The following is a 60,948-nucleotide window of genomic DNA, read 5'->3' as shown; positions in this document are numbered from 1 at the left end:
TTTTATAGCAAATTGAGATATTTTAAAAAATATAACTTTTGTAGCAATTTGAGATTGTTTTAAAATAATATTTTCAGGATTTTTACAAAGAATATTTTTCGTGGCAAGGCATGGATTTTTAATGAATATTTTTTAAATATTTTTGTAAAAAATTTTTTAAGGTCTTTGATTGCATTTTTCGGAAACAAAGACCTGTGGCCTGTACTTCTTAGAAAATATGTATATTCCACGTATTTCTATTTCTTTCGTTTTACTGAAAAAATCGCACTATTTAGTGTTTCTTCTTCTTTTCTTTTTGACTTTCACAGATAAGAATTGAAGAATATTTCCGAATATTTTTTTTTGCTACAGCTGATCATAAATGTTGACCTATATTTGATTTCAATCGTTTATGTTGTTGCGTGATAGTGGAGAAAAATTCGCAATTTCAAAATAAAAGATAAAAGTTGATGCGAACAAAAATATGTGTCACAGAAAATAATTATCTATCTATTTATGTGCATACATACAGACATACATACAAATATGGATGTATGACGAATTGTTCAGAATGTGCCGACGAAGAGCAGAATGTACTTTGAACTTATTTCTCGTTATCGTTTTGGGAAACCACTAGACAAAAAAAAAAAAAATGAAATCCACACCTACTGGAGATCTTTAAAAAAATGTTTAAAAAAATTCCTGTCTGTTGGTGATCCTTGACAATTTTTTTTTAAAAAATCCACGCCTGTTGTATGAAATCGACGCCTTTTGCACATCTTAAAAAATATTTTTCAAAAATTCACTCCTATAAAAATATTTAAAAAAATGTGATTTTTAGAAGAAAGTGTTAAATATTTCCAGGCCTTGAAATATATATTTTTTTTGAATTTCAAACACCTGAATTCACCCGTGACCAATGTGAAAAATAACCATTGAGTAATTATTTTTTTTAATATCAAATTATTTCCATCTTCAATGCCAATGACTTGATAACAACAAATTTTATGGCTTCCATTGAGCATATTGAAATAAAAAAAAATGTTAATAAACAATTATTATCTTTGTGAAAAAAATTATGCTCAGGAGACCCTAGGATTGAAAATATGAAAAAAATATTTTTTTTTAATTTTTATTTCTTAATAAAAATTAAATTAACTTAAAAAATATTAACTGACTTGGAATACGTCCTCTCAATTTGCTTCTTTGATTTTTTTTTCTAATCTCTCAAAATTTTGTTTTTGCCAAGCAACACTTGCATGTGAAGTCCCGCGCATAGAACTGACCTAGGCACCAAGATAACAAAACAGTACATACTTTTATTTGTATGTATGTAGGTAATAGTTTCCTGATTATTTTCTTCTAGACGTTTTAATTTTTTGTTAATAACAAAATATTCCACAAGCACATGCAGGGTGTGCTGCAATATTTTGGGCGCGAGACAAAAAAATATCTGTGGCATAGTGTCATCGATCGGAACAAACAAAGAACTTTATTGAATGTTTTTATTTTTTCTTATTTTTAAATAAGGCTAAATTTAAATAAACAAATCGATTCATTGGCAATGTTGAGTATATGAGAGCATTTTATAGGCGTCATACGATATGAACGGCATGTGTCATACTATTCTATGGGAGAGGGTGACAGAGGCAACCAGTGTAAACCATATCGGCTTATACACCCCCCATATATGTCAATGATAAATGGAAATATTGTGGCCATATATATTTTTAAAATGTTTTTTAATGATTTAAAAAAGGTGGATTTTTTTAAAATATAGATCTTCCTTAGGCTTAAATTTTTTTAAAATATTTTTCAAGGATCAACAATAGGCGTGGATTTTATAAAAATAAAAGCATCACCAACAGGCGTGGATTTTTTATAATTTTTTTTCAAGGGTCACCAACAGGCGTGGATTTTTTATAAAATTGTTTTCAAGGGTCACCAACAGGCGTGGATTTTTTATAAAATTTTGTTCAAGGGTCACCAACAGGCGTGGATTTTTTATAAAACTTTTTTCAAGGGTCACCAACAGGCGTGGATTTTTTATAAAATTTTTTTCAAGGGTCACCATTAGGCGTGGATTTTTTATAAATTTTTTTTTCAAGGGTCACCAACAGGCGTGGATTTTTTATAAATTTTTTTTCAAGGGTCACCAACAGGCGTGGATTTTTTATAAAATGTTTTTCAAGGGTCACCAACAGAGGTGGATTTTTTATGATTTTTTTTCAAGGGTCACCAACAGTCGTGGATTTTTATAAAACAGTGTGGTATTGTGTTTTTTTTTTGAAAAAAAAAAATACTTTAAAAAAGCCACGCCTTGAGAAAAAAATACTTTAAAAAATCCACACCATGAGAAAATTATTTAAAAAAATTCACGCCTTGAAAAAAAATACTTTAAAAAAATTCACGCCTTGAAAAAAAATACTTTAAAAAATCCACGCCTTGAAAAAAATTCTTTAAAAAAATTCACGCCTTGAAAAAAAATACTTTAAAAAAATTCACGCCTTGAAAAAAATACTTTAAAAAATCCACGCCTTGAAAAAAATACTTTAAAAAAATCCACGCTTTAAAAAATTCTTTAAAAAAATCCACGCCTTAAAAAATTCTTTAAAAAAATCCACGCCTTAAAAAATTCTTTAAAAAAATCCACGCCTTAAAAGATTCTTTAAAAAAATCCACACCTTAAAAATTCTTTAAAAAAATCCACGCCTTAAAAAATTCTTTAAAAAAATCCACGCCTTAAAAAAATCGTTAAAAAAATCCACGCCTTAAAAAATTATTTTAAAAAAATCCACGCTTAAAAAAATTCTTTAAAAAAATCCACGCCTTAAAAAATTCTTTAAAAAAATCCACGTCAAATTTTTGCAAAAATTACGTCTAAATGATTCTGTTAAAAAAATCCACACCTTAAAAATTCTTTAAAAAAATCCACGCCTTAAAAAATTCTTTAAAAAAATCCACGCCTTAAAAAATACGCCTTGAAGAAAGAAATTCTTTAAAAAAATCACGCTTTGAAAAAAAATATACTTAAAAAAATCTACGCCTTGAAAAAAAAATTTGTTAAAAAATCCATGCCATGATTTCTTTAAATCCACGCCTTGAAAAAATTGTTTTCAAAAATCCACGCCTTAAAAAATTGTTTTCAAAAATCCACGCCTTAAGAAAATTGTTTTTAAAAATCCACGCCTTAAAATATTGTTTTCAAATATCCACGCCTTAAAAAATTGTTTTCAAAAATCCACGCCTTAAAAAAATTATTCACAAAATCCACGCCTTAAAAAATTCTTTACTAAATCCACGCCTTGAAAAACTTATTTTCAAAATCCACACCTTGAAAAAATTGTTTTCAAAATCCACGCCTTGAAAAATTGTTTTCAATTTCCACGCCTTGAAGATTTTTTTTTAAAAAATCCACACCATAAAAAATCCCCGCCTTAAACTGAGCGTGACCATATGGTTACAATCATAATACGATCAATAAATCATCTGAAAAACCAGTGCATTTGAATTTTTTTTTAAATCCACGCCTTTATTTTTTTTTTTTAAATCCACGCCTTGATTTTTTTTTAAATCCACACCTTGAAAATTTAATAAGATTATAAAATATCCAAGCTTATGTGGTCGAATTGGTCCACGAAAAATATTTGTTTTAGCTCCAATCTAATTTTTTGCATTTCTCAATAAAAAAAATTCTGAAATTCATACTTTCTTTTCTGCAAAATAACTGTTCTCCATCTATATTCTAAGGACGTCATATTATGTAAATATGTTTTTTTTCTACACATTGACGTCACTCATTGTGACATATCAATTTATTTGTAATCACTTAATTATTTTATTTTTTTATTGATTGGATTAACATTTTTCATATATATATAAGAAAGAGAGGCAAAACAACATTCATATATATGTAAATTTGCGATTAACATTAATAGGAAATTGCATATTAATTTATATTTATATATATATATTTTTTAATTTATTTCTAATCTGTTATGTTATTAATGACGAAGAAATTGATTTCTGTTTTGGATTACAAAAGAAAACGCAATAGATTGCAGCAATCATGTGATAATAATCACAGTGTAATGCACAGTGGTTCTTAATTATTGAGTTTTTTTTTTCTTAGCAGATCATCCAGATTTTTATTATCAACCTAATTTCGAAATCTTTGTAAAAGATCTGAACTTTGCATTGCCACATGTATGTCGGCATATTTGTTTTTGCTTTTTCGTTTTAGCTGCCGTTGAGTGAAAGTTTTCACCCAATTAACCTTGTTTTGTTTTGGATTTTTTCCACCAGTGTTGGACTTTGTGCCACATTTTAAAGTAAAGATTTAACAAATAAAAAAATTCACAGCATTGTCTATGAAAAAAATATTTTTAAAAAATCCACACCTTGTAGTGACCCTTGAAAAAATATTTTAAACTTGAAAAAATATTTTAAACCAGTAAGGAAAGTAGTAAAGTCAGACCACGCCGACTATATGAAACCCTTTACCACTTTGGGTATATGTATCCTAACAGACGTCGTCGGTTCAGATATAGATATATAACATAAATCTATATCTGAACCGATTTCAGGGAAACTTGCCAGAGACTAATTTATATTACTTGGATCTTAAAGGCTGAATTTCTAAATGAATATGACCAAGACAGAAAAGAAAAGCAATTTTCAAAGCCTCGCAAGGATTTTTTTTAAAGAATTTTTTTCAAAGCCTGGATTTTTTAAAGAATTTTTTTTAAAGCCTGGATTTTTTAAAGAATTTTATTTCAAGGTGTGGATTTTTTTAATTTTCTTTAAGGCATGGATTTATTTAAGGAATATTTTTTAAGGCATGGATTTTTTATAAAAGAAATATTTTCAAGGCGTGGATTTTTTAAAGAATTTTTTTATGGCGAATTTTTTTTTCAAGGTTTACATTTTTAAAAGATGTTTTTTAAGGCGTGGATTTTTTTAAAGAAATTTTTTCAAGGCGTGGATTTTTTTTAAAGAATTTTTTTCAAGGTTTGCATTTTTAAAAGATGTTTTTTAAGGCGTGGATTTTTTTAAAGAATTTTTTCAAGGCATATCGAGGTCTTAAGGCGCATTAAGGCCTCAAGGCGTGGATTTTTTTAAAGAATTTTTTTCAAGGCGTGGATTTTTTTTAAAGATTTTTTTTTTCAAGGCGTGGATTTTTTTTAAAGAATTTTTCTTCAAGGCGTGGATTTTTTTAAAGAATTTTTTTCAAAGCCTGGATTTTTTAAAGCATTTTCTTCAAGGCGTGGGTTTTTTTAAAGAATTTTTCTTCAAGGCTTGGTTTTTTTTTTAAATAATTTTTTTCAAGGCCTGGATTTTTGAAAGAATTTTTTTCAAGGCCTGTGCCTATGTTTGTAACAAGCAAAACGAATTGAGATAGGTCCATGGTTCCTTTTGATAATATGCATAGAATCACTTTCTGAGTCGATTAAGGCATGTTCGTCAGTCCGTTCGTCTGTTGATGTTAAATTGTAAACAAAGTACAAGTCGTTGTGTCAATCGGCTTAGCTATGAATCTTTTCACGAAACTTAGCAACATCATTATAGACTTAATTCAGTACCCTATACCAAAAATCGTGCAAATCGAAAGATATATAGGGACTTTGGTGCCCCATTTACCTTAAATCGGACGAAAATAAATATGGGAGCTATATCTAAATCTGAACCGATTTTCATGAAACTTAACACATATCATTCTAGACCTAATTCATTACGCTGTGCCAAATTTCGTGCAAATCGAAAGATATATAGGGACTTTGGTGTCCCATTTACTTTAAATCGGACGAAAATATATGTGGGAGTTATATCTAAATCTGAACCGATTTTCATGAAACTTTACACACACCATTCTAGCCTTAATTCATTACGCTGTGCCAAATTTCGTGCAAATCGAAAGATATATAGGAACTTTCTTGCACATTTTACATAAAATCGGACACAACTATATATGGGAGCTATATCTAAATCTGAACCGATTTTCACGAAACATAGCACACATCATCCTGGACCTAAATCAGAACTCTATGCCAAATTGCATGCAAATCCAAATATATATAGGGACTTTGGTACGCCATTTACCTTAAATCGGACGAAAATATATATGGGAGCTATATCTAAATCTGAACCTATTTTTCCCAATTTCAATAGGGTTCGTCCTTGGGCCAATCAAATTAGCTGTGCCAAATTTCATACAATTCGAATCATTAATGCGACCTGTACTTTGTTTACAATTTAACATGGACAGACGTGCGGACATGCATAAATCGACTCAGAAAGTGATTCTCTCAAAAGGAACAATGGGTCTATCTCGATTATTTTGCCTGTTACATACATATGCACAAAGACATAATAACCTGTACCACAGTGTGGTGAAGGGTATGAAAATCCACGCCAGTTGGTGACCCTTGAAGAAATGTTTTTAAACAATTAGTATGCATTCATATGGGAAATTACAAAATTCTTTTAAAATTCCATTAAAAAAATTTTGAAAAATTTTTTTGCGAGCACATTTATGATTTTTAGTACATATGTTAAGAAAAATATGCTGATTCGAAATCTGTTAGCGTTCACAAATTCGGATGCTGCGCACAAAAGTTATAGCGGTTTTAAATCTTTTATTTCAAATATAAATTACATGAATTCCTATTCGTTGTAATTCGCGAATTTCTTCACAAATGCTTAAACACCATTGTTTTCTTTGCATACTAGTCAAATCACACTGAAATACGGTTTAATAGTCGCGAAAAACAAATAGAAACATAAAGATATCGGAAAATAAAATAAATTAATTTTTGAATTAAAACAAATTTTTTTTGAATTTTCGATTTTTTTAGAATGGTTAAGAGGATACGGTTTTTCCTTAATCTTCTAAAATATACGACGCTTTCTTCTGCAAATTCTTTTAGATGATTGTTAAATATCGGCAGATTCATCTGATAAGAGTTTCGACGTCATTATTGGCTAAATATATTACACTTACAATACATAAAAATGATTAATATTGAAAAGCTTGCAATTCGCGAATTAGTTGAAATCAGTTGATGCGCATGCGATTTTCGTATAAACCGAATCAATGTCTTTCAATAATTATTAATTTTTCGATGTTTAATTCAGCGGTCAAAGTGTGCCACTCGATGCACTTTACTATGCAAAAACCCTAAAAATGGCTAAAAATCACGCAACGTGCATACGATTTTTATGCGCATCCGATTTTAGTAATCTCCTATGAAAATACGCAAAAGGACACCTATTTTAAAAGGATCGGTTAAGAACCGCGGATGTGCCTCCACAATCAATTTTGGATAAAATACGCATATTTTTCGCGTATCGATGTAGTTTTGACCTATTTCCACACAGATTCGCGAATTTGACAATACAAGCATAAATGCATGTAAAGTTAATTCGAAGAAAACCGCGATTATTTACGCGAATTTGTCAAAATAAGTTTTTGCAGTTTTTCCCACATTCAAGGTACCTATATCCGCCGTTTTATTGGACGGAATTCAACATGGATAGGCTCATTTGATCCGGCACGTAAAAAAACTAAAATCACGCGGGGTTCCACGGAATTTGAATGGACTTTCTTAATTTTAGACTCAAAAAATATGTTTTTTATAAAAATTTACGCACTAAATTTTCGTCTTTGGAACCCAATTGCAAAGAAGCTACAGTGAGCACATTCATGAGATATACACTAAACGAAGCAGAATCACGAGTTCTACGATTCTATAATTAGTATATTCTATTATCTGGATGCGCATCCTAATTATAAGAAAAATTCAAAAAACACCGAAAATCCGGCTTCAAAATGTCAGCATCCATTTTTGGTGGATGCAGTGATTATATCGAAAAATTATACATTAGAACCATATTGCCCATGGGGTATTCTGCAACTTAGTCACTGATCACATGTGTGTGCATTGTGTAGTTTAGCCACAAATCGGGAACGAACACAAAAAAACTCGTTGGCTTCAACACATTTTCACCCATTTTTTTACATTACCACCATCACAGCTTCCACGCAACTTATTATTTATTACCAATATTTCAAGATTTTGACAAGAACACTTCATTTTATAGAATTGAATTTAAATTATATGCAATATGTTCATATTTCGCGAGTTATAACCTTGCAAACCTCAGCTTCAAGGAATTTAAAAGATTTTTGTAATTTCCCATATATTCACATTGATATTTCCGATTTCATAAATAAATTTGATTTTTAAAAATGTATTTCTATGCAAATTGCTGGAAGATTTTGAAATCATTGTGTTAGAATTCAAAGAAGTATGCCAAAATTTTTGCATTCGTCGTAAGATTTAACGATGTTTACCAGTCATTAAAATGAATTCCCACCAAAAACAAATATTCTAATTTTTTTTCAGTATCTAATTTAAAAATTGTCTGGTGAATTCACAACAAAAATAAACATGTTGCAACCAGCATTAACCGGTTCTAAAACTTCTTCTTCATCGAAATACGGTCAAAAACAAAAAAATAAAACCAAACTCATGCACCGAACGACCTACCCTCCGACCAACCAACTGACAAACTATGCAAAACCGGTTAAATTCTATGTCGGATGCTGGTCGGTGTTGTTGGTGGTGACTGCAAAAAACCTGTGCATTGCCAATCTAAACTTCTCCACCATCCATCCATGGAAGCCAAGTCGAAGTTTGTCTGTCTCCACCTCTACCGCCGACAAGTTCATAGACCAGAATAATTCACAATGGTAACCGTGGCTTGGAAAAATACCAAAAGTTAAGTGGTTCCATGGCTGGCAATTAAATAGCCAACCAAGAAAGAGACGCATGGCCTAAAAGGCAATGTTAAGTGCCTCCATTTGTCAGGGTAGTAAAAATTGTCATTACAAATGTTAACCGATTTGCTTGGTTTGGAGAGGTTTGCCATAAAAATTGTTTAACGTCAAGGATAAAATAATTAAAAACCGAAAAGCGAGATAATGTGGTGATTTTTTTCTTACAGAAATAAATACTTCATGGAAAAAAAATTCTTAAAAATATTTTTTAAAGCGCGAAATTTTTAAAAATATTTTTTCAAGGGTCACCAAGAGGCGTGGATTTATTAAAAATATTTTTTCGTCGATCACAGCTTAGCTGAACTTCTTATCTATTTTTACTACCCTTTTTCCATTTGGTAAAATTCGGTTAGTCCTTCTTTGAAATTCCGATATTCTTAAGGCCAGCTTCGCCGTCCTCTCAGTCCATGGATACTCGCGATTCATCACTTCTTCTTTCTTTATTTGCGGGACCCATTATTCTCGTCGATCACTGCATATCAGAACTATTTATCTATTGTTGCTACCCTCTTCCTCATTTGAAATTTCCGTTAGATTCAGATGTAGCGTTTGTCTTCTTGATATGAAAGCCAGCTTCGACGCTCTCTCAGTGGACAGATTTCCGTGAAAGTCTCCTTTATATTTAGGTTGCCTCCGCCATATATCAGCCCTCTTTTTTTGCAGGTTTTGCGTACGACTGCTCTTCCGGAGATGTAATAATCATGTCCCTACTTCCGAGGAAGTGAAGCGAAGATCAGGTTTATCCTTCATAAAATCTGTTTTCTGATCGCTCTTGTTTCTCCGCCTCATGCTGGCCAATTTCCGTCTTTGGTCCCAAGATAATTGCCTATTTTTTGTAGCGGACCCTTGACTTTTTTTTTAATAATTTTCAAGGGCCTATAAAAACCCTGAATTTTTTAAATATTTATTCAAGGACCCTGGGTATTTTAAATAGTTTTCAAGGATTAAAAAATCCGTAATTTTATTATGCCCCTAGGGCATTATGCTTCAGCACGAGTAATATATATGTATATATTTTACTCATGTAGAATCGTTATTATAAAATCTTTATAAAGGCCATCAGACGACCATCGTCTATTCCGGAAAATTCGCAAATACCGATGATAAGCATTCTCACATTGAAAGTGATAAGAGAATATTTTCCTTCCTTCGTTTTTGCAACAAATAGTTTTCCTCATCTACAGTTCGATGTCACGTGGCAGGAGACGGGAGAAATTAAAATAGGCACGGGGAAAAGTATTTGAACCGGAATCTGAGCACTTGAAATTTTTATTTATTTATTTTTTGGTATATTTTTAATCAGTTTTTATTTGGGTCTCCAGACAAAAATATACCGAACATGACCTTGACTTATCAAAATTAAAAAAAAAAAACTTAGACCCTTTAGTTTGTGCTGACATCTTTTTCATGTCGATGTCTGGCTATTTTAGCGTATCGTTCGCAAAAATATATATATATATAGCTGGTGGGGGGAAGCTGATAAGAGAATGAAATTATGAAGTTGGCTTCAATACAAAGTTTTGTACACTAAGAAGTTGTTGAACCTCTTCTCAGATCCGGGTTAGGTAGGAAATTATTTTTTTTTTAAAATTCTAAGTAACTATATTTTGAAAAATAGATTTTCAATAATAAGCCCACCCTAATGTGTGTGTTTTCGGAATTATAGTAACCCTGAGATCACATGCACATATTTATTGATTTGCAAAAAAACAAATTTTTTTATTTAAACAAATACCCATTAGAAATTACTGATAATCTTGAACTTGCACAATAGCACAACTGATTGGCGATTTATGTCATAGATCGGAATATATTTGCCATTCTGTAATCGAATCGATTAAATCATAATTTTGCAATTGCAAAACAATAACCGATTTGTTTTCTTTCCCTTTTTCTAATTGCAGTGAACAAAATTTCTTCTACTCCATCCCGCTATGACGGTCATCAAAGATATGAAACCCTTAGGTGGGTGTGGCGCGGGAAATTCAACGATTGGCGGACCCAGCGATTGTGGTACTGCATCGTTGGCAATGAATTGTTGCTCCACAGCAGCCAGTTCAGAAATTTCCATTGACGCAAGTTCATCGACATCGTCGACATTGATGAAGCCCGCCGTAAATGCCACGAAGGTCAATAACAATTTGCTGACGCATACCAACAAATACGATAACATTGAAACAACATTTGCCCGCTGCCCGGAAATTGATATCGAATTTGAAAATATTCGCTATACGGTGAGGAAATTCTCATTTGCCGAAAAGAAATTTGGTGAGTATTGAAATTACATCAAATCGGACAAAAATATATATGGGTACTATATCTAAATCTGTACCGATTTTAATGAAACTTCGCATACATCAATCTGTACTTAATTAACTACACTGTGCAAAATTTTGTTTCAATCAGCCAAATTTTGGGTCTTTGGTGCATCATATACATAAAATCGGACGAAACTATATATGGAAGCTATATCTAAATCTCAGCCGATTTCATTAAAACTTTACGTACGTCAACTAATTTCTTCTTAATAATAGAGCCAGCTGCGCGCTCCCTCATTCGATGGGTTCTCGTGATCCATGACTTCTTAATGGGTCCAAAGAAAAGACTCCAATATAGTGCTCGTTTTCTTGATATTATAACCAGCTTTACCGTCCTCCCAGTCGATGGATGCTCGTGACACTCTCCTTTAACTTCAGGTGCCATATATCACCTCCCTTTTTTTGGCGTTCGTCTGCTCTTCCGGAGATATAATCATCATCTTCCCTCAGTCGATGGATTCTCGGGATTCATCACTTCTCCTTCCTTATTTTCCGGGCACTATTTTCTCGTCGATCACATCTTAGCTGAACTTCTTATCTATTTTTGCTACCCTCTTCCCATTTGGTAAAATTCGGTTAGTCCTTCTTAAAAATTCCCATATTTTTAAAGCCAGTTTCGCCGTTCTCTCAGTCGATGGATACTCGCGATTCATCACTTCTTCTTTCTTTTTTGCGGGACGCATTATTCTCGCCGATCACTGCATATCAGAACTATTTATCTATAGTTGCTACCCTCTTCCCCATTTAAAATTTCAGTTAGATTCTGATCTTGATATGAAAGCCAGCTTCGATGCTCTCTCAGTCGACAGATTCCCGTGAAAGTCTCCTGTACATTTAGGTTATCTCCGCCATATATCAGCCCTCTTTTTTTGCGGGTTTGGCGTACAGCTGCTCTTGCGGAGATCTAATCACATTGCCGAATCCGAGGAAGTGAAGCGAAGGTCAGGTTTCTCCTTTTTCAAATCTGTTTGCTCTTGCGCTTGTTTCTCCGGCTCATGCTGGCCAATTTTCGTCGTTGGTCCCAAGATAATTGCTATATTTTGTTTTGAGGTCCTTGTAGGTAGCATTTCATCAGCTTCTTCGCTCTTCCGGCATTCCAAGACGGTTGTATTAGTCTTATCTTTGTATTTGGACTCGGAATTTGAGATTGAGTTTCCCCCATCTCGGAGGGTTCTGGTGAGGTTGCTCTTCCCCTGTGATCCTTAAACTCAGATACATTTTATTTACAATATATACAAGTTAGGACGCTTTACCCGCTACTGATATGTACAATAGACGTACTACCTATATCAAGTGTCCCGAATCTACGATGATAGAAGAGGAGCTTGTCATCTCTATATAGAAGACCTTCTTAATTCAAAGTGGCTAAACTGTTCGTAGGCCTATAGTTGGCCCAAATTTACCTTTCGATGTACGTATTATTACCTGCTTGTAGATAAGTAGCTTACCTTTAACGGAAAGTTCACCAGTTGCTTTGATAGTACGCCGCTGGTAGCTCCAATATACGCCGTTGACTTTCCTGAGAAGGTAGTCAAACAAACAAACAAACATATTTAATCTGGTCGGAGTTTCTTATTGTTTGCCCTCCAATAGCAAAAGTAGGTTCATACTGCTTGGCGCTGCGGTATTAATATTTCTTCCTGCCTTTGAAGGTTATCACATCACATTTATCGATATTTAGATGCATTTCCCATGTTTGGAAGTATTTGGAGTTTCTTCTTGTTTGCCTTCCAATAGCAAGTGCAGGTTCATACTGCCCTGGCACTGCGGTATATATATATATTTATTCTTGCCTTTGAAGTTTAATATAACTCCCAGATATTTAATCTGTTGGGAGTTTATTATTGTTTGCCCTCCAATTAGGGATACGTAGTCGAGCGCAAAAGTCTACTTTTAGACTTTTCGATTTTTGCTTCTGACCAAAAAGTCGACTTTTTGACTTTTCGAATTTTGTGTTTGACTAAAAAGTCGAATTTTCGATCTTTCGATTTTGTCAAATCTGTTCGAAATCGATTTTCGACTATTTCGGGCTAAAGCAAAATCGACTTAAAATTTGATTTTTTAGAAGTATTGTTGTCAACAGATCAAATATAGTTTTGGAATATGTAATTTTTGGTCAATATTGGCTTTGTGATAATAAAGCATGAATTTATAAAGAAAATCGAAAGTCGGTCTTGAAAAATCGACTTTTCTCAAAGATCAAAAGACGATTTCGACTTTTAGACTTTTCAATTCAAAAAGTCGTTTAATCGATTAGTCGAAAGTCGATTTACTTATCCCTACCTCCAATAACAAGAGTAGGTTCATTCTATCTGGCGCTGGAATATAAATATTTCTTCTTGTCTTTGAAGATTATCGGATCACATTTATAGAAATTTAGATGCATTTTCCAAGTTTGGAACTATTCGGAGTTTCTTATTGTTTGCCCTCTAATTTAGAGTAGATTCATACTGCCCTAACGCTGCGGTATACATATTTGTTCTTGCCTTTGAATGTTATCGCCCTACATTTATCGACTTTTTGATGTATTTTCCAAGTTTGGAAGTATTCGGAGTATTGCTACAAATATGTATTTAGTATTCTCTGCATGAGCTCACGCTGCAGCGACAAATATATCATCTGCGTATGCTATGAGTAATTGCATTCGGGATATCTTTCACCAGTCCCATTCCCAATCTTTTCCCTTGTCCCGCAAAGCTAACTCCCAAAGATCTGTATTTATTTCCCCTGAAGTGGCTGCGGATCTAAATTTAAAATTAATATGTAATCTAGTTATCTGCCGCTTAAATGAGAATCCAAGTAATTCGACATAACCTAACCCACACATATTTATGTTGCCCTAAACATTCACATAAATTTAGAATATTTTTTTTTTTTTTGATTTCTTCAGATTATCTACACGGTTCTTATAGGCGATTTGATTTCGTTTCTTTTTACAATTGAATAGTTTCCAAGGTCAATATGCCACGTGTGGTGTGTGCGGTGATAAGAATCGAAAACGAATCTAGGAAATTAGGGCAATGGGACAAAACTATATCGACAATAAAATATGCACTCAACGTATAGGCGCTGAAGTGAGAGTATTTTGTTTTCCTCTTGTTGTTTTTGTTGCAATAATAAGTTATTATTGTTTTTGCAGTTTCGTAGAAAACAAAAGTAAAACAATCTTATCAACCAAACCCCGTATAGATATCTACAAATTGTGTTTATTTTCAAATAATGCCACAATGGGTTAATATGTGTGCTGTGTGCGGTTCCCATCATGAATTGATGATCGAAGAAGCCACTACCGCCACACAGACATTTTAAATTGTTCGTTGACTTATGGGTCATGTTGGCTATAGACTTTGTTTTTGTATTTTACTGTCTGTATTTTGTTGTAGTTTTTTTGTTTTGAATTTGCTATTGTTTTCCTTATTTAGCTGTCTATGTTTATTTATAGCATTATTTTTGTTTTCTTCTCTTCCCCTATTTTATAGTCTCAAAAGAAATTCTCCATGGCATTAATGGTTCGTTTCGTTCCGGCGAACTGACGGCTATAATGGGACCCTCCGGATCGGGAAAAAGTACTCTGCTGAATGTTATGACGGGATTTAGGTGAGTAAAACTATGAAGTTTTTAAATAATTTTTTTATTTGTGTGGAACCTCATAGAAGGCCTATAAAAGAAGATCTGTTTAAATATTCCCCAAATGGCTACTCGCAATTATGTACCACTAGCTAATCAATTTTCTAGAATGAATTATACAAATGCTGATCCCTTAACAAGAATGTCTAAAGATTTTAATGAATTATATAATCTCGTTGATTTTTCTATGAATCGTGAAACTTTGAAAAGTAAAATTATAATATATTTAAATTTATAAAATTAAGTACAACATTTTGAATTAATACTTACTTAGCTGGCTTGCGACGGAACATTTGTTCCATAAGTCGAGCTTAAACAAGATTTCCAGGCGCGCCGGTCTTGCACGCATATTTTCCAATTTGAAAGACCATGTGCCAAAATGATCCCTTCCATTTGATCATTCCTTCTGCGTGAACCATCGCTGGCTGCCCCAGGTCAAAAGCCAAAGGCATTCGCACAACATGTCCTAACCGCCGTAGTCGCTGCAGTTTGATACGACTGACTATGTAAATGTCCGCCGATATTCACAGTCGCCGCAGATCGGCCCGTAGATCTTTCGGAGAATTTTTCTCTCAAACACTCCAAGAGCTGTCTTATCTGATTGCGCAAGCCCCCATGTTTCAGATCCATATAACAGCACGGGTAGTATGAGCGTCTTGTAGAATGTGAGTTTGGTCTGGCGGGAGGTGGCCTTGTTTCTTATCTTCTTACTTAGGCCATAGCAGCATCTTTTGACCAACACTAACCTTCTCCAAATTTCAAAACTGATGTCATGAATTTTATTTATAACGGTACCAAGGTATATAAAATCTTTGACTATCTCGAAGCTGTAGTTTTCAAGTTCCACAGTTGGTCCGAGTCTACTGGACGTCTTGCGTGTTGATACCATCAGCTTGTTCTTCTCGCCATTTACTGCCAGACCCACTTTGGCAGACTCCTTCTCAATTTATTCAAAGTTGGACGGTTACCGCTCGCAATGTTCGACCCATTATGTCGATGTGGTCGGCGTGGGCAATTAACATGTGTTGTTTGGTGAACCGAGTGCCATTTCTGTTGACATTTGCCTCTCGTAGGACCTTTTCCATGAAGATGTTAAAAAGGCCACACGGCAAATGGTCACCTTATTTGAATCCTCCCTCGGGCTCCGAAAGGTCTTTTACGACTGTATCTGTTAATCTTGTGCCAGTTAAAGTTATCCTGCATAGCCGTATACATTTTGCAGGAATGACGAACGCAGACCTGTGAAAGGATTAGACAGTCAAATGCGGCTTTATATTCGACGAATAGGTGGAATGTGTCGATGTGTTTTTCGTGGTTCTTTTCCAGTATTTAGCGAAGAGTGAAAATCTGGTCCAATAATGCCATTGATCCTTGGCTTCAGTCGTTCACTCTACACGCTGAATAGCACTTTATATGCGATGGGAAGGAGACTAATTCCTCTATAGTTGGTACATATCGACTTGTCTCCTTTTTTGTGCACGCGATGCTGGGGTTCCTATTACTTCCTATTCCTGTAGCCAAGTTGTACAAATCAGCTGGTGCATGCTCTCGATCAGCATCTAACCACAGATCTTGAGTAATTCTGCTAGTAGGCCATCGGCTCCTGCTGCTTTGTTATTCTTCAGCCGATTAATTGTTATTCTGACCTCATCGTGGCTAGGTGGTATACAATCTATATCGTCATATTTTATTGATTCGGGGGTATCTTCTTCACCGTTACTACTTAATACCAGAAGCTTTGCAAAATGCTTCTTCCAGAGACTCAACACGCTGTCTGCATCTGTCATCAGGTTTCCTTCTTCATCTCTACAGGAGGCTGTTTGGTGTTTTACTTCGGTTTGCTGTTTTACTCGTTGGTAAAATTTTTGGACTTCGTTCTGACTCCTGTCCACCTTGATTTGCTCCCGCTCACGTTTTTCTTCTTTTTCTGAAGATACGTTTCTCCTCTCTAATTTTCATCCGATAATTCCCTCTCGCATTGCGTGTTACTACTGTCTGCAGTGTTGCCCTATACGATTCATTCCTCGCCTCAGTAGTATTACGACACTCCTGATCAATTATGGTGGAATTCATATATGGCAACATATATCGGAAGAAGACAGTCCTGAACGTATCACAGGTTTCTCGATGTTGGTTTTTGGTACCCAAGTGTTGCTTTTGCCGTAGTTTGTAAGGAGTGGGCAATTCTTTGCCATTGTATTTCTATATTATTATCGGAACAAGGAGCGCTTTCGTCAAACAGGTCTGTTAGTTGAGCGGAGTAGGTTTTCAGCTATCTGTTGTGTGTGTAGCTTCTCGAAGTCGAGTTTCCGTGTTACATTAGATCGCACCTTTGCTGCTACATTAAGATGAGTTCGAACCTATGATAAATCTTCGAATCGATATTCGCTTCTCTGATCGATCGAACGTCTAAAACATTGGATGAATTCCTTCAAATATCGCAACATAATGTCTCTCTGCTTGATCGAGAGAAATCCGGGTGGCCTTGTGTATATTGAGATGCTTGAAGCTGGTACAGCTAACAACCATGTTTCTTTTCTTCAGCGGAGTCAATCAACCTCATGCCGTTGTCTAATGTTTCTACATGGAAGCTGAATTTTCTTAAAAATATTTTTACTTCCGATTTTGCATTAAAATCTTCTAACAGAATTTTTATGTCATGGCCAGGGCAGCGGTCATATGCTGTTTCTAGACGCTCGTAAAATATGTCTTTGGTCTGCTCATCTTTGTCTTCTGTCGGAGAATGGACACAAATAACACTGATGTAGAAGAACTTCGTTTTTGGACGGATTTTAGCAATTCGCTCATCTACTGGAAGAGTGAATCTGGAGACGAGGTCTTTTATTTTCCTGCTTTCCATAAATCCGCAGAAAAATTCATGTTTCATGGCAGCTATACAGTACAGTGCGTAATCGTCTGATTTACTTACACCTGTCCCTTCCCGTCGCATTTCCTGCAAGGCAATAAAATCGGTTTTGTACTTTTTGAGTACATCCGCCAATGCGAAATCGGCCCCTGTTTTGTACAAAGTGCGGTGGTCATTTATACGTTTGCAGGGGTTGTCAACATTAGGCGGGTTTGGTTTTCTTTCACGTTGCTTTTTCATAGTAGGAGTGTAGGCCTCAAACCATTTTTTATAGTTCTTATGGGGAACTCGCGGCACATCAGCTCCCATATTTCAACAGGTGACGAAAGTAGCTACCCTAGATGACACCGCGGCGAGGGGTACAAAAATAAGCTTGGGTTTTGCCATGTTAAAGCCAAGTCAGAGCCTTCTTCCTACAGAACCTTTTAAAGCAATACCTAACTTCTATCTTTGATTTTGGCTCAAGGCATGACACTACACGTTTCGCATTTAACGTAATTAATGTACCTCGACACTTGCATCTCAGGTCTTCTTCTTGCTATATTCGAACGATGATTTCATTTCTCAGACCCTACTTATCGTAATTTTTTTATCCTTTAATGATAACAAAACCATCGGTGTTTATTTGTAAGGGTTTGGAATTGAAAATATACCTGTAACAACTTTGCTAATTGAAATAAAATTTTTATCGACTCCGTCGATCAGACCCCGGGGAATTTCCTATTGTCGTTTTATGTCGTGGCTGTCTTCTTCCTTTGGTACTTATGCCAAATTCCTTCATCAACTATGAGCATGCCTCTTTAATCGATCTTCTTAATATTCCACATACAACATCTACAGAAGTTCTCATTATAAGTCCAAAGATCTCCATACATTCAAATCTAATTACAAAAAAAAAAAAAAAATAAATAATAATAATTCTGACGGCCATCCATCTGTTAGACAGCCTTGCCGCCTGCAGTTCTGTGGGTTAATTGTGATGTCTCCAAAGTGCAACAGTGCGCCGCGATTAGTAATCCGATCAAGTTTATTGTTTTATGGTCGCCGGCTAACATTGGAGGCACAAATAGAAAAAATTGAAATAAAAAATAAAATATATAAATCATATTGAAATAATCATCTTATTATATTGTGGTGTTTAATCACCAAATGGTGTGAGTAATAAAAAATATCAAAAGTGCACATTCTTTAAACGCAATAGAAGAGAAAAACTATAAAAAAAACAACAACAATAGAGACTGCAAAATTTTAATCTTTGTTTAGAAAATAATAAAACTTTCAAGTTCGCATTAAAATTGTTTATATGTTTTATTCGAAATAATAACAAATAATTGGTCCATGAGGGATTTTTTTTCGTTGTTGTTTTTTAAAATGGCTTTGTGTCGCTTTAATGACAAAAAAAAAAATAAATAAATAATATGAATTTTCCCCAGCGATAGTTAAAACAAAAATAAACATGCCGCTGCTGTTTGACTCTTGTAATTGCGTTGTGCGGATAATTTGTTTTTATTTTTTAACTAATTTATCGCAAACAAATACATGAAGTTGTTGTACATTGTTGTTCTATTCGTAAAATTACAAATATAATTGAAAACATAGTACTGAGCAAGAAAATCGTGGACGTGAGAAAATCGAGATGTACAGGAGTCAGAAGGAACCGAAGGCTTCGGTGCAGGCACATCCTCCTGTAGAGATGAAGAAGGAAACCTGGTAACAGATATATACAGCGAGGATCTGGAAGGAGCATTTTACAAAGCTTCTGGTATCAAATAGTGGCGGTGAAGAAGATGAGAGATAAGAGAACATTTCACAAGAGAGACGAACGGTATAGAGTGTATACCACCTAGCCAATATGAGGGCAGAATAGCAATCAATCCACTGAAGAATAATAAAGCTGCAGGTGCCAGCCGAGCTATTCAAGGCCGGTGGTCAGACGCTGATCAGGAGCATGCACCAGCTGATTCATGACCATTTGGCTAGAGGAATGTATGCCCTATGATTGGATCATCACCATTCTATGTTTCGTGCACAAAAAAGGAGACATGACGATTTGTGCCAACTATAGAGGAATTAGTCTCCTTGCCATCGCTTATAAAGTACTATTCAGCGTACTATGTGAACGACTAAAGCCAAGATTTATTGGACCATGCCAATGCGGCTTCCGGCTTGGCAAATCCACCATAGACCAGATTTTCACTCTGCGTATGTGGCAACTATAGAGGAAATAGTCTCATTTCCATTGTATATAAAGTGCTATCCAGTGTGTTGTGTGAACGACTGAAGCCAATGACCAATGACATTATTGGACCATATCAATGCTGCTTCAGGCCAGGCAAATTCACCGTTGACCAGATTTTCACACTGCGCCAAATCCTGGAAAAGATCCACGAAAAAACAGATCGACACATTCCACCTATTTGTCGACTATAAAGACGCATTCGACAGCCCTATTCGTTCAGAGGTGTTTAAAGCCATTTCTGCGTTCGGCATTGGTGCAAAATTAACACGGCTATGCAGGATAACTTTAACCGGCACAAGGTCAGCAGATAAAATAGACCCTTAAATATGATTCATACAAGGTGGTAGTTTGTCGTGTGACATGTTATTCGCCTTCGACGATGACGTCGACATATTGGGTCGAACTTTGCCACCTTTGAACGAATTGTGAAGGCAAATCCACCGTTGACCAGATTTTCACACTGCGCCAAATCCTGGAAGAGATCCAGGAAAAACAGATCGACACATTCCACCTATTTGTCGATAATAAAGCCGCATTCAACAACCCTATCCGTTCTGAGGTGTTTAAAGATATGTTTGCGTTCGGCATTCCTGCATAATTAATACGGCCATGAAGGATAACTTCAACTGGCACAATATCAACAGTTAAAGTCGGAAAGGGCCTCTCGGAACCTTTCAATACCGAACGAGGATTCATACAAAGTGACAGTTTGTCCTGTGACCTTTTTAACATCCTGCTGGAAGAGGTCATACGAGATGGCAATGTGAATAGAAATGGTACTCTGTAGACCAAACAATACATGTTACTAACCGACGTCATCGACATAATGGATCGAACACTGCGAGCGGTAACAGCACCACCTTTTGAACGAATTGAGAAAGAGTCTGCCAAAGTGGGACTGGCAGTAAATGACGAAAAGACCAAGCTGATGATATCAAGGCGCAAGATGTCCAGTACAATCGGACCAACTGTGGACCTTGAAAACTATAGCTTCAAGTTAGTGAACGATTTTATATACCTCGATACCACCATAAACAAAACTAATGACATCAATTTTGAGATTCGGAGAAGAATAGTGTTGGCCATCAGATGCCACAATGGTCTGGGTACGCAATCGAAGAACAATGCACGTGCTGTTATAAGGATCTGAATCATGGGAACATGAGAACTCAAATAATCAACTGATTAATTCGTGCATGTTCCTGAGCAGAATTTAACCAACGGTTAAATATGTCGGGCGGCAATCCATCGGCACCTGCTGCCTCTTCAGCCGATTAACTGATATTCTGACGTCATCTTGGTTAGGTGATTTTAAATATCGTTGGTATCAGATTTTCAGATTGAAAATAAAATAACACCAGTGGTGAGTGACAATATGGCGAACAATACGACAGGGACAATGCAGAGGTATTGGATATTTCGCTCAGTCCTTAAATTTAATAGTGGAATCTGGTCGAAAACCCATCAAGGATACTTTGAGCAAAGGTAAAATCGATTGTGGAGTACTTCCGAAGGAACGCCAAGGATTTCAAGAAACTGCTGAATAACCTACAAATGATGGGTCTTCCAGAATTAAAATTGAATCAGTGGAGGTGGAAATCCACATATGAGATGTTAGAGCGTATACTATTGCTTTTGGATGAGTGGGACAGTCTTAAAGAAACATCTGCCATTTTGAAGGCCTTTTATGAAATTACCAGAAAAGGAAGTAACTCTACGTCGATCGAAAAAGGACCCATTATAATGATGGATATTTTTAATACACCAACGATAAAATATTGTCAATAATGGGAAGATAGTTCCAAGCCCGTTTTGGAAATTTTGAAAGAAACGACCTTTATGCAAAGAGTACAATTCTGGATCTGAGATTTAAAAGAAGGGGTTTAAAAATGGATATAACACATAATAAAGCATTAACGTACCTAATGGCTCGAATATCTTCGACTACGCTGCCGAGCGATGAAAAGAACCACGAGCTGAAAAGACCACAGTGTCCCACGACTGGCAAAACATTTGAATTGTAGTCCACTTTCAATCAGGAAACTGATCAGATTTTGAACTCTGACAACAACATCAAAGAATTGGACAAATATATTATTGAGGAGTATCTCGATCGAAAAAAGGCCCATTCGAATGATATATGGTTATGCGCAATATTTTAACGATCTTTATTGCAAGAAGTTCCTCCAACAACGAAACAATATCGGTTATGTTGACAATAATGGAAGGACAGTTCCGAGCACGTTTTGGAAATGATGAAAGAAATGGCCTTTATGCAAAGAGTACAATTCTGGATCTGAGATTTAAAAGAAGGGGTTTCAAAATGGATATAATGCATAATAACGCATTAACGAACCTTAGGGTTCGAATATCTTCGATAACGCTGCCGAGCGATAAAGAGAAACACGAGCTGCAAAGACCACAGTATCCGACGACTGGCAAAACATTTGAATTTTAGCCCACTTTCAATCAGGAAACTAATCAGATGAACTCTTACAACAACATCAAAGAATTGGACCATAATATTATTGAGGAGTATCTCGATCGAAAAAAGACTAATTCGAATGATGGATGGTTATGTGCCATATTTTATCGAGCTTTATTGCAAAGGGTTTCTCCACCAACGAAAAAATATCGGCAATGTTGACAATAATGGGTAGAGAGTGCTAAGTCCGTTTTGGAAATTTTGAAAGAAATCGCCTTTATGCAAAGAGTATAATTCTGGATCTGAGATTTAAAAGAAGGGGTTTCAAAACGTATATAACGCATTAACGAACCTAAGGGTTCGAATATCTTTGATAAAGCTGCCGAGCGATGAAGAGAAACACGAGCTGCAAAGTATCCGACCACTAGCAAAACATTTGAATTTTAGTCCACTTTCAATCAGGAAATTGGTCAATATATATTAACGAGGAGTACCTCGATCGAAAAAGAATGGTAGAGGGAGAGAGTGGAAGAATTTATATCCTCGTGTATATTCGTATTCAAAAAATATATTTCTTTACATCTAAGCTAGTCGATCTTTCTGCAATTGTTTTTAAATCCTCTCCTGTGGGAGTTTTTAAAATAAATATATTTAAAAACCAGTGAGCGGAGCAGTATAGTCGGACGGGGCCGACCATACGATACCCTACACAACTACCACGTAACTCTAACTTTCTCTTGCCCGATTAGAGGTCAACAGCATCTCCTCCTTACACTGACATATTTTCCAAATATTTACAATATTCAGTACAGCCCTTCTAATTACTTATCCAGGTTCCCTTCGCAGTTGGTTGTGTTGTGACGTTCGGCTTTTGGCAATTGATCGACTCGAAAAACACACAAAAAAATTAAGTTTTCGGTCCACTTCATCCCAAAATTATTATCTGATCATCGCCGAAAATTATAGGCGTTGACCTTGACCATAACTGGAACCTCAGCGCTATATTTGCGCCCTCCAGTGTGCTAATGGGTTACTAAGTAATATCTGAATAAGTAAGCACCTGTAAATATTTGCCTGTAACTCCCACATCTTAGTACATACGGCAATATAATTGGTATCAATTTAAAGGCCAACCACTCCTCTTGGATATGCTATCAACTCCTCGCGCCTATGTCCTTCAGGAGTAAATATATACGCTATAGAATACAAATTTTGTCATTTTTCACACAAAAATCAGGGTCCATTTGACCCGCTAAATATTGGCCGATCCTTATCAAAACAGGCATGCTTATTCTTTGGCCCGATCCCCTTCTCCATGTAAAATTTCACGATGTTCGCGCCATAATTGCGGCCTCTGGAGCGTCCAGAAAAACCGACAAAAATTTAGTATTTGGTCCATTTCATCCCCTAAATATTAACCGGTCTTTTCCAAAAACAATAGGGGTCTTCATTGGCCAGAACCCATTCTACATGCAAAAGTTCGTGAAGATTGGTCCATAACTGTGGCTTGTAGCGTGTTTTCAAATTATAATGGACAGACGGACGGACACACACACATGTCTAGATCGACTCAGCTAGTCGAGATATGACGATCGGTATACTTAAAGGTGGGTCTAGGACCAATATTTCGCGGCGTTACAAACTTCTGGGGCTGCACAAAGCTATAATACCCTGACAACATAGTTGTGTAGGGTATAAAAATATATATTTTTGAAAATCGATGCTAATCATTTGGAAACACGTGACTATTTGATGTAAAATCAATCAATCAATTATCAGTTTTTATTGATTATTTGTTAATTAAATTAATTGACGTAGGATAGGGATTAATTGGCTCGTGTGCACGTTTCCGATGCGGAATGATAAGAAAGTGCTAAAAGGAACGAATAATTAAAAAAAAAACTAAGTAGACCTCATATTCAATTGATTTTATAACCTGATTCCAAAAATCTCTGGAGATTATGTTCTCATGATTCAGAATTGTTGTTTTGCTGGCAACGACTGATATCAAGGAAAAAAATATGTTTTTATTTCTCGGAATCTAAAAAAAATATTCCAAAATTTTAAAAAGAAATAACGAAAAAATTCTTCTAGAAGACACCACCAACATCGTTGTCTAGGTTCCAATGTCAATGCATTATTTTTATAATTTCCTATTTTTTTCTGACGAAGAACTGAAACGAAAAACAAAAACAATTGATAAGAACATATTTATTGAGGTAGGTTGAAAGAAAATATTGAACTCAATTAAAAAAAAAAAAAAAACTGGGACTGAGGTATATGACCGCAGACGAAAATAATAACAATGGTGGTAACAACAATAGCAAAGAAAACCGGCAAAAGATAATCTGCAAATGCAGGAAAAATACTCATCATCATCACCATCTTCGTCGACGACCATTGACAAGAAAATTTCCATTGAATGCTGAAAAAAAAAACTGACCAGTCAATGACTTCTTGGTAAACTTGAACTTGAAACGTCGTGGAGAGAACCAGAATAATCATAGTCATGTTGTAAACAATATGAGGTTCCCCATGTTCGGATCTTGCCTTCAAGAATAAACATTTAATTTTAATTTTGTTCTTCTTTATTTTTTTTTACTTCTAGATGCTCGGGCGTCACAGGCAATGTCCGCGTCAATGGCACACCGATTGCCACCACATCACAGAAATTTCGTGAACTTTCATGTTACATACATCAGGATGATTTATTGCGTCCACAACTGACCGTGGGTGAGGCAATGATGCTGGCCACCCATTTGAAGCTGGGTTTTAATATCTCGAAACAGGAAAAGGTGAAGTTGGTGAAACACATTCTGTCCCTATTGGGTCTGGATCATCGTTATAATGTCAAGGCGGGAAAATTATCGGGTGGCCAAAAGAAACGCCTGGCCATTGCATTGGAGCTGATTAGCAATCCATCGGTGTTATATTTGGATGAACCAACAACGTGAGTAGAATTATTGAATTTAAACCAATATTTTTTAAGGCGTGGATTTTTTTAAAAATATTTTTTAAATAATCCACAGTCAAGGATAATAAAAAAAATATTTTTGAAGTATGCCACAGGCGTGGATTATATAAAAAATATTTTCAAGGATAATTAAAAAAAGATTTTGAAGTATGTCACAGGCGTGGATTATTTATTGAATATAACCTAGCTTTACGTGATGGATGACTCTTAAAAGCAAGTTATTTTCGTCATTGATATTCACTCAAACTGTTCCATGATTCTTTTGTCGACTAAGAGATTTTCAGGCGCCTCGATCTTGTGTGCAGTTTTTCCAATTTGAAGGACCTTATTTTGATGTGTCATCCTACACTTGAACTTTCCACCGAATTCGTGACCCCTACCCTTCTGCGTGAATCATCAGTTGGCTCGTTTTTTATGCCTTTTGAGCTGGCCATCCTCATCCATTCTAGCCAACTTAGTCGCTGTTGCTCGATCTGTCTCACAATGCCGATGTCCGAAAATAGATTGTACAAGTCATAGTTCATTCGACGGCGATATTCACCGTCGACGCAAATCGGCCCATAGATCTTTCGGAGAATTTTTCTCTCAAACATTCTAGGAGATGCATCATCTGCCTGCTGAAGGACCCATACTTCTGATCCATACACCAGCACGGGTAGTATCAGCGTCTAGTGTGAGTTTCGTCTGGCGAGAGGTGACCTTGTTTCTAAATTGCTTACATAGACCATAGCGGCATCTGTTGGCCAACACTATCCTTCTCCGAATTTCAAAACTGATGTCATTAGATTTATGTATGGCGGTACCGATGAATATAAAATCTTTGACTACCTCGAGACTGTAGTTTTCAAGTTCCACAGTTGTTTCGAGACTACTGGACGTCTTGCGCGTGGTACTATCAGTTTGGTCTTCTCGCCATTTATTGCGAAACCCAATTTGGCAGACTCCTCAATTTGTTCAAAGGTGGCTTTTACCGCTCGCAATGTTCGACCCATTATATCGATGTCATCGGCGTAGGCGAGTAACATGTGTTGTTTGGTGTACGGAATGCAATTTCCCTTCACATTTGCATCTCGTATGACCTTTTCCAGCAGGATGTTAAAAATATCACACGACAAACTGTCATCTTGTTTCGGTATTGGAGGGCTCCGAGAGGTCCTTTCCCACTTCAACTGCTGACCTTGTACCACTTAAAGTTATCCTGCATAGCCGTATAAATTTTGCAGGAATGCCGAACGTAGACATGGCTTTAAACATCTCTGAACGGATAGAACTATCGAATGCTGCTTTATTGTCGACGAATAGTTGGAATGTGTCGATGTGTTTTTCGTGGGTCTTTTCTAGGATTTGGCGCAGAGTGAAAATCTAGTCATTGGTAGATTTACCAGGCTTACTTAGAACATAGTAGCATCTGTTGACCAACACTATCCTTCTCCGAATTTCAAAACTGATGTCATAAGTTTTATTTATGGTATATAAAATCTTTGACTACCTCGAAGCTGTTTTCAAGTTCCACAGCTGGTGCGAGTCTAGTGAACGTCTTGCGTGTTGATGCAATCAGTTTGTTCTTCTCGCCATTTACTGTCAGACCCACTTTGGCAGACTCCTTCTGAATTTGTTCAAAGGTGGCTGTCGCCCCTCGCGATGTTCGACCCATTATATCGATGTCATCGGCGTAAGCGAGTAACATGTATTGTTTGGTGTACAAGGTGCCATTTCTGTTCACCTTTGCCTCTCGTATGACCTTTTCTAGCAGGATGTTAAACAGTTCACACGACAAACTGTCACCTTGTCTGAATCCTCGTTCGGTATTGAAGGTCTCCGAGAGGTCTTTTCCGACTTTTAGTGCTTAACTTGTGTCAGTTAATTAATTAAATTCATTTTGCAGGAATTTCGATCGCAAACATGGCCCTCAACACCTCTTAACGGATAGAGATGTCGAATGCGGCTTTATAGACGAAGAATGTCAGGAATTTGTCTATGTGTTTTTCGTGGGTATTTTTCAGGGTTTGGCGCAGATTGAAAATCTGGACTATGGTGGATTTGCCAGGCCTGCCAAATGGTATGTTCCAATAATGTCATTGACCATTGGCTTCTGTCATTCATACAGTACGCTGGATAGAACTTTGTATGCGGTGGGAAGGAGACTGATTCCCCTATACATTTCTCTAGCCATATTTTATTAATGAGCTGGTGCATGCTTCTGACCAGCATCTTGCCACCAGTCTTGAATAGTTCGGTTGGTAGCCCAATTGTATTAATGAGCTGGTGCCCAGCATCTTGCCACCAGTCTTGAATAGTTCGGTTGGTAGCCCATCGGCACTTGCTGCTTTATTATTCTTTAGCCGATTTATTGCTAATCTAACCTCATCTTGGCTAGGTTGTATACATTCTATACCGTCATCTCTTATTGATTCTGGGGTCTCTTCTTCACCGCCACTATTTGATACCAGAAGCTATGCAAAATGCTCCTTCCAGATCCTCATCGCGCTATATATACCAGGTCACCAGGTTTCCATCTTCATCCCTATATGTGCCAGCACCAAAGCCTTCGGTTTAATGGTTTACTCGTTGGTAAAATTTCCGTGCCTTGTTCTGACTCTTGTACATCTTGTTTTGCTCCCGCTCACGTTTTTCTTTTCTCTCACAATATTTGTTGCTACTATCTGCAGGGTTGCCCTATATGCGGCGTTTTGCACGTCAGTTGCATTGCGACACTTCTGATCGTACCACGGGTTTCTTGATGATGATGTTTGGTACCCAAGTGTTGCTTTTGCTGCAGTTAATAGTTATATACAGGTGTGCCCGCTATATTATTTTTGTTATGCCTTCTGATCCCGCATTATACCCAAAACATTTTTTAATAGCAGTCAATTTAAAAAATATATATATTTTTCTATTTATTCTCCAAGTACATTCACCTTAGATTGTAATTTCTCACTCCCTGTTTGAATATTGAATTATTTCATTTGTAATAATAATTAAGTTTGAGTGTTAATTACTGGATAGGTGATGACCTCTTCCTGACTTCTGGTATTCCGTAATTCCTTGTCAGAAAAAAATTAATCTATATAGGAGATTAATATTTGTTGTCAACATAACTTTTTTTGTTCTCAGTGTATGGTCTGTCTGTCGAAATAATTAAAATCTCATTTATATAATTTATTTACTTTTCACATTATTGTTGTTATTAGTAAAAACACGCTTATACATGCCAATGTGAATAACATTTTAATGTCAACTACATTGCTTGAAATATCGAAATAATTGGGGGTTTAACAAATGCGGCAGTATAGGACGAGTTTGTTTTTTTGTGGTAAAAGTGCTAATGGCAGCAGGCAGATAATAGAAGAATTTAAACCTGAAAAAATTGGGTCGAAGCACCCGACAATAAAATTGAGGATTGAGTTAATAACTGTCATTGGTTAATGTATATATTTTATGGTGTCTAAATAAGGAGTAACCAGAGACGTATAAGGAGGTCTTTAGACAATGAATACGGAATACCGAAAAACTTTATTGAATTTGATCAAACTTTACACGATGTTTGACAATTATTAACAAGATGTTTGTGTCGATACACTGCATTCAAACTGTTCCACACTGCTATTGCCGATTTATAATTTTTTCTCTCCTTCTCAGAGATAACCTTTGAGACCTTTTTTGCTCTAGCCAGGATAAAATGTATGTGTCTGTTGAAACCAAATTTCTGATGAAAGATGACACAGGTTTTATCCTGTCCTTTACCTCCACTATATTAAGATCAATTTGTAGGAGCGGACGGTAGGTTCTAAAACTTGGCAAAATATACTGTGTCTTACCCGTTATCATTATAGCCTATATAGGATCGCAAGAAAATCATTCAGCTGCACTTCCATTGTACGATCCAGTGGACCTGTTAACGCCAGAAGCACGCCATCGGCGTAAAATAATGCTAACCCTCCAGGAAGAGGCGCAGGCATATCACTTACGTAGTAGTGATGTTAGGGTTACGCCTGCCAGAAAGGGGTTTTCGACTAGAGAGTCTCCCACCAACAGTCATTCTGTAGAATCTATCAGATAGAAAACTACCTACTAACCTGCAGATTTGGTTATCACTACCAAATTACTGCAGTTTGTACAAAAATCTTTGATGTCATACGGAATCCAAGGCCTTTGAAAAGTCTATGCCCACAGCTGCATACGAAGAGAAGGACGTAAGGGCATGAACAGTGGACAGGCCTGCCCTAAACAAAAACTGATTGTCCTCTAAAATTCTCTTATCTTCAACTATTATTTTGATCCTAGCTAGATGAAGGATTCAAAAAGTTTGCCAAAGCTCATTAAAAGTGATATCGGCCTATAGCTACCACATTGCTCCGGTGGTGAGCCCCTTTTATATATGGGAACCAACAGAGACCATGTTGTTTCCACGCCCTATGAAAGTATCCCAGGTTAAGACAGTGATTAAACAATACTGTCAGAAGATTAAATATTACCTCGCCAGCCTTTAGGGCAGGATTTACGTGCTAGTCTCTTGGCTAAGGCCGTACCCTCACTACCGGCGCGTAGGAATCCACCCTCGTTCCAACGAGTAGCGTCATCCACAAAAGCCCCAGGCAGTAAATGTCTCGCTAAATTCAACCAAAGTAGACCGATCATTGATCGCCGATCCGATTAACTCGGTCACCTATGGAATTTTCGACCGATCTACCCTGCATATGGTTTGGCAAGGCTTTAGTTTTTTCGTTGCCACCTAATGACATTTTACAATTCTTGACTAATCTTAATTGGGCACTCTTCATATTCAGATTCTTTCGTATTCCATTTATTTTGAACCGGGTTTCAAGTAGCTTGTTAGCAGTGATGGTTATTACATACATACTTAGCTGGCTTGTTACAAAACGGTTGTTCCATATGCCAAGCTTAAAAAAGATTTCCAAGCGCGTTGGTGAAAGACCATACTCCGAGATATTGTCATCTACTTCCCATTCCGTGTGAACCATCAGTAGGCTCGCTTTTATATGCCTTCTGAGCTGGGACATTCTCATTCGCACAACATGACCTAGCCAACGTAGTTGCTACAGCTCAATACGATTGACTATGTTAATGTCCGGGTATAGAATTTAAAGCTCGTGGTTCATTCGACGTCGATATTCACCGTCGACGCAGATCTTTCGGAGAGTTTCCCCTCAAACACACCAAGAGCTGTCTCATATGTTGGCACAAGTACCCATGCTTCAGATCCATATAACAGCACGGGTAGTATCAGCGTCTTTTAAAGTGTGAGTTTGGTGTAGTCCGGCGAGAGGTGGTCTGGTTTCTGAATTGCTTAATTAGTCCATATCACTATGGTCAACACTATTCTCCTCCGAATTTCAAAACTGATGTCATTAGGTTTATTTAAGGCGGTACCGAGGTATGTAAAATCTTTGACTACCTCGAAGCTGTAGTTTTCAAGTTCCACTGTTGGTCCGAGTCTACTGAACTTCTTGCACCTTGATACCATCAGCTTGGTCTTCTCGCCTTTTACTGCCAGACCCACTTTGGCAGACTCCTTCTCAAATTGTTCAAAGCTGGCTGTTGCCGCTCGCAATCGATGTCATGGGCGTAAGCGGCTGAACATGTGTTCTTTGGTGTACAGAGTGTCATTTTTGTTCACATTTTCCAGCAGGATGTTAAAAAGATCACACGACAAACGGTCACCTTGTCTGAATCCTCGTTCGGCATTGAAGGGCTCCGATGGGTCCATTCCGTGGCTATTACAATGAATAAAACTCAGACAATACGAAGAGCTGTTTATCTTCACTGAGTACAATCGAACGTTACACGAAGAGTGAATTGGGGCCTTTTCGATTCACTGCAATCAAACTGTTTCATGCTTCTTTTGCCTACTTTCAGTTTCAGGGAAATTCAATATTTTTGTCTTAATTACCTTCTAATCTTGCATTTTGCACTGTGCTTATTTTCAAACATTGTTGAAAATAATCGAACGTTACATGACGAGTGACTTTGTAATGAGGTCTTTTCGATTCACTGTACTCAAACTGTTCCGCGTTTTTTTGCCAACTTGCAGCTCTATATGTAAAATAGCTTTAGGAGAGTGAAGTTCCATATAGTTGCCGTAATTACCTTCCAATCTCAGGTTCTGCATCTAGCACTTATATCTGTATTTCGTTCTCGGATATCATCTTCCACAGATTTCCATGAACAGGACTGCATCTGCAAACACCATGATTCGTAATTGCTTTCAGTTATCTTTTTTAAATCTTCTCTCACGGATTGATCTGAATTCTATGTTGCAGATTCTTCGCTTGTGGTCTGCAAGGTTGACATTTTTTCAAGTCTTATCCAGGCATCTCGTGATGTTCCAAACAACTTTAAATCCAATATAATATCAAATCAAAATATAAAGTGTTACATATCAGAGATCCCTTATTTGATTAAATATAACCTATCTTAGAATAGGTCAGCGCCCACTACATCGTTTCGATATATAAATAAATACATTTATTCTATTATCATTGACAACAAAAATGTAAATTCATTATAAATATGAAATCATTCATGAAACAGTTTTTTTCCAATTCACAAAAATCGAAAATGTTCGTGACAAGTCAATTTTATTGACATGAATGAATTTGAAGCGTAAACCGCGATAGTAGTGTGGCAATTTTTTTTTTTTGTTATTCATTTCCAATTCACGCCCAACTTTTACACGAAATTGTTGCCATTATGACAGTTATTGTATTGAAATTAAGGCACCTCTCTCTCTCTCTCTCTCTCTCTCGAATGTCACCTCACAACTATAATTTGTTTATTGTTTTTCACTTTCGATGTAATTTTGAATGCCTGAGCAGAGCTATTGTTCAGGTGAGTGCAATTTAAGTTGTAAAATCAATTTTGTAAGTAAAAAATCGAATCGAAAACGGAAATGATTGTCACATTGACGTATTATTTATATGTATGTCATGCAATTGTGGTGGGGAGGTATGACTTTATTTTTTTATTGCAAAAAACTTGTGTTTGGAATTTTTCCCTTTGTGGGGCCGCCGGATTCTTAATATTCAATATGCGCATTGTTTGAACCTTTTTGTTACAAGAAATTTTCAAATATTTTCTAGAAAGAACAATTTTTAAATTTGATATCATTTATTAATTTAGTATCATTGATTGAAAAATATTTCTTCAGTATTTTTATACCCTACACAACTATGTTGTCAGGGTATTATAGCTTTGTGCAGCCCCAAAAGTTTGTAACGCCGCGAAATATTGATCCTAGACCCACCTTTAAGTATACCGATCGTCATATCTCGAATAGCTGTGTCGATCTAGACATGTGTGTCCGTCCGTCCGTCTGTCCATTATAATTTGTAAACACGATACAGGCCAAAGTTATGGACCAATCTTCACGAAATTTTGCATGTAGGATGGGTTCTGGCCAATGAAGACCCCTATTGTTTCTGGAAAAGATCGGTTAATATTTAGGGGATGAAATGGACCAAATACTTTATTTTTGTCGGTTTTTCTAGTCGCTCCAGAGACCGCAATTAAGACCCATGGAAAAGGGGATCGGGCCAAAGAAAAAGCATGCCTGTTTTGATAAAGTTCGGTCAATATTTAGCGGGTCAAATGGACCCTAACTTTTGTGTGAAAAATTAAAAAAAAATTGTATTCTATAGCGTATATAGAACATAGACCCGAGAAGTTGATAGTATTTCCAAGAGGAGTGGTTGACCTTTAAATTGATACCAATTATATTGTCGTAGGTACTCGGATGCGGGAGTTACACTTAAATATTTACAGGTGCTTACGTATTTATATATTATATAGTAACCTATTACCACACTGGAGGGCGGAAATATAGCGCTGATCGCTTTGAAATGTTCCATGAGGTTCCAGTTATGGTCAAGGACAACGCAAAAATCTTAGAAGATGATCAGATAATATTTTTCGGATGAAGTGGACCGAAAACGTAATTATTTGTACTTTTCGAGTTGAAAGCCGAACATCACAACACAACCCACGGTGAAGGGAATCTGGACAAGTAATTAGAGGTGCTGTACTGATTATTAGTAACATTGTCTGACCTCTAGCCAGTCAAAAGTGTGCAAATATCGCGAAATATTGCCCAATCTCAGAATATAGAACCACAGAAAGTTAGATTTTCATGGAAGCTGTGTAGGGTATCGTAAGGTCGGACACGTCCGATTATACTGCTCCGCTCACTGGTTTTTTATCTGATTACTTTGATTTCTCCTATTATCATTGATTAGGCAGCTAATCCAGCAATCTATCCCCCCTCCATACATGGTATTCGTTGTAAGCATTTAATTATAATTTAATTGACCCTTATATAAAGAAAAAATATATATAGTGATCAATTTATAACGCCACTTAGTAATTGTCCCGATCAATTTGTTATTGTAATCGATCGTTCAATTATTATTTTGTTATTGATCGATTTTTACAAAAGTTCATTCCATTATTAATGGCTGGCAATTTCAGTAGTGGTACGAAGGTGGCAAAGGACTGCTATTCGATTTTTTTTAAATACTCAAATTTAATACGCTATATTAATTGTTGTCTGTTCGAATTAAAGATTAACGGCAATGGAAAAATATTTTTTTTTTTTTTTGAAAATTAATTTGTAAGGGTTTGTGGAGTAATTATTTACTATATGTTGTAGTTATTTCATTTTTTCCTTAATTGTAATTTATTCGAATTCAAAATATACTGGCGGTTCTCTCTGGCTTCCCTTTTCATTGGAAATACTTCGATCATTAAGCTCGAAAGAGAAGAATTAACTATAAATTTTAATTATGTCTATAAATTTTCTTAATTGCAATACAAAAAGTGTATTGAGATTTGAAAGCATAGTTTTTTTGTCTTTGTCTTTGCTGTCCAGAAAACCGCCAATTATATTTAAAAAAATATAAATAAATTTAATTTTTATGATGGCTCAGGCAAAGGTAGATGGCAGCTTCCTTGCCTAAGAGAGGTTTACTGTAGGACCAATCATCTGCTAAGCTGAAACACAAAATAAACAACAACAGGATCTTATGGCAATGACCTTTGACACTAAATAGGACGCACACTGCGCAATGGAATTTACGAATTCTTCGTGGCATCGTATAAGAACGAAGTATTAGGTATAAGCGAAATGAAGTTCCAACAGAAAATGTCAACTATATACTATACAGTGGAAAAGAAAATGGCGATGGAAGCGAAGTTGGGATCATAATGTCGAAGAACGCCAACAAGTCGTTGGAGAGTCGATGGAAACTAATATCTGGCCGTGTGATTCAAAAGCAATGGCTCGATTGAAAAGATAAAAGAAAGTTGATAGAAAATTTGACAAAAAGAAGCATCCAGAATAACATGAAAAAGCTACTTACTTACTAAGCTGGCTTGTGACAGAATGCGTGTTCCATAGGCCGAGCTTTAAAAAATATTTCTTGGCTCATCGATCTATTGCGCAGCCCATACAATTTGAAAGATCATGTTCCGACATGTTGTCTTCCACTTGATCTTTCCATCGGATTCGTGGTCTTCTCTTCTGCGTGAACCATCAGCTGGTTCGCTACACCGAATAATATACAGTATCACAAATAGAATATCTACCTGGAGCCAAGAAATTATAGATCGTAATGGTAGGCCAGAGAAATCAGGAGCGTCAGAAACACCACTGGAAATAACGAAACGTACAATAGCAGTCTAATGGAAAATGCGCTAAATATATCGTGCAACCCTTTCAGCTTGTGAAGTTAGTTAAAAATTACGACTTGAAAGATTGTAACAACTTGGGAGGAATAACCCTGCTCAAAACCATATACAAAGTTCTGGCAACCCTAATACAGAAAATAATTCAAAGTCAAATAGGAAATATTCTGAGAGATGAACAAGCTGGCTTCAAATCAAATAGTAATTGTGTGGACCAGGTCAACACACTACGAGTCATAATAGAACAAGATATATAATGGTATAGCCTCCATGTACCTACTATTCATCGATTTCAAGAAAGCTTTCGATGGCATCGGACGAACTTTCATACGAGAGGGAATAATAAGAGCGATGCTGCATAAGACGCATAACTGTCAGTTCTTCACAACGGAAACATAAGCTAACCGTGTTAGACCTGAGATGAATGTCAAGAAAACTAAGACTTTAAAAATGAACAACACGGAAAACATCGATACCTTCTGCTATCTCGAAAGCACTTTGCAAACAAGTGATGGTGCAGAAACGGCTGTAATCAATGGGCTAACAAAACGAGAGCAGCATTCGGCCGATTGTGTGTGTGTGTGGAGAATGTCACATATATCCAGAAAAAAACACGCTTAAAATATTCGAAGCATGTATTTGAGTCGATTCTGCTATACGACAATAAAACCTGGCTTGTGTCAAATATAATCATGCAATAGCTACTGTATTCATAAACAGATACCTCAGGATCATATGGAGAATATTTTGGCCCAACACCCTAAGAAACTTAAAGCTGTGGAACCTAACGAATCAAGAGCCCATACAACAACAGAATAAATGTAGAAAATGGAGATGGATTGGGCACACTTTAAAAAAATTAACCTTTGCATAACCAGAATTACGCTTGAATGGAATCCCAAAGGATCAAGAAATCGACCTCGATCAAAAACTCCTGGCGGCGAACAGTAATCCAAGAACTAAGGCAAAATAACCTTACATGGGAAGATGCAAAAATAGCGGCATATAACCGAGTAAGATGATACTCCTCTTAAGCGCCCTATGCACTAAGGAGGACCCTTCTAAAACCACAATCATGATGCGAACATTTCGAAATTTTACATGGAGAAAGAGATTTGAATAAGCATTGCTCTTTTCATAAAAATCGGCCAATATTTAGCTGGTCAAATGGATCCAATCCTTTGTGTGCAAAAATTAAAAAAATCAATCTTATGGGGTAAATATTCACTCCGAGAAAATATAACACGGAAAATATGCCAGGGAGAGGCGGAGGAGCTATCGACCACTAATTGGTTAACAGGTTGCAAATATGACAAACATATTTTGAATATTAAATTTATTCAAAATATAAATGGTGTATGAAATTTCTTAGTAGTAATAATTAGTATTTAAATAGTATGTAAAAATAAAATTGAGTTCGAACTGGGCCGACTATATGATACCCTTCACCACTTTGGGTATATTCTACATATGTATCCGAAAAGGCGTCGCCTTTTTGAAGAAGTTTTGACATGAATTTGAACGAACTTAAATATGTGATTTTTATGTCTTTCTGGAACCTATTCTAAATTTCATTTCATTTTGGCAAGTTTAGAGTCATTTGCGCACAGTGAGAGAGATTTGTGTAAATCGATTTAAAGCAAACTTGACACACGCTGTTCGGTTCGGTATGCTGCACTTTTTAAAATTTAACCTCAATCAGACACCTATTGATTATTTGGTGTACAATTAACATAAATAAGTCGAAATTATATACGGAAGCTATGATATATCTATATCTGAACCGATTTGAAGCAAACTTGCCAAAGATTAATTTATATTAATTTCAGTACGTTGTGTCAATCGGCCTAGCTGTGGATCTTTAGTGCACAATTTACTTACATCATTCTAGACTTAATTCAATACGCTATACCAAATTTCGTGTAAATCGAAAGATATATAGGAACTTTGGTGGACCATTTACCTAAAATCTGGCGAAACTATATATGGTAGCTATATCTAAATCTGAGCCGATTTTCACGAAACTTAGCACACGTCATTCTAGACTTAATTCAATACACTATGCCAAAATTCGTGCAAATCAAAAGATTTTCAGGGACTTTGGTGCACCATTTACCTAAAATCGGGCGAAGCTATATATGTGAGCTATATCTAAATCTCAACCGAATTTCACAAAACTTAGCACACATCATTCTAGACCTAATTTAGTAGGCTGTACCAAATTTCGTGCAAATCGTACCAAATTTCGTGCAATCGAAATCGAATCGGACGAAACTATATATGGGAGCTATATCTAAATCTGAACCGATTTTCTCCAATTTCAATAGGGTTCGTCCTTGGGCCAATTAAGTGACATGTGCCAAATTCCATCCAAATCGGATTATAAATGCGACCTGTACTTTGTTCACAAAAATACATGGACGGACGGACGGACGAGCAGACAGACATGCATAAATCGACTCAGAAAGTGATTATATGCATATTCTCAAAAGGAACTATGGGTCTATCTCGATTATTTTTGCCTGTTACAAACATATACACAAATACATAATACCCTGTACCACAGTGTGGTGGAGGGTATACAAATTGTGGTTTTGAAGATTAATAAACAAACTATCTGACATGTTTGTATACATTTTATTCAAACTTTCCATACAATGCGGCTATATTATTTTTAAGGCATGTTTATATGTTTACAAAAATGTTTTTTTTTTATTTTTAGAAAAACAATTTGGGTAACTTTCCATTTAATAATAGTATTTTATTAATAGTATTGCATTGTTTTCTATTTAAAATTACTTGGATATAATCCCCATTCAGAGAGGGGTTAAAGTCATGTCGTCTATAAAAAAATTAAACAATAATCACCCAAAGTGTTTAATTAATCACATTGTATGGATTGTTCTATATATATATATATATATATATATATATATATATATATATATATATATATATTACGACAAACGGTTGTCGATTTAATGAGGCCATTAAATTGTTTATATAAATATGTTGTCATTTCTTAGATTTAGAAAATAATTAATAATGCATTTTTACCATGACTTTATGCAGTAGCTACAGTGGAGGGCAGAAATATTTTATTTTATTGATAAAATATTATTTATATTGATAAATATTTATTATTGATAAATAATATTAAAAATAAATCCCAATATAACTGTGAACGTAATATGAATTTTCTTAGTTATAATAATTAGTATTTAAATAGTATGTAAAATTACAATTAAGTTACATGAATATACAATGAAAATTTGATACGAAATTAAGAATTGGTTTGGAATTTACCGCCGTTTTTATGTCATCCGAGAAATCCTAGAAATTGGTAAAAATTATAAATAAATTTTATAGAAATTGTAACGTTCAGGGGCGTGTGTGAAACCGTAGATTGGTTTGACCATGATGGCAGGAGACCTACTCTTTTATTGTGTACCGGCTATACTCAGTCGTCCACACACGGCTACGTACAAAAAAATTCATATGTCACAAAGAAAATACCATCGATTAAGTTTGTTGTTGTTGCGGACTCAAAATATTGTTGTTGTGGTTGGTACCCCTAGGTGACAATGGGTACCTCTTATTCCTCCCATGGGTTCGGTAAGAACCCCCATATGGGCTTCAAAACATTTGAAGACCCCCAAATTCTGTCGGCTGTACCTTAACCCTGTTTACATATCCTTTTTTTAAATTAATTAACTAGAACATATTCTATTTTCTTTTAAATTCAGTAATCAAATTCATATTTATTTTAATGTGAACAACTTTACTTAAAGATTATACTTAGATTTACTTAAATCTAATTATATCCATAAGTGGAATCAAAATCTATACAATTAAAGAAAATCAAAGAAAAAGGCACAATTTAATCAGCAGGATACATACAAAAATTATTAATTTAAATTTTTGTTCGTCAATCCCATTTCGGTGCCAATATGCACTAAATTAATAATCCAAATAATACCTAACACCTATTGAGCTCAAAGGGGTTATTATATAGTCCTTTTAATTAATAAGGGCTGATTTTGTTTTTCTCAACTAATGGGATTAACAACTAACAATATTGACTCTAAATGATGATAAAAAAATGAAATATTTGTATATTTATATAAATTTATATTGATTTATATATATATATACATATGTATATGCTCATATATATATATATATATATATGTATATATATACTCATATATATGTATGCCTATATATGTATATATGTTCTTATATATATACAGTATTTTTCGGTTAATTGAACCTACGGTTAATTGGTTTCCACGCTTAATTGAACCACATGATGGGTCAAAAATATTTCATTTCAAAGTAAGCGGGTTCGGATAATTGGTTCCTCGGTTAATTGAACAAAAATTTGTGCAAATTTTGATGTGCAATTAACCGAAAAATACTGTATAATGTTCTTATATCTATAGACGTATTGTTAAAGAAATAAAAAAAAGGAAATTATGTACATATGAATAGATTTTTTAAATTTGTACATCAGTACAGGCTCATATAATTTTCTAAAAACAATTTAAAATTATTGGGATTGCAACAAAAAAAAAACAAGAATTTTGGAATTTGTACAAAAGAAACAACAAAATAATTGAGAAATATCTCGGCTGACCGTCGAGGAACTTTAAAAAAAACTGGGCCCACACCATCCCGTCTGTGACTGGAGGTGATGGTTACCCTTGCTCTGATTTTATCAGCTTCAAATATTCACGGGTCTTGTTGACGTACTTACTCCGTTTCTTCTTTATAGCACGTTGGATTTGAAGCTTACGATTTTGTTGAACGCTAGTACTAACAGCTTTAAATGTTCAATGCGGTATTGTTGAAAATTGAAAGAATCTTGATGATCAATAATTTTTTGATAGTCGCTTCCAAAAGATTCACTATTGGCCAAAATGTTGAAAATTGATAGCAATGAGATTTTGGGGTTATATGCCCGGAGTACTAGAAGCCTGATAAAATTTGCCTTAATATCCACAAAAGCACACGAAAAATCCAGACGATTAGCAAAGCGAGCAATCCGGCTCTGGAACGTTGTGACGTGCAAAAGAATGAAAAAAAAACCAAACAGAATTGTTGATGGAGTAATCCATAGGGTTTAATATCGTCAATTGAATATCACCAAGCACGTGTCGTTCACGTTGGTAACGTGTACCCAGCATACATATATTGCTGTACGGTACCGTTATCCAACGGGACTTCTAGAAAAAGAACCAAAAATTTGGTGTGAATTTTTTGTTTAAAATTTTCACAATTCTTTTTAAAAGCTCACCTTAATAGAAAAATTTCCTTAAGAAATTTAACGTGTTTTGAACACTTCACAATAAAGCTTCACGATTAGCAATTCACAATTTCGATTGTGCAAAATTGTCTTTATGCAATTTTTACTATTGCAATGACTGCAATCACTTTTTCTTACTTTTCTCTGACTGGTGTTCGTGTTGCTCCTGCAATGAAGCAATTTTGAAGGTGGCTGCAATGCGCCAATTACGAATTGTCAAAAATGACAAACAAAGAAAATGACAAACGCTGTCAGGGCTACCAACGTCTGCGCTCAATGACGACGTTTTTTTACGCCGTCGCTTGCGCCGTCGGGTTATGGTAGGTTAACACAACAAAATGAAATAATTCACCATGTGAACAGTGTTCACGTAATATCTATTATCTCGGCATTAAATAACGATTAGTCGCTATATCTCTATTCATTTCAATTTTTAAAAATACATTTATATAATCTATTTATATATACAGTAGTCACTTTTTTTTCTATACTGTAATAATTCTTTAAATGTCATATAATCTGTCTTACTAATTTCTTGGTGTTTGTTTTGTTGTTGTTATCATTTTTTTATTCGAAACATATAATTTTTTAAACACTTTTTGCTATTAATTTAATGTGATAAATCATAGTCATTTAACCGGCAATTATAAGAAATTGTTTTTGCAATTATTTCAACAATTTCAGGCTAATTGTCCTGGCTTAGTACTCGTACATAGATATCTGAACTAATCCATTTGGGTATTAACGTTGCTGTTGCAATAATGTTTATTTTTCTGATATTGTAGTCATTAAATTGGAGAATTAGTATAAAAAACAAAAACATCTGTGGTTAAACAATTATAAAAAATGCTAGGCGACGTTTCGGAACCTTTTTAAAAATGTTAAAAAATCTAAGGCTGGGGAAATTTTTTGAAAAATATTTTTATACCAGTGAGCGGAGAAGTATAGTCGGACGTGACCGACCATATGATACACTACACAACTACCACGGAACTCTAACTTTCTGCAGATCTATATTCTTCACCATCTTAACCGATTAGAGGTCAATAGCTCCTATTTCTTGCCATGACATCTGTTTCGAATTGTGTTTTATATAATAATATCCAATTTTTTCATTTTACACAGAAAGGTATTGGTTGACTTGACCCGCTGAATAGTGACAGATCAGTACAAAAGCCCATCAAATTAGTTGGCCAGATTCATTTTCCAGTGTAATATTCGGCTTATAATTGTGGCATATTTCTGTCCACTTCATGCCAAAATTATTATCTGATCATTACCACAAATTATAGGCGTTGTCCTTGACCATAACCAGAACCTCATGGAAATTTTCAAAGCGATCTCCGCTATATTTCCGCCCTACAGTGCGATAATGGGTTACTGAATAATAGCTGAATACGTAAGCACCTGTAAATATTTAAGTGTAACTCTCATATCCGAGCACATACGACAATATAACTGGTATCAATTTAAAGGGCAACAACTCCTCTTGGATATACTATTAATGTCTCGAGTCTATGTCCTTCAGGAGTAAATATCTGTGCTATTGAATACAATTTTTGTACTTTTTCACACAAAAGTATGGGTCCATTTGACCAGCTAAATATTAACTGATCTTTATCAAAAAAGGGCATGCTTATTCTTTGATCCGATCTCCTTCTCCATGCAAAAATTCGCGATGTTTGGGCCATAATTGTGGCTTCTGGAGCGACCAGGAAATAAAGTTTTTGGTCCATTTCATCCCCTAAATATTAACCGATCTTTTCCTTGGCCAGAACCCATCCTACATGCAAAATTTCGTGAAGATTGGTCCATAACTGTGGCCTGTATAGTGTTTACAAATTATAATGGACAGACGGACGGATGGACACACATGTCTAGATCGACTCAGCTAGTCGAGATATGACCACCGGTATACTTAAATGTGAGTCTAAGACCAATATTTCGCGGCGTTACAAACTTTTGGGGCTGCACAAAGCTATAATACCCTGACAACACGCCTCTAAAAATATTTATTTAGAAATCCACGCCTCGAAAAAATATTTATTTAGAAATCCACGCCTCGAAAAAATATTTATTTAGAAATCCACGCCTCGAAAAAATATTTATTTAGAAATCCACGCCTCGAAAAAATATTTATTTAGAAATCCACGCCTTGAAAAAATATTTTCACAAAATCAGAGCCTTGAAAAATATTTTTTTTTTTGAAAAATACACGCCCTGGAAATTTTTTTAAATCCACGCCTTTGAATTTTTTTTTAAATCCACGCCTTGGATTTTTTTTTTTAAATCCACGCCTTGGAATTTTTTTTAAATCCACGCCTTGAAAAAGTGTTGTTAAAAAATCCACGCCTTGAAAAAATGTTTTTAAAAAATCCACGCTTTGAAAAAATGTTGTTAAAAAAATCCACACCTTGAAAAAATGTTGTTAAAAAAATCCACGCCTTAAAAAAATATTTTTTTAGAAATCCACGCCTCAAAAAAAATATTTTTTTAGAAATCCACGCCTTGAAAAAATATTTTCACAAAATCAGAGCCTTGAAAAATATTTTTTTTTTAAAATACCCGCCTTGGATTTTTTTTTAAATTCTTGAAAAAATGTTTTTAAAAAGTCCACGCCTTGAAAAAATGTGGTTAAAAATCCACGCCTTGAAAAAATTTGGTTAAAAAATACACGCCTTGTAAAAATGTTGTTAAAAAAATCCACGCCTTAAAAAAATATTTTTTAGAAATCCACGCCTTGAAAAAATATTTTTACAAAATCCGAGCCTTGAAAAAATATTTTTTTTTTGAAAAATACACGCATTTGTTTTTTTTTAATCCACGCCTTGAAAAAATATTTTTTTGAAAAATCCACGCCTTGAATTTTTTTGGAAATCCTTGACTTTGAATTTTTTTTTAAATCCTTGACTTTGAATTTTTTTTTAAATCCTTGACTTTGAATTTTTTTTAAATCCACGCCTTAAAAAAATATTTTTAAAAAATCCACGCCTTGAAAAAATGTTTTTAAAAATATCCATGTCTTGAAAAAATATTTTTTTAGAAATCCGCGGCTTAAAAAATGTTTTTAAAAAATCCATAGTACACTCCTCTGGTAAAGGACTCAAAAAAATATTTTTATAAAATGTAGGCCATATAATTTTTGTGGTTAAAAAAAAAACATATTTGATATTGATTTTTTTAAATACATTTTTTATTTAGCAAAACAATTATACACATATAATTTTAATAATTATAATAAGTATGAAAAATAATAAAAATTAACATAATATCTTAATTCGTTCAATTATCTATCGAATAATTATCATAATAATTAATTATCACTCACAATTAAAAAAAATATTAAAAACAACTTTGGTACAAATTCCATTACATATCTAGAATATTTTCTCTCTAGGCAACTAAGGGATATATATATATATATATATATATATTAAAAAAAACTATTAAACATATTTAATTACATACATGGAATGCTCTTTATTTTAAAAAAATCTGATTTTTTTTCCTAGAGTCTTCCCTATGCTTGTTAAATAAAAATACTTGTCAGAGATGGGCAATCAAAGAGCAAGAGCCATCTTCGACTGGCTATTGGAAAAAAAATTGATGGGTTCCTTAGGGAACATTTTTGCATTAGGATTCAACAAAACATATATACATATATAATTTTTTTTTATATTTTTTATTACACAAAATAAATACTAATATAAAAATATTTAAAGAATTTGCTACAAGAAAAAAGTTGGCGGGGGATGAAAGCAAAGGAAAAAATCCCATGGGCTCAGTAAAAACTTTGTTCGCTGTAGCCTAGTTCGGTAGAGGGTCCGTTGTAAACGATTCCACTTCTTTATCGGATCATAACTATATCGAAATATTTTTCAAATACTGTAACTGAGCCCCCCTCACCTTTATGAAACCCAAATCAATGTTTTTTTCTATCCAACTTCCCTGCCATTAATTTTTAATTCTTCAAAATCTATTCTTTTTTTCACAAAATTTTCAAAATTCTACTCTCCTATCTAAATACGCAATGCTAAAAATATCGATACCAAGAAAAGTATCGCCATTTGATAATTCGCCTCCTGCATATCGACATCTTTAAAAAGACCTGAGGCCGCGAATAATGACAATACATGGCATTGCACTGTAAACGGGGTCGATCATAACCGAATATCGATAGGACCGAACCTTCAAAACTATATTTTAGAAATGAGGTTTTAAACAGCCATTTAAGGGTTTCGGGTGCATGTTTTTCCTGTACAAAGAAACCGGAGAAGGTTAGGAAGGGGCAAATGAAGAAGGGTCCCAATATGGCAGCCAGCTAGAAAAGAGAAGACAACAACAAAGTCAATGAGAATTATTTTCTTTGAAAGATATGCCATTACACTTACCTTTATACTTAATGAGGCACCCACAGCCAAGCCAATACTCTGGCCCACCAATGCCGTTAAAAAGACCATTACACAAAATAATACCACTCGAAAGAGGTCAGCCGGTTGATCCGTCAGCCAATATGTAATGACTATATAGACTGTGGTACACACCATTTGTATGGGTATATCGGCAAGGGTTATTGCCACATAATAGGCCCTAAGGGAATACCAACGATTGAAATGTTCACGCGACACAATGGGGAATTCCAGGGGGACTGTGGGGGAGAGAGAGAAGAAGAAGAAAATTTAAAAAAAATAGTTAGAATAGTAAAATATATATTTTTTAAATCCAGGCCTATAGGGAACTCGAAAAAACATATTGTAAGGAGAATAAAAATATTTTTTTCTGGGTTCGCCAAACTAGATTTTTTAAAAATATTTTTCAGAGGTACCCTATAGGTGCAAATTTTTAAAAAATATTTTTCAGGGGTCACTAACAGGCGTGGATTCTTTAACAACATTTTTTCAAGGGTCGCTAAGAGGAGTAGGGGTGGCGTAGTTTTTGGTCCATTTCATCCCCTAGATATTAACCGATATTTACCAACAACAATAGGGGTCTTCATTGGCCAGAACCCATCCTACATGCAAAATTTTGTGAAGATTGGTCCATATCTATGGGCTGTATCGTGTTTACAAAATATAATGGACGGATGGACACACTTGTCTAGATCGACTCAGCTAGTCGAGATATCGGTATACTTAAAGGTGGGTCTAGGACCAATATTTCGCGGCGTTACAAACTTTTGGGGCTGCACAAAGCTATAATACCCTGACAACATAGTTGTGTAGGGTATAAAAAATCCTCGCTTTTTGTAACCCCTTGAATTTTTTGTTTTAAGCCAAGGCCTGTTGGTGACCCTTGAAAAAATATTTTTAAATCTGAACAGATTTCAACAAAACTTCGCATACATAAATTTGGACCAACTTCATTCAGTACGCTGTGCAAAATTTTGTGCCAATCGGCCTAAATTTGACTCTATGGTGCTCCATTTACATAAAATCGGACGAAACTATATATGGGAGCTACATATATAAATCTGAAACGATTCCAATAAAATTGTGCAAAATTTTGTCGGACAAATATTGGCAGTATGGTGCTCCATTTACACAAAATCGGATGAAAATATATATATGATAGCTTTATCTAAATCTGAACCGATTTCAACAAAATTTGGCATGCATCAATCTGGGCCTAATTCAATACTCTGTGCAAAATGTTGTCTCAATCGGACAAATATTGGGAGTTTGGTTCTCCTTTAACATAAAATCGGACGAAACTATATATGGGAGCTATATCTAAATCTGTACCGATTTCAACAAAACTTGGCATACATCCATCTGGGATTAATTCAGTACTCTGTGCAAAATGTTGTCTCAATCGGACAAATGTGGGCAGTATGGTGCTCTATTTACATAAAATCGGACGAAACTATATATGGGGGCTATATCTAATTCTGAACTGATTCCAAAAAATTTTGGCATACATCAATCTAGACCTAATTCAGTACTTTGTGCAAAAATTGTCTCAATTGGACCAAAGTTGGTACTATGGTGCTCCATTTACCTAAAATCGGACGAAACTATATATGGGAGCTATATCTAAATCTGAACCGATTCCAATAAAACTTGGCATACATCAAACTGGGCCTATTTCAATACTCTGTGCAAAATGTTGTCTCAATCGGACAAATGTGGGCAGTACGGTGCTCCATGGGAGCTATATCTAAATCTGAACCGATTCCAATAAAACTTGGCATACATCAATCTGGGCCTAATTCAATACTCTGTGCAAAATGTTGTCTCAATCGGACAAATATGGGCAGTATGGTGCTCCATTTACACAAAATCGGACGAAACTATATATGGGAGCTATATCTAAATCTGTACCGATTTCAACAAAATTTGGCATACATCAATCTAGACCTAATTCAGTACTCTGTGCAAAATGTTGTCTCAATTGAACCAAATTTGATACTATGGTGCTCCATTTTCCTAAAATCGGACGAAACTATATATGGGGGCTATATTTAAAACTAAACTGATTCCAACAAAATTTGGCATACATCAATCTGGGATTAATTCAGTACTCTGTGCAACATTTTGTCTCAATCGGACAAATGTGGGCAATATGGTGCTCCATTTACATAAAATCGGACGAAACTATATATGGGAGCTATATCTAAACTGAACCGATTTTCTTCAATTTCAATAGGGTTCGTCCTTGGGCTAAATAAGTGACATGTGTCAAATTTCATTTAAACCGGATCATAAATGCGACCTGTACTTTGTTCACAAAAATACGTGGACGGACAGGCGTAAATCGACTCACAAAGTTATTCTATGCATATTCTCAAAAGGAACCATGGGTCTATCTTGATTCCTTTTTGCCTGTTACATAATACCCTGTACCACAGTATGGTGAAGGGTATAAAAAATCCCTCCTTCCCATGAAATAATTGGTTACATAAAAATATGCCCTTTAATAGAAAATTGAACTTATCTTAGTTCCGATATTGTAAACTTTCCAAAACAATGACATTTTCACAGAATATCAGCAACCACAAATTCACGTTTCTGAATAAATTATTGACAGTTAGATAATCGGTTGTTCGGTCGATCGGTCGTTTGCCATTCTAAACACAAAGAACATAATAGCGAACAATATAGAGAAATTGTTATGATGTAATACAGGAATTGGCCAGGCTATCAGATCGACGATCAGTTTCTAAGTCGATCAGACGGTCGGTCGGTTTGTCGCTTGTTTCGAATTAAAATTCGCCGTTAAATGCTATGCATTTAATAGCCCCCCATGTTAACTATGTGTCATTCGAACAATAAACAGCGGGTTAATTGGAACGTTGGAACGAAGTTAATAAATTAGCATTTATCCGTAGACATTCTATGACAATAACACTTGTATTGGATATTTTAGTATTATTATTTGTTAAGGTTTTTTTTTATTTTTCCGGTAATAAATAATGCATGGACTTGAGGAGATTAGAATAATCTCTTTTTAATTCCACAGAGGGCATTTAAGATTTAATTGCGATTGTTGAGAATGTATCCAAGGTTATGGCTAGGAAAAGCAATCGGCTTGAGGCGAGAGGAAGGGTAGTTATACTCGACCATAACCACTGATAGCTGAAGGGATCGGAAAATAGCCATGCCTGTTGGTGACCATTGAAAAAATATATTTAAAAAAGCCACGCCTGTTGGAGATCCTTAAAAAAAATTTTTTGATGAGCCTTGAAAAGATATTTTTAAAAAATCCACGCCTGCTGGTGACCCTTGAAAAAATACTTAGAACAGAACTTTCGTTCCATAAGCCGAGCTTAAAAAATATTTCCAGGCGCGTCGGTCTTTTGCGCAGTTTTTCCAATTTGAAAGACCATATTCGGCAATGTTGTCTTCCATTTGGTCTTTCCATCTTATTCGTGGCCTTCCCCTTCTGCCTAAACCATCATCTGGTTCGCTTTTATATGCCTTCTGGGCTGGGGCATCTTCATCTATTCTCACAACATGACCTACCCAACGCTCAATACAATGTCGATGTCCGAGAATAGCTGGTAAACCTCATGTTTCATTCGACGGCGATATTCACCATCAACGCAGATCGGCCCATAGATCTTTCGGAGAACTTTTCTCTCAAACACTCCAAGAGCTGCCTCAGCTGCTTGCGCAAGTACCCATGATTCAGGTCCATATAACATCACGGGTAGTATCAGCGTCTGGTAGAGTGTGAGTTTGGTCTGGCGGGAGGTGTTGTTGCCTCAGACCATAGTAACATCTGTTGGCCATTACTATCCTTCTCCGAATTTCAAAACTGATGTCATTCGTTTTGTTTATGGCGATACCAAAGTATATAAAATCTTTGACTATCTCGAAGCTGTAGTTATCAAGTTCCACAGTTGGTCCGAGTCTACTGGACGTCTTGCGCGTTGATACCATCAGCTTGGTCTTCTCGCCGTTTACTGCCAGACCCACTTTGGCAGACTCCTTCTCAATTTGTTCAAAGGTGGCTGTTACCACTCTCAATGTTCGACCCATTATGTCGATGTAATCGGCGTAGGCGAGTAACTGGTGTACAGAGTGCCATTTCTGTTCACTTTTGACTTTTTCCAGCAGGATTTTAAAAAGGCCACACGACAAACTGTCACCTTGTCTGAATCCTCGTTCGGTATTAATGGGCTCCGAGAGACCCTTTCCGACTTTAACTGCTGATCTTGTGCCAGTTAAAGTTATCCTGCATATCCGTATTAATTTTGCAGGAATACCAAACGCAGACATGGCTTTATACAACTCTGAAAAGATAGGGTTTTCGACTGCGGGTTTATAGTCGACCAATAGGTGGAATATGTCGACGTGTTTTTCGTGGGGTTTTTCCAGTATTTAACGCAGAATGAAAATCTGGTCAATGGCGGATTTGCCAGGTCTGAAGCCGCATTGGTATGGTCCAATGATGTCATTGACCATTGGCTTCAATCGTTCACACAGCACACTGGATAGCACTATATATGCGATGGGAAGGAGACTTATTTCTCTATAGTTGGCACATATCGTCTTGTCTCCTTTTTTGTGCACGAGACACAGGATGCTGAGGTTCCAATCATTGGGCATGCATTCCTCTAGCCAAATTGTACTAATCAGCTGGTGCATGCTCCTTACCAGCATCTGACCACCAGTCTTGAATAGTTCGGCTTGTAACCCATCGGCACCTGACTTCATCTTGGCTAGGTGGTATACACTCTATACCGTCATCTCTTATTGGTTCTGCGATATCCTCTTCACAGCTACTATTTGATACCAGAAGTTTTTCAAAATGCTCCTTCCAGATCCTCAGCACGCTGTCAGTATCTGTCACCTGGTTTCCTTCTGTCACCAGGTTTCCTTTTTGTGGCCGCAAAGTCTTGTTTCTTCATGAAGGCTGAATTTTCCACCCACCAAAGATATTTTCCCTTCCGTTTTTTGCATTAAAATCTCCTAGCAAAATTTTAATGTCATGGCCAGGGCAGTGATCATATGCTGTCTCTAGGCGCTCGTAAACTATGTCTTTGGTCTGCTCATCTTTGTCTTCGGTTGGAGCATGGGCGCAAATAAGACTGATGTTGAAGAACTTCGCTTTTATGCGGATTATAGCAATTCGCTCATCTACTGGAGTGAATCTGGAGACGAGGTCTTTTTTTCTCCTATTTACCGTAAATCCGCAGCCAAATCCACGCCTCGTTTCATGGTAGCTATAATACAGGGCGTAATCATCTGATTTTCTTACGCCTGTTCCTTTCCATCGCATTTCCTGTAAGGCAATAATATCGGCTTTGTACTTCTCGAGTACATCCGTCAAAGCGAATACTGCCCCTGTTCTGTACAAGGTGTACACATTCCAAGTGCAGATTCGCAGATCGTGGTCCTTTACACGCTTTCGGGGGTCGTCAACATTAGTGTCAGTGTCCACAATTGAGATGAAAGAGGGACCAAGATAAGCCTGGACTTCGCCATATTAAAGCCAATCAGAACCGTTGCTTGGTATCTACCACCCCCTACGCCACCCTTGAGAAAATATTTAAAAAAATCCACGCCTGTTGGCGATTGTCATAACGTTTTATTTATATATTTATTTTTTTAAATTATATTTAATTTTTGTTTTTTTTTCTTCAATTTTTGTTTTCTTTTCATTACAGTGGCCTCGACAGTTCCTCGTGCAGTCAATGCATTAGCCTGCTCAAAAAATTGGCAGCCCTGGGTCACACAATTGTCTGCACCATACACCAGCCGTCGGCTTTGATTTTCGAAATGTTCGATAAACTATATACCGTGGTGGAGGGCCATTGTATGTATCAGGGTCCCGTCAAGGAATTAATACCCTTTTTGGCCGATCAAAATCTCATGTGTCCCAGTTATCACAATCCAGCAGATTTTTGTAAGTTTGTAAAAATATATTTTTTTTAAAACATTTTTTTTAATAATTAAATTTTTCCATTTTCCTTCTCTCCCCTCCCCTTTAGTACTGGAAGTGGCTGTCGGTGATTATGAACGTGATTTGGAGAAATTAATCAATGCCGCCAATAAGAAATATTTTGAAGATTCCGATCTCAATCAATTGAATCGTGTAACACGGCTAATAAGACAAATGCAGGGTAGGTACTGAAACCGATTATAATATATCAAGAAATTAAAAAAATATATATACGAAGAGGGAACGGATAAATAGGAAAGAGTTTAGGACGAGCCGAATATGTTATACTCTTCACCCCGAGGAGGACATTCAACATTAACCAAAAATTACGATCATTCGGTTGAAATAAATGTGTCCAAAATCTTCAAAACTCCCAAAATTAGAGGGTAGCGTTATATGGGCGCTATAGCCAAAAAATCATCTATATTGATAATTTTTTGACAAAAAGATTTGTTTCCCCATGAGAACTTTAAATATGAAATTAGAGGTGATTCGAATGAAAATCATGCTTGAAATCGGCAAAATATCTAAAATCGGAGGGTACCAGGAGGAGGCCATACCCAAATATCGACCGATATTTATAATTTCTGGTATGACGATTTGATACCTCATGAGAACTCAAAATATCAAATTACAGAATATTCAGTTGAATATCGTGTCCAAAACTCAAAATACCGAAAATCGAAGGGTACCATTATATGGTGGCTATAACTAAGAATTGGTCGACATGGATAATTTTTGGTGCAGAGAGGTGTTTAAAAAATTTAAAAAAAATATTTGAAAATTTCAAGACTATAAGGGAACGGATTGAGGATTAGGGTGAATTTCATTTTTTAGTGTCCCTCATCTATAAAATTTACATTTTTGAAAAACTTTCTATTTAATTTCATTTTCTTTAATTTTACGCTTATGTGTGTGTATATTTCTTTTTTTTTCAATTAAAATTATTTCCGCATTAACATTACACCAACATAAATATACAACAGCACCACTTGAATATGCCGCACATTATGTTTATTGCAACCCATTGTGCAATAGGCAGCAAAGTAAACCAAATTTTTAATTGAAAATATCAGAAAAAAACAACAAGAAAAATAACAACAAATATTTTGCAATGGGAAAACAAAACAACGAAATTTAAATATTGAAACAAAAATAGGGAAATCATGCAAAACATAAGTGCCGGAGGAGGAGGAGGAGAAGAAGAAAAATAACCAAAAAGTCATTGGCAAAAAATAGTATTTCCTATAAAAAAAATTCCATTTGTCTTCATGCAAAATAAAGTCCACAAATGACCTCTTTGCGAATTGTGAATGAATGGTTGGTTGGTTGGGTGAATAGCTGACTCGATGGATGGTTAGATGAATGGCGGCTGGCTGGCTGACTGAATAATGACGAACCACACCAACCATTTATTATGTTCACAACCGCGCATCACAAATTGCTATTGTTTGTTGCCAATTTTTTCTTCTTCTTCTGAATATTGTTTTCTTTTCGCTTTCTTCTTTTGTATGTTTTGGTTAAAAGTAAAATGCAATAGAAAAAAATAAAAAAAAAACACTTTTTATAATAAATAAGAGGATTCGATGCGATGTGTCGGATTTTCGCATAAGGCATAACAATAGTGAAAGAGTCGTTTCCACGACAGAGGGGTCTACGATCCGAAACGACCCGAGTCTTACTCGGCCAATGTCTGTCACCTCAGCCCATTGTGTAAAAGCAATAGGGCTGCTACAACAACAACATAGTGAAATAGTGGATTTTTTAAAAATATTTTTTCAAGGGTCACCAACAGTCGTGGAGTTTTTAAAATATTTTTTTTTTCAAGGAATCACCAACAAGTGGAACTTTTTAAAAATATTTCTTTCAATTGGTAACAACCGGCGTGGATTTTTATACCCTTTATATACCACACTGTGGTGCAGGGTATTATGTCTTTGTTCATATGTTTGTAACAGGCAAAACGAGTCGAGATAGACCCATGGTTCATTTTGAGAATATGCATAGAATCATTTTCTGAGTCGATTTACGCATGTCCGTCTGTCCATGTATTTTTGTGAACAAAGTACAGGTCGCATTTATGATCCGATTTGAAGGAAATTTGGCACAGTTCACTTATTTCGCCCAAGGACGAACCCTATTGAAATTGGAGAAAATCGGTTCAGATTTAGATATAGCTCCCATATATAGTTTCGTTCGATTTTATGTAAATGGAGCACCATACTGTCAATATTGGTCCGACTGAGACAAAATTTTACACAGAGTACTGAATTTAGTCCAAACTGATGTATGCGAAGTTTAGTTTAAATCGGTTCAGATTTAGATATAGCTCCTATATATAGTTTCATCAGATTTTATGTAAATGGAGCAGCATACTGCCAATACTGGCCCGATTAAGACAAAATTTTGCACAGAGTACTGAATTAGGTCTAGATTGATGTATGCGAAGTTTTGTTGGGGTCGGTTCAGATTTAGATATAGCTACCATATATAGTTTCGTCCGATTTTAGGTAAATGGTTCACCATACTGCCAATATTGGTCCGATTGAGACAAAATTTTACACAGAGCACTAAATTGGGTCCAAATTGGTGTATGCGAAGTTTTGTTGAAATCGGTTCAGATTTAGATATAGCTTCCATATATAGTTTCGTCTGATTTTAGGTAAATGGTTCATTGGCCCGATTGAGACAAAATTTTGCACAGCGTAATGAATTCAGTACAGTTTGACATCTGTGAAGTTTTTGTTGAAATCGGTCCAGATATAGATATAACCCCCATATAAAATTTTGGCGGATTTCATACAAATGTAACACCAAAAATTCAAGGCTGACCGATTGACATGCAATTTTTTATAGAGTTCAGAATGGTCTGTGTATGGCTGTTTTATTCGTTCAAATATCTATGTATTTGTGTTTCACCCGATTCCATGCCAATGGCCATCCAAACATCTCTTCTATCAACAGGGTATTGTACACAGTATCATCTCTTGTACCCAAAGTGGTGAAGGGTGTCATATAGTCGGCCCGTCCGACTTTTGAATTTCCCTTACTGGTTTAAAAATATTTTTATAGGGATTATAACAGACGCGGATTTATTATAACAGCCGTGGATTTTGTTGCTGAACTTTGAATTTTTGAAAATTTTTTTCAGTGTTGTGAATTTTTTTTAATATTTTTTAAAGGTGGATTTTTTTAAATATATTTTTTGAGTTATATTGTGATTCATATGTTGCCCCTTTAATTCCCTTGATCCAATTTTTATTCCAGAATATTCCTTCCTTTTATTTCTATTTTCATTTTATTTCTATTTTCCAAAAAAAATTTAATGTTCCATGCCAACAATTTAAATTTTTTATTAACCCAATACTTAATTACAACTTCTTGTTGCTTCTTCTTCTCTTTATCATTAAAGTTGAAAATGTCGATATGTCTCATCACTTGAGTGGCAGTGGAAAAAATCTACCCAAAACCTTTAACATTGACATGGACACTAGTCTAACATCGAAGAAGAAGTCGAACTTTCCAGCATTTGATGATTACACGAAACCGGTTGTAATTAACAATGACATGGTCTTGGAGGAAATGAAAGCCCTTGCGGCCAGCAGTGGTAATAAAACGAAGTCATCCGGAACGCCAGAAGATTGCGGCATGGAAATGCCACATGAAAAACAGCCATTGAACAAAACCGAAACGACAACAACAACAACCATCACGACACACACCTTTGATACCGAAAACTTTACTAAGGCCTCATTTTTTATGCAATATCTGCTGTTGATGAATCGCATTTTCATTTGTGCGAAACGAAGTAGTGTAAGTAGTAGAAAAACCCCATTATCTTTTTAGTAATAAGTGTTTTCCCTTTCTGTGGACGGACCGACAGACAGACAGACATTTATGCAGTCATATTTTTTAATTGTGTTATGATGTTTGAGTAATGTTTTTGTTTTTTAAAAAATTTTTGCCTGGCAGCCTAGTGTGTAGGTCAAGTGTTCCATTTAGTATTACTTAAATGTTTCATTTTTTTTTATTTTTATATTTTTGTTGTTGTACTTTAGAAAAATTAATCTGCCACTTAAAGTTTTGTTTGTTACTTGAGCCATAAAATATTCGTATTGCCCGAATTATGTTTTGTTTTTCTGTTTACCTTGCTACGTGTGAAATTTTTAGCAGTCATAAATTTGTTTACAAAAATCAGTGCGGAATTGGTATTTATAACCTTCAGCACACTGTGGTACAGGGTATTATGTCTATGTGCACACACATGGTACCTTGGTTCCTTTTGAGAATATATACCTTGGTTCCTTTTGAGAATATACACAGAGTCACTTTTTAAGTCGATTTATGCATGTCCATGATAAATTGTAAACAAAGTACAGGTCGCATTTATGATCCGAATTGGATGAAATTTGGCATAGGTCACTTATTTGGCCCAAGGACGAACCCTATTGAAATATTTTCGTCCAATTTTAGGTAAATAGTCCACTAAAGCCCCAAATATATCTTTCGATTTCCACGAAATTTGGCATAGCGTACTAAATAAAGTCTAGAATGATGTGTGTTAAGTTTCGTGAAAATCGGTTCAGATTTAGATAAAACTCCCATATATATTTTCGTCCGATTTAAGGTTAATGGTGTACCAAAGTAGCTATATATCATTCGATTTGCACGAAATTTGGCATAGCGTAGTGAAATAAGTCTACAATGATGTGTGTTAAGTTTCCTGAAAATCGGTTCAGATTTTGATATAGCTCCTATATATATTTTCGTCCGATTTAAGGTAAATCGTGTACCAAAGTCCCTAAACATTTTTCGATATATAGATATAGCTCCCATATATAGTTTGGTCCGATTTATGGTAAATGTTGTACCAATGTCCCTATATATCTTTCGATTTGGACGAAATTTGGCACGGTGTAATGAATTACGTCTAAAATAATGTGTCTTAAATTTTCTGAAAATCGGTTCAGATTTTGATATAGCTCTTATATATATTTTCGTCCGATTTAAGGTAAATGATGTACCAAAGTCCATATATATCTTTCGATTTGCACGAAATTTGGCATTGCGTAATGAATACTGTCTAGAATGAGTGTGTTAAGTTTCGTGAAAATCGGTTCAGATTTAGATATAGCTTCATATATATTTTCGTCCGATTTAATATAAATGTTGTACCAAAGTCCCTATATATCTTTCGATTTGCACGAAATATGGCACAGCGTAATGAATTAAGTCTAAAATAAGGTGTGTTAAGTTTCCTAAAAATCGGTTCAGATTTTGATATAGATCCATATATGTTTTCGTCCGATTTAAAGTAAATCGTGTACCAAAGTACCTATATATCATTCGATTTGTACGAAGTTTGGCATAGCGTACTGAATTAAGTGTAGAATGATGTGTATCAAGTTTCGTAAAAATCGGTTCAGATTTGGATATAGCTCCTATATATATTTTTTTCCAATTTTAAATAAGTGATGTACCAAGGACCCAAAATATGGATGATAGGCGAACTGAAATTAGTATAGCCTAACCTGTGACAAGTTTCGTTGCAATCGGCTCAGACATAGCCCATATATTTTACCGACTTCATGTGTATTGGGTTTCAAATTATCAATGAGTTTCCGATTGAGATTTCCTTTAAATCGATTTACATAAGTTTGTTTCATTCACATTTAGATATTACTTACTTACTTAGCTGGCTTGTGACAGAAATTTCGTTCCATAAGCCGAGCTTAAAAAAGATTTCCAGGCGGTCTTTTGCGCAGTTTTTCCAGTTTGAAAAATCTTTCCATCTTATTCGTGGCCTTCCTCTTCTACGTGAACCATCAGCTGGTTCGTTTTATATGCCTTTTGGGCTGGGGCATCTTCATCCATTCTCACAACATGACCTATCCAACGTAATCGCTGCAGCTCAATACGTCTAACAATGTCGATGTCCGAGAATAGCTGGTACAACTCATGGTACATTCGACGCCGATATTCACCGTCAACGCAGATCGGCCCATAGATCTTTCGGAGAATTGTTCTCTCAAACACTCCAAGAGCTGCCTCATCAGCCTGCGCAAGTACCCATGCTTCAGTTCCATATAATATCACGGGTAGTATCAGCGTCTTGTAGAGTGTTAGTTTGGTCAGGCGGGAGGTGGCCTTGCTTTTGAGTTGCTTACTCAGACCGTAAAGGCATCTGTTGGCAATCACAATCATTTTCCCGATTTCAAAACTGATGTCATTAGTTTTATTTATGGCGTTACCAAGGTATATAGAATCTTTGACTACCTCGAAGCTGTAGTTCTCAAGTTCCACAGTTGGTCCGAGTCTACAGGACATCTACTGGCGCTTTGATACAACCAGCCTGGTCTTCTCGCCGTTTACTGCCCACTTTGTTAGACTCCTTCTCAATTTTTTCAAAGGTGGATGTTACCGCTCGCAATGTTCAACCCATTATATCGATGTCATCGGCGTAGGCGAGTAACATATGCCGTTTGGTGTACAGAGTGCCATTTCTGTTCACTTTTGCCTCTCGTATGACATTTTTAAAAAGGATGTTGAACAGGTCACACGACAAACTGTCACCTTGTCTGAATCCTAGTTCGGTATAGAAGGGCTCCGTTGGTCCTTTCCGAATTTAACTGCTGACCTTGTGCCACTTAAAGTTATCCTGCATAGCCGTATTAATTTTGCAGGAGTGCAGAACTTAGAAATGACTTAGACCTCTTAACGGATAGTGATGTCGAATGCAGCTTTATAGTTGAGGAATAGTTGGAATATGTCGATTGGTTTTTCTTGGGTTTTTTCAGAATTTGGTGCAGAGTAAAAATCTGGTCAATGGTGGATTTGCCAGGTCTGAAGCCCCATTGGAATGGTCCAATAATGTCATTGACCATTGGCTTCAATCGTTCATCCAGCACACTGGATAGCAAATTCCTCTATAGTTGACACATATCGTCTTGTCTCATTTTTTGTGCACGGGACACAGGATACTGAGGTTCCAATCATTAGGCATGCATTCTTCTAGCCAAATTATACTAATCAGCTGGTGCATGCATCTGACCACCAGTCTTGAATAGTTCGGCTGGTAACCCATCGGCTTCTGCTGCTTTATTGTTCTTGAGCCGATTACGTGTTGATACTGTCTGCAGGGCTGCCCTAGTAGCATTACGAACTCTTGATCGTACCACGGATTTCTTGATTGTGGTCTTTTGTACCCAAGTGTTGCTTTTGCTGCAGTATGTAGGGAGTTGGCAATTCTTTGCCATTATGCTTCTATATGGTCCGAATCTCTATTCGGTCCTCGGATCGATCGAACATCTAATACACTGGATGAATGACTTCCGTCTATCACAACATGATCAATTTGATTTCTCGTTGCTTGATCAGGGGAAATCCAGGTGAACTTGTGTATATAGAGATGCTTGAATCTGGTGCTGCTAACTACCATGTTTTTTGCTGCCGCGAAGTCAATCAACCCCAGGCCGTTGTCGGATGTTTCTTCATGAAGGCTGAATTTTCCGACCGTGGGGCCAAAGATATTTTCCCTTCCGATGTTTGCATTAACATCTCCTAGCAGAATTTCAATATCATGGCCAGGGTTTTTTAACATGCGTGTTTTTTAAAAATATTTCTTCAAGGGTCACCAACAGGCGTGAAATTTTTTTTAAATCTCTTAGTGGTCTTAAACTTAAAATTAGCGGTTCTAATAAATTTTACACCTTTGTTTCTATTTTTACACAACAACAAAAAAAACTATTTCACTTACAAAACTATTTTTACATAGTTGCGTGTTATTGTGGGTGAGAAGAACAGGTTGACAAGCCTGACTAATTGATATTCAACATCTGTCAGAGAGAACGAAGTGGGTAAATGGGTTAGTAAGAATGTAAGCGGAATTTAATTATAAATTTTGTTTTAACATAGGTGTTGAGATGTGGCAACACAACAACACACGCGAACACACATTGTAAATATACAAGTCACTGACGGATCGCATAAACTATACGAAATAATGTCTAGACCAAAATTACAATAACAAGCTAGAAATATAATTCAATATAAATCAATAATTCAATTCAGAACGTTTATACGGATTTGTAGAACATTTATATTTTGATGAAAGTTTGAATAAAAAAACTCATTTTCGTAGTAATCGTAGTAATTTGAATATTTTTTTAAATAGAAATTGAAATTCGTTTATGGCATTTGCATATTGGAATTCACTTTTAAATGTGGAAAAGAAAATTCTTTTAAAAATTCACCCCTCATGAAAAACTTAAAAAAATATTCTTTTCAAAATTCACCCCTCATGAAAAACTAAAAAAATATTCTTTTCAAAATTCACCCCTCTAGAAGGCCCTGAAAAAATATTCTTTTAAAAATCCACCCCTCCAGAAGGCCCTGAAAAAATATTCTTTAAAAAATCCACGCCTCTTGTAGACCCTGAAAAAATATTCTTTTAAAAATCCACGCCTCTTGTAGACCCTGAAAAAGTATTCTTTTAAAAATCCACGCCTCTTGTAGACCCTGAAAAAATATTCTTTTAAAAATCCACGCCTCTTGTAGAACCTGAAAAAATATTCTTTTAAAAATCCACGCCTCTTGTAGAACCTGAAAAAATATTCTTTTAAAAATCCACGCCTCTTGTAGAGCCTGAAAAAAATATTCTTTTAAAAATCCACGCCTCTTGTAGACCCTGTAAAAATATTCTTTAAAAAATCCACGCCTCTTGTAGACCCTGAAAAAATATTCTTTAAAAAATCCACGCCTCTTGTAGACCCTGAAAAAATATTCTTTAAAAAATCCACGCCTCTTGTAGACCCTGAAAAAATATTCTTTAAAAAATCCACGCCTCTTGTAGACCCTGAAAAAATATTCTTTAAAAAATCCACGCCTCTTGTAGACCCTGAAAAAATATTCTTTTAAAAATCCACGCCTCTTGTAGAGCCTGCATAAATATTCTTTTAAAAATCCACGCCTCTTGTAGAGCCTGAAAAAAATATTCTTTTAAATATTCTTTTCTTTTTTAAATATTCTTTTAAAAATCCACGCCTCTTGTAGAGCCTGCAAAAATATTCTTTTAAAAATCCACGCCTCTTGTAGAGCCTGAAAAAAATATTATTTTAAATATTCTTTTTCTTTTTTAAATATTCTTTTAAAAATCCACGCCTTTAGAAGACTCTGAAAAAATATTCTTATAAAAATCCACTCTTTTGCTGACCTCTGAAAAAATATTCTTTTAAAAATCCACGACTTTAGAAGACTCTAAAAAATATTCTTTTAAAAATCCACGCCTTTAGAAGACTCTGAAAAAATATTCTTTTAAAAATCCACGCCTTTAGAAGACTCTGAAAAAATATTCTTTTAAAAATCCACGCCTTTAGAAGACTCTGAAAAAATATTCTTTTAAAAATCCACGCCTTTAGAAGACTCTGAAAAAATATTCTTTTAAAAATCCACGCCTTTAGAAGACCCTGAGAAAATATTCTTTTAAAAATCCACGCCTTTAGAAGACCCTGAAAAAATATTCTTTTAAAAATCCACGCCTCTTATATAACCTAAAAAAATATTCTTTTAAAAATCCACGCCTTTAGAAGACCCTGAAAAAATATTCTTTTAAAAATCCACGCCTCTTATATAACCTAAAAAAATATTCTTTTAAAAATCCACGCCTCTTATATAACCTAAAAAAATATTCTTTTAAAAATCCACGCCTCTTATATAACCTAAAAAAATATTCTTTTAAAAATCCACGCCTTTAGAAGACGCTGAAAAAATATTCTTTTAAAAATCCACGCCTTTAGAAGACGCTGAAAAAATATTCTTTTAAAAATCCACGCCTTTAGAAGACGCTGAAAAAATATTCTTTTAAAAATCCACGCCTTTAGAAGACCCTGAAAAAATATTCTTTTAAAAATCCACGCCTTTAGAAGACGCTGAAAAAATATTCTTTTAAAAATCCACGCCTCTTGTAGACTCTGAAAAAATATTCTTTTAAAAATCCACGCCTTTAGAAGACTCTGAAAAAATATTCTTTTAAAAATCCACGCCTTTAGAAGACCCTGAAAAAATATTCTTTTAAAAATCCACGCCTTTAGAAGACCCTGAAAAAATATTCTTTTAAAAATCCACGCCTCTTGTATAACCTAAAAAAATATTCTTTTAAAAATCCACGCCTCTTGTATAACCTAAAAAAATATTCTTTTAAAAATCCACGCCTTTAGAAGACCCTGAAAAAATATTCTTTTAAAAATCCACGCCTCTTGTATAACCTAAAAAAACATTCTTTTAAAAATCC

The 60,948-nt window shown here is 35.5% G+C and overlaps 1 protein-coding gene across 1 annotated transcript; it reads left to right on the top strand.

The window, feature by feature from the left end:
* Nucleotides 1-10,848: 10,848 nt before the first annotated feature.
* On the top strand, nt 10,849-54,477 carry LOC133337928 (ATP-binding cassette sub-family G member 1; the record flags this gene model as incomplete). Its single annotated transcript, XM_061546131.1, has 6 exons — nt 10,849-11,086; nt 14,616-14,733; nt 24,902-25,243; nt 50,386-50,624; nt 50,710-50,841; nt 54,073-54,477. Coding segments are annotated over exons 1-6 (1,474 nt in total), but the record flags the coding sequence as incomplete, so codon positions are not given.
* Nucleotides 54,478-60,948: the final 6,471 nt, after the last annotated feature.

Source organism: Musca vetustissima, unplaced genomic scaffold (genome assembly GCF_032173495.1).
Source record: "Musca vetustissima isolate MV318-11 ecotype Yass unplaced genomic scaffold, APGP_CSIRO_Mvet_v1 utg41630, whole genome shotgun sequence".
In the NCBI taxonomy this organism is placed as follows: domain Eukaryota; kingdom Metazoa; phylum Arthropoda; class Insecta; order Diptera; family Muscidae; genus Musca; species Musca vetustissima.
This window is presented reverse-complemented; position numbering and strand designations above follow the sequence as displayed.